A 72,089-nucleotide genomic window follows, 5' to 3' on the forward strand; every position below is an offset into this window, starting at 1 on the left:
ACAGACAAAATCTTTGCAGATTCTGAAACTTCAGAGTGTTTTCTTTCCAAAACTGTCAAGAATATGCATAGTCGAGCATCTTTTCGTGACAAAATATTGCGCTTAAAACGGGAACGTTTTTTATCCAAAAATGAAATAGCGCCCCTAGAGATCTAAGAGGTTAAGTCGTTTGGCAGAACGGATGTACTCAAGGTTCCTATGGTCAGTCCAAACGACAAAAGGAACGGTCGCCCCCTCCAACCACTGTCGCCATTCGCCTAGGGCTAAGCGGATGGCGAGCAGTTCGCGGTTTCCCACATCATAGTTACGTTCCGACGGCGACAGGCGATGAGAAAAATACGCGCAAGGGTGGACCTTGTCGTCAGAGAGGGAGCGCTGAGAAAGAATGGCTCCCACGCCCACCTCTGACGCGTCAACCTCGACAACGAACTGTCTAGAGACGTCAGGTGTAACAAGGATAGGTGCTGATGTAAAACGATTCTTGAGGAGATCAAAAGCTCCCTGGGCGGAAACGGACCACTTAAAGCACGTCTTGACAGAAGTAAGGGCTGTGAGAGGAGCTGCCACCTGACCGAAATTACGGATGAAACGACGATAGAAATTTGCGAAGCCGAGAAAGCGCTGCAGCTCGACTCGTGACTTAGGAACGTGCCAATCAATGACAGCTTGGACCTTAGCGGGATCCATCTTAATGCCTTCAGCGGAAATAACAGAACCGAGAAATGTGACGGAGGAGGCATGAAAAGTGCACTTCTCAGCCTTCACAAAAAGACAATTCTCTAAAAGGCGCTGGAGGACACGTCGAACGTGCTGAACATGAATCTGGAGTGACGGTGAAAAAATCAGGATATCGTCAAGGTAAACGAAAACAAAGATGTTCAGCATGTCTCTCAGGACGTCATTGACTAATGCCTGAAAGACAGCTGGAGCGTTAGCGAGGCCGAAAGGAAGAACCCGGTATTCAAAGTGCCCTAACGGAGTGTTAAACGCCGTTTTCCACTCCTCCCCCTCCCTGATGCGCACGAGATGGTAAGCGTTACGAAGGTCCAACTTAGTGAAAAACCTGGCTCCCTGCAGGATCTCGAAGGCTGAAGACATAAGAGGGAGCGGATAACGATTCTTCACTGTTATGTCATTCAGCCCTCGATAATCTATGCAGGGGCGCAGGGACCCGTCCTTCTTCTTAACAAAAAAAAACCCCGCTCCGGCGGGAGAGGAGGAGGGGACTATGGTACCGGCGTCAAGAGCTACAGACAAATAATCTTTGAGAGCCTTACGTTCGGGAGCCGACAGAGAGTATAGTCTACCCCGGGGGGGAGTGGTTCCCGGAAGGAGATCAATACTACAATCATACGACCGGTGCGGAGGAAGAGAGGTGGCCCTGGACCGACTGAACACCGTGCGCAGATCGTGATATTCCTCCGGCACCCCGTCAAATCACCAGGCTCCTCCTGTGAAGAAGAGACAGAGAAAACAGGAGGGATAGCAGACATTAAACATTTCACATGACAAGAGACGTTCCAGGAGAGGATAGAATTACTAGACCAATTAATAGAAGGATTGTGACAAACTAGCCAGGGATGGCCCAAAACAACAGGTGTAAAAGGTGAACGAAAAATTAAAAAAGAAAGGGTTTCGCTATGATTACCAGAGACAGTGAGGGTTAAAGGTAGCGTCTCACGCTGAATCCTGGGGAGAGAACTACCATCCAAAGCGAACAAGGTCGTGGGCTCCCTTAACTGTCTGAGAGGAATGTCATGTTCCCGAGCCCAGGTCTCGTCCATAAAACAGCCCTCCGCCCCAGAGTCTATCAAGGCACTGCAGGAAGCTGACGAACCGGTCCAGCGTAGATGGACCGACAAGGTAGTGCAGGATCTTGAAGGAAAGACCAGAGTAGTAGCGCTCACCAGTAGCCCTCCGCTTACTGATGAGCTCTGGCTTTTACTGGACATGAAGTGACAAAATGACCAGCGGAACCGCAATAGAGACAGAGGCGGTTGGTGATTCGCCGTTCCCTCTCCTTAGTCGAGATGCGGATACCCCCCAGCTGCATAGGCTCAGCACCCGAGCCGGCGGAGGAAGATGGTAGTGATGCGGAGAGGGGGGCAACGGAGAACGCAAGCTCCTTTCCACGAGCTCGGTGACGAAGATCAACCCGTCGCTCTATGCGAATAGCGAGTTCAATCAAGGAATCCACGCTGGAAGGAACCTCCCGGGAGAGAATCTCATCCTTTACCTCCGCGCGGAGACCCTCCAGAAAACGAGCGAGCAAAGCCGGCTCGTTCCAGTTACTGGAGGCAGCAAGAGTGCGAAACTCAATAGAGTAATCTGTTATGGATCGATTACCTTGACATAGGGAAGACAGGACCCTGGAAGCTTCCTCCCCAAAAACAGAATGATCAAAAACCTGTATCATCTCCTCCTTAAAGTCCTGATACTGGTTAGTACACTCAGCCCTCGCCTCCCAGATTGCCGTGCCCCACTCACGAGCCCGTCCAGTAAGGAGAGATATGACGTAGGCGATACGAGCTGTGCTCCTGGAGTAAGTGTTGGGCTGGAGAGAAAACACAATATCACACTGGGTGAGGAACGAGCGGCATTCAGTGGGCTCCCCAGAGTAACACGGCGGGTTATTGATTCTGGGCTCCAGAGATTCGAAAGCCCTGGAAGTGGCCGGTGGATCGAGGCGGAGATGGTGAATCTGTTCTGTGAGGTCGGAGACTTGGGCGGCCAGGGTCTCAACGGCATGTCGAGCAGCAGACAATTCCTGCTCGTGTCTGCCTAGCATCGCTCCCTGGATCTCGACGGCTGAGTGGAGAGGATCCGAAGTCGCTGGGTCCATTCTTGGTCAGATTCTTCTGTTATGCACGTGAGTGAGGACCCAAAAGCGGTTTAACAAAAACAGAGTCCTTTAATGTCAAAACACAGGGAAGACATAGATCCTCTTCAGATGTATATAATGGCAAAATAGACAACCCACAGAGAGGGCGACAAATGAATCATAAAGTCCTTCTGATATTCACAGAAGAGTCCCCTTCTTAGCAGCAGAGGAGAATAGCTGGGTTAGCGGCGACAGACTGCTGGTCTCTCTGGGTAGGCGCGGGTCGTAGAGGACAGAGGTACCTGATCACACGTAGCATCAGATGAACAGGCAGATTCCGACAGGACGGGACAAGGGTGAAGCAAACGAGACGATAGTTTGGTTCTGGCATGAGAAACTCAAACGAGAATCTGACAAAGACAGAAGCAGGAACAGAGAGAGAAATAGAGACCTAATCAGAGGGAAAAAGGGAACAGGTGGGAAAAGGGTGAACGAGGTAGTTAGAGAAGATGAGGAACAGCTGGGGGAAGGAGAGGAAGAGAAGGTAACCTAATACGACCAGCAGAGGGAGACGGAGTGAAGAGAAAGAACAGGAACAAGACATAATATGACAATACATGACAGTAACGGCTTTCTTCGGTTGAAGTAGAGTTGGACCAAAATGCGGCGTGTAGATTACGATTCATGTTTAATGAAAAAACACACTAAACACAAACACTACCAAAACAATAAACGTAATGAACGTAACGAAAACCGAAACAGCCTATACTTGTGTAAACTAACACAGAACAAGGACATCATGATACTAAGGACAATCACCCACAAAACACCCAAAGAATATGGCTGCCTAAATATGGTTCCCAATCAGAGACAACGATAAACACCTGCCTCTGATTGAGAACCACTTCAGACAGCCATAGACTTCACTAGAACACCCCACTAAGCTACAATCCCAATACCAACACACCACATACAAAAACCCATGCCACACCCTGGCCTGACCAAAATAAATGAAGATAAACACAAAATATTTTGACCAGAGCGTGACAGAACCCCCCCCCCCCCCTAAGGTGCGGACTCCCGGACGCACATCAAAACAATAGGGAGGGTCCGGGTGGGCGTCTGTCCATGGTGGCGGCTCCGGCGCAGGACGTGGACCCCACTCAATCAAAGTCTTAGTCCCTCCTCCTCGCGTCCCTGGATAGTCCACCCTCGCCGCCGACCATGGCCTAGTAGTCCTCACCCAGAACCCCACTGGACTGAGGGGCAGCTCGGGACTGAGGGGCAGCTCGGGACTGAGGGGCAGCTCGGGACTGAGAAGAAGCTCAGCACTGAGAGGAAGCTCAGCACTGAGAGGAAGCTCAGGCAGGTAGTTGAATCCGGCAGATCCTGGCTGGCTGGCGGTTCTGGCAGATCCTGGCTGACTGGCAGATCTGGCAGATCCTGGCTGACTGGCAGATCTGGAAGAGTCTGGTTGACTGGCAGATCTGGAAGAATCTGGTTGACTGGCAGATCTGGAAGAGTCTGGTTGACTGGCAGATCTGGAAGAGTCTGGTTGACTGGCAGATCTGGAAGAGTCTGGTTGACTGGCAGATCTGGAAGAGTCTGGTTGACTGGCAGATCTGGAAGAGTCTGGCTGACTGGCAGATCTGGAAGAGTCTGGCTGACTGGCAGATCTGGAAGAATCTGGCTGACTGGCAGTTCTGGCTGCTCCATGCTGACTGGCAACTCTGGATGCTCCATGCTGACTGGCTGCTCTGGCTGCTCTATGCTGACTGGCTGCTCCATGCTGACTAGCTGCTCCATGCTGACTGGCAGCTCTGGCTGCTCCATGCTGACTGGCTGCTCTGGCTGCTCCATGCTGACTGGCTGCTCCATGCTGACTGGCGACTCTGGCTGCTCCATGCTGACTGGCGGCTCTGGCTGCTCCATGCTGACTGGCGGCCCTGGCTGCTCCATGCAGACTGGCAGCTCTGGCGGCTCCTTGCAGACTGGCAGCTTTGGCGGCATCCTGCAGACTGGCAGCTCTGGCGGCTCCTTGCAGACTGGCAGCTCCTTGCAGACTGGCAGCTCTATGCAGACTGGCAGCTCCATGCAAACTGGCAGCTCCATGCAGACTGGCAGCTCCATGCAGACTGGCAGCTCCATGCAGACTGGCAGTTCTGAACAGGCGGGAGACTCCGGCAGCGCTGTAGAAGCGGAAGGCTCTGGCAGTTCTGAACAGGCGGGAGACTCCGGCAGCGCTGAAGAGGAGGAAAACTCTGGCAGCGCTGGACAGGCGAGGCGCACTGTAGGCCTGATGCGTGGTGCTGGCACTGGTGGTACTGGGCCGAGGACACGCACAGGAAGCCTGGTGCGGGGAGCTGCCACCGGAGGGCTGGTGTGTGGAGGTGGTACTGGGTAGACCGGACCGTGCAGGCGCACTGGAGCTCTTGAGCACCGAGCCTGCCCAACCTTACCTGGTTGAATGCTCTCGGTCGCCCTGCCAGTGTGGCGGGGTGGAATAGCCAGCACTGGGCTATGCAGGCGAACCGGAGACACCGAGCGCAAGGCTGGTGCCATGTAAGCCGGCCCAAGGAGACGCACTGGGGACCAGATGCGTAGAGCCGGCTTCATGGCACTTGGCTCGATGCTCACTCTAGCCCAGCCGATACTCAGACACCGTGCGCACCACAGCATACCACGGTGCCTGTCCGGTCTCTCTAGCCCCCCGGTAAGCACAGGGAGTTTGCGCAGGTCTCCTACCTGGCGTAGCCATACTCCCTGTGAGCCCCCCCCCCAATAAATTTTTGGGGCTGACTCCCGGGCTTCCTTGCCTATCACAGACTCCTCTCTCCGGCTGCCTCTGCTCTCCTAAGTGCCTCCACCTGTTCCCATGGGAGGCGATCTCTTCCAGCCAGTATCTCCTCCCAAGTGTAACAGCCCTTGCCATCCAAAACATCCTCCCATGTCCATTCCTCTTTACGCTGCTGTTGCCCGTTACCACGCCGCTTGGTCCTGTTGTGGTGGGTGATTCTGTAACGGCTTTCTTCGGTTGAAGTAGAGTCGGACCAAAATGCGGTGTGTAGATTACATTCATGTTTAATGAAAAAACACACTAAACACAAACACTACCAAAACAATAAACGTAATGAACGTAACAAAAACCGAAACAGCCTATACTTGTGTAAACTAACACAGAACAAGGACATCATGATACTAAGGACAATCACCCACAAAACACACAAAGAACATGGCTGCCTAAATATGGTTCCCAATCAGAGACAACGATAAACACCTGCCTCTGATTGAGAACCACTTCAGACAGCCATAGACTTCACTAGAACACCCCACTAAACTACAATCCCAACACACCACATACAAAAACCCATGCCACACCCTGGCCTGACCAAAATAAATGAAGATAAACACAAAATACTTTGACCAGGGCGTGACATAGTGGTAATGACTGGAGTGGAATAAGTGGATTTGTATCAAATACATCAAACACATGGTTTCCATGGTTTCCATGTGTTTGATGCCATTCCATTGGCTCAGTTCTTTATTATGAGCTGTCCTCCCCTCAGCAGCCTCCACTGATTGTGTTGTGTTAGAGCCTGAATTTAAAATGCAGCCTGAATTTAATACCCCACAATGTCAAAGTGGAATTGTGTTTTTAGACATTTTTACAAACACATTATAAATGAAAAGCTGAAATGTATTGAGTCAATAAGTATTCAACCCCTTTGTTATGACCCCTTTGTTAAGACTAAATACATTCAGGAGTAAAAATGTTGCTTAACAAGTTACATAATAAGATGCAAGGACTCACTCAGTGTGCAATAATATTGTTAAATATGATTTTTGAATGACCTCCTCATCTCTGCACCCCATACATAAAATTATCTGTAAGGTCCCTCAATGGAGCAGTGCATTTCAAACACAGATTCAACCACAAAGACCAGGGAGGTTTTCCAATACCTCACAAAGAAGGGCACCTATTGGTAGATGGGTTAAAATAGAAAAGCAGACATTGAATATCCCTTTGAGCATGGTGAAGTTATTATTACACTTTGGATGGTGTATCAATACAGCCAGTCACTACAAAGATACAGGCGTCCATCCTAACTCAGTTGCCGGAGAGGAAGGAAACTGCTCAGAGATTTCACCATGAGGCCAATGGTGGCTTTAAAACAGTTACAGAGTTTAATGGCTGTGAGGAGAAAACTGAGGAGGGATCAACAACATTGTAGTTACACTACAATACTAAACTAATTGACGACGTGAAAGGGATGCCTGTACAGAGTAAAAAAAGTTAAACTGCAAAAAATGTGGCAAAGAAATTAACTGCTGCACTGTGTATGTGACCAATAATCTTTGACTTGATGACCTGAAGGAAGAGAGGTGAAGAGAACAGCCAACCAGGGAGGATGAGAGGAAGGAGAGAGAGAGAGAGAAAGAGAGAGAGAGAGAGAGAGAGGATAGAAAGTGAGAGGAGAGAGAGAGAGAGAGAGAGTGAGAGAGAGAGAGACATTTGGAGTCAGTTCCCGTGGGAGGGGGACCAGAGAAAGCCAGGTCATGATCATGGCTCATTCTTTTTAAACATGTCTAAATTATTCACTGGCTGTTGGTGGAGAGGTATTTTAGAGGAGCACTGGGAGGCTTAAACCAAGGCCACCAACAGAGGTAACTCTGCAAACACACACAGAGATACACACAGAGATACACACAGAGACTGCACAGAGATACACACAGATATACACACAGAGATACACACAGAGATACACACAGAGATACACACAGAGATACACACAGAGACTGCACAGAGACACTGCACAGATATACACACAAAGATACACACACACACAAGCACACACACACACACACAATTCATATTACACACACTCTGAAAGCTGTTTTGCAACTTCTTCACCATTGTAGCAATGAATCATATTTAGATTTTATAAACCATATGAAACCAACTGTATAATTCCTGAACACTTCAGTGATTAATGCAGAAACAAATAAAAAACTGAGCAACAGTTATTAGATGTTTGAGGCTCCAAGACAAAAGCTACAACTATAACTGAGCCTGTGTGGGTGCTAATTATGAGAGAAAACGGAGCCATATGTCAGAGACAGACAGAGTGGAGATCAAGTCATTTTATTGACACCCAGACAGCAAGCTTAGCGAAGTTAGTCAGTGGTACTGTAGTTAGTTAGTGGTACTGTAGTTAGTTAGTGGTACTGTAGTTAGTTAGTTAGTTAGTTAGTTAGTTAGTTAGTTAGTTAGTTAGTTAGTTAGTGGTACTGTAGATAGTTAGTGGTACTGTAGTTAGTTAGTTAGTTAGTTAGTTAGTGGTACTGTAGATAGTTAGTGTTACTGTAGTTAGTTAGTGGTACTGTAGTTAGTTGGTGGTACTGTAGATAGTTAGTGTTACTGTAGTTAGTGTTACTGTAGTTAGTTAGTGGTACTGTAGTTAGTTAGTTAGTTAGTTAGTTAGTGGTACTGTAGATAGTTATTGGTACTGTAGTTAGTTAGTTAGTTAGTTAGTTAGTTAGTTAGTTAGTTAGTTAGTTAGTTAGTGGTACTGTAGATAGTTAGTGTTACTGTAGTTAGTTAGTGGTACTGTAGTTAGTTGGTGGTACTGTAGATAGTTAGTGTTACTGTAGTTAGTGTTACTGTAGTTAGTTAGTGGTACTGTAGCTAGTTAGTGGTACTGTAGTTAGTTAGTTAGTGGTACTGTAGATAGTTAGTGTTACTGTAGTTATTGTTACTGTAGTTAGTTAGTGGTACTGTAGTTAGTTAGTGTTACTGTAGTTAGTATTACTGTAGTTGGTTAGTGTTACTGTAGTTAGTTAGTGGTACTGTAGTTAGTGTTACTGTAGTTGGTTAGTGGTACTGTAGTTGGTTAGTGGTACTATAGTAAGTGTTACTGTAGTTGGTTAGTGGTACTGTTGTTGGTTAGTGTTACTGTAGTTAGTTAGTGGTACTGTAGTTAGTTTTACTGTAGTTGGTTAGTGTTACTGTAGTTGGTTAGTGATGCTGTAGTTAGTGTTACTGTAGTTAGTTAATGGTACTGTAGTTAGTAAGTGTTACTGTAGTTAGTTAGTGGTACTGTAGTTAGTGGTACTGTAGTTGGTTAGTGGTACTGTAGTTGGTTAGTGGTACTGTAGTTGGTGAGCGTTACTGTAGTTGGTTAGTGGTACTGTAGTTGGTTAGTGTTACTGTAGTTAGTTAGTGTCACTGTAGTTGGTTAGTGTTACTGTAGTTGGTTAGTGGTACTGTAGTTAGTGGTACTGTAGTTAGTGTTACTGTAGTTAGTGTTACTGTAGTTAGTGGTACTGTAGTTAGTTAGTGTTACTGTAGTTAGTGTTACTGTAGTTAGTGTTACTGTAGTTGGTTAGTGGTACAGTAGGCTGAGTAACTGTAGGCTGTGTTACAGTAGGCTGTGTTACTGTAGGCTGTGTAACTGCAGGCTGAGTAACTGTAGGCTGTGTAACTGCAGGCTGAATAACTGCAGGCTGTGTTACTGTAGGCTACGTTACTGTAGGCTGTGTTACAGTAGGCTGTGATACTTACTGTAGGCTGTGTTACTGTAGGCTGTGTAACTGCAGGCTGAGTAACTGTAGGCTGTGTTACTGCAGGCTGTGTTACTGTAGGCTGTGTTACTGCAGGCTGAGTAACTGTAGGCTGTGTTACTGTAGGCTGTGTTACTGTAGGCTGTGTTACCGTAGGCTGTGTAACTGCAGGCTGAGTAACTGTAGGCTGTGTTACTTACTGTAGGCTGTGTTACTGTAGGCTGTGTAACTGCAGGCTGAGTAACTGTAGGCTGTATTACTGTAGGCTGTGTTACTGAAGGCAGTGTATCTGTAGATAGGTAACTGTAGGCTCAGTTACTAAAGGCTGTGTTACTGCAGGCTGAGTAACTGTAGGCTGTGTTACTGTAGGCTGTGTTACTGTAGGCTGTGTTACTGAAGGCTGTGTTACAGTAGGCTGTGTTACAGTAGGCTGTGCAACTGTAGGCTGTGTTACTGTAGGCTGTGTAACTGTAGGCTGTGTTACTGAAGGCTGTGTTACAGTAGGCTGTGTTACAGTAGGCTGTGCAACTGTAGGCTGTGTTACTGAAGGCTGTGTTACTGTAGCCTGTGTTACTGTAGGCTGTGTTACTGTAGGTTGTGTAACTGTAGGCTGTGTTACTGAAGGCTGTGTTACTGTAGCCTGTGTTACTGTAGCCTGTGTTACTGTAGACTGTGGTACTGTAAGCTGTGTTACTGTAGCCTGTTACTGTAGACTGTGGTACTGTAAGCTGTGTTACTGTAGGCTGTGTAACTGAATGCTGTGTTTCAGTAGGCTGTCTTACTTCAGGCTGTGTTACTGTAGGCTGTATAACTGAAGGCTGTGTCACTGAGGGCTGTGTTACTGAATGCTGTGTATCTGTAGGCTGTGTTACTGTAGGCTGTGTATCTGTAGGCTGTGTTACTGTATGCTGTGTTAATGTAGGCTCTGACAGATGCCTGGAACAAACAACAATCTCATCCTGCCACCAGAGAACCAACTAACGCTGGAGAGAGGAGAGGTGGCCCCTACCTGACAACGCTCTGACCTGGAAAACACATCTTGTGCACACACACACATACAATCATGCACAAACACACACAAACGCACACACACACAAACACTCTACAGGGGTCCCTCAAGGAAAGAAGCTCATTTCGCCATGGCGACAGAGGAAGTGGAACAGGACATTTGGCCCTTAGGGGACAGCTTGTCTGTAAAAGACAATCCCTCAATGCACACATACATACAGTACCAGTCAAAAGTTTGGACACACCTACTCATTCAAGGGTTTTTCTTTATTTGTATTATTTTCTACAGTGAAGAATAATAGTGAAGACATCAAAACTATGAAATAACACATATGGAATCATGTAGTAATTAAAAAAGTGTTCAACAAATCAAAATATATTTTATATTTGAGATTCTTCAAAGTAGCCACCCTTTGTCTTGATGACAGCTTTGCACACTATTGGCATTCTCTCAACCAGCCACACCAGGAATGCTTTTCCAACAGTCTTGAAGGAATTCCCACATATGCTGAGCACTTGTTGGCTGCTTTTCCTTCACTCTGCGGTCCAACTCATCCAAACCATCTCAATTGGGTTGAGTTCAAGTGATTGTGGAAGCCAGGTCATCTAATGCACTCTCCTTCTTGGTCAAATAGCCCTTACACATCATCAAGGTGTGTTGGGTCATTGTCCTGTTGAAAAACAAATGATAGTCCCACTAAGCACAAACCAGATGGGATGGCGTATCACTGCAAGAATACTGTGGTAGCCATGCTGGTTAAGTGTGCCTTGAATTCTAAATTAATCACAGACAGTGTCACCCACCAGCAAAGCATCCCCACACCATCACACCTCCTCCTCCATGTTTCACGGTGGGAACTACACATACAGAGATCATCGTTCATCTACTCTGCGTCTCACAAAGACACAGCACTTGGAACCAAAAATCTCAAATTTGGACTCTTCAGACCAAAGGACAGATTTCCACTGGTCTAATGTCCATTGCTCGGGTTTCTTGGCCCAAGTAAGTCTTTTCTTCTTATTGATGTCCTTTATATGTGTTTTTTCTTTGCACCAATTCGACCATGAAGGCCATGATTCACGCAGTCTTCTGATTCATGTGTCTGTTACTTGAACTCTGTGAAGCATTATTTTGGGCTGCAATTTCTGAGGCTGGTAACTCTAATGAACTTATCCTCTGCAGCAGAGGTAACTCTGGGTCTTCCTTTCTTGTGGTGGTCCTCATGAGAGCCAGTTTCATCATAGCGCTTAATGGTTTTTGCGACTGCACTTGAAGAAACTTTCAACGTTCTTAATTTTCCACATTAACTGACCTCCATGTCTTAAAGTAATGATGGAGTGTCATTTCTCTTTGCTTATTTGAGATGTTCTTGCCATAATATGAACTTGGTATTTTACCAAATAGGGCTATCTTCTGTATAACACCCCTACCTTGTCACAACACAACTGATTGGCTTTAATGCATTAAGAAGGAAAGAAATTCCACAAATTAACTTTTAACAAGGCACATCTGTTAATTGAAATTCATTCCAGGTGACTACCTCATGAAACTGGTTGAGAGAATGCCAAGAGTGTGCGAAGCTGTCATCAAGGCAAAGGGTGACTACTTTGAAGAATATATAAATAAATAATATATTTTGATTTGTTTAACACTTTTTTGGTTCCTACATGATTCCATATGTGTTATTTCATAGTTTTGATGTCCTCACTATTATTCTAAAATGTAGAAAATAGTACAAAATAAATAAAAACCCTCGAATGAGTAGGTGTGTCCAAACTTTTGACTGGTACTGTACATATACACACACACACACACACACAGATAGATGACTTCACACCACCCGAAGGTACTTTCTAGAGGACTTTTCTCTAAGAGACATACTATATATAATGTATGTGCCGTGACCTCGCTGTTAACCTTACTTATCCTATCCTTTCTTGACCACTGATTGGTGGAAAATTCTATCAGGTTATTTTAGATGCAAGGTTATGAAAATGTGCAGATAACCACATTGGGGAAAACTAAGATGATTGGGAAAATAGCACATTCAGACTTCCCACTGAGTCCAGTGCTTGACAACAGCCCTGAGATTGCAGACACACACACACACATATACACACACACACGCACACGCACATATACACACACACACGCACACGCACATATACACACAGACACACACGCACATATACACACAGACACACACGCACATATACACACAGACACACACGCACATATACACGCACATATACACACACACACACACACGCATACACACAGACACACACGCACATATACACACAGACACACACGCACATATACACGCACATATACACACACACACACACGCACATATACACACAGACACACACGCACATATACACACATACACACACAGACACACCCTAGAGGGCCACAGTCGGTAATGGGGCGCGATCTTAACATCATTCTCTCATCATCATTACAGCTGATGGAGATCTACTGTCCCAGATGACTCCTCACACACACACACACAAACAAGCTCAGATACACACACACACACACTCTCTCTATCTCTTTCCACCTCTCTCTCTATATATATATATTTCTCTCTATCTCTCTCCCTCTCTCTCTCCTTCATCAGGGAATCTGGAATAGATGAAGGCCAGTCTTGTGACCAGCTGTCTGTTACCATTATAATTTACCATCATCAGGCCATTCCATAGAGAATGATAGAGGCCTCTAGTGGTCAAAAGTCTGTATTAGCATTGGGCAGTGCCATTGAGAGCTTCCACTAGTTTAATGTAGTCAACAGGGTCGGACTTCCAACTTCATTGGAGTCATGTCCAACCTGGTCATCAGGAGGGATCAACCAATCATGGAGAAGAAAGTTGACTACTTAAAAATGAAGATTGCTTCAATGGTTCTGCCCATGCTGTCACATACTCTACAATGGCACAGATACAAAGATGAGTCTCCGTCTCAGATGAAATGGCAGCCATATTTGTCCCTGTCAGCTCCCTATTGGCTCCTCTGGCAACCAAGCCCCAAATGGCTGATTGGACTGTGGATCATTAGGCGCCATTTCATCTTTGCCCATTGGTTAGTTAATCCAGAACAATCCTCAGGGATGGACAATCCACTTGTTTGAAGTGTCTGTCAGAAACTCTGTCTCTGTACACACAGGATAGTGACATCAGCAACTCTGTGTACACACAGGATAGTGACATCAGCAACTCTGTGTACACACACAGATATTAGTGGCATTTTGCTCAGTTCAATGACCGTTAAACTTAATAAAGTCTCCCTCTGTGATACTTAAAGTCGTTTTCCGACCATGTGACGCCTCGTGAAAAAATACTATAGTATTCACTGTCATGTTATTGCGGACTTTACTGTAGTATTCACTGTATTATTTACTGTAGTATTTACTGTAGTATTTACTGTAGTATACTGTAGTATTTACTGTATTATTTACTGTAGTATACTGTAGTATCTACTGTAGTATACTGTACTATTTACTGTAGTATACTGCTGTATTTACTGTAGTATTTACTGTAGTATTTACTGTAGTATACTGTAGTATTTACTGTAGTATACTGTAGTATACTGTAGTATTTACTGTAGTATACTGTAGTATACTGTAGTATTTACTGTAGTATACTGTAGTATTTACAATTAACTGTAGTATAAATACTTTAGTAAAAGAAAACTATTCTATAATAATTAATGTAGTGTTTTTACAGATTGTAGTGTACTGCAGTATTTACCATAGTGTTTGTGTTTTATCTTCAACATAGAAGTGGATGCTTTCTCCTTCAGGAAACCTTCTGGAGAAGTACTAGAAGAGTACATTTTCCGTAACCTGAAGGTAGGTACATCTGGAGTCCGTATGAGAAAAGAAAAAATGAGGGAAAAAGATTCTGCACTTCAGCTCTCAATAACTTGTAGGGAACACAATATGATTCTATACTTGGCATGTAGGCTTCTTACTTATGGGTGGCACATATTGCGATATGGGGGAGGGGAATGGGCAGGGTATATGCAAATTAAAATACTGGAGTATTTACTATAGTTTTAAAAAAGTGTTGTGTTTTTGCAGACTGTAGTGTTTTTGTGGACATTACTGTGGTATTTACTGTAGTGTTTTTGTGGACATTACTGTGGTATTTACTGTAGTGTTTTTGTGGACATTACTGTGGTATTTACTGTAGTGTTTTTGTGGACATTACTGTGGTATTTACTGTAGTGTTTTTGTGGACATTACTGTGGTATTTACTGTAGTGTTTTTGTGGACATTGCTGTGGTATTTACTGTAGTGTTTGTATTTGCTGATAATACTGTAGTATTTAGTGTAGTATTCAACAACATTCTATAGTAAGCACTATACATGATCGAGGGATACTACAGTGTGTAGTATTGTATTCTACAGTATACTAAAGTTTACAATAGAATTCTATAGTATTCTGTAGTATTTTTTCTCTGGATGGGGCTGATGCTTTTTTATTTGAATTCCTGGATTTCCCCTTTTAAAGGCATCGTTTTCCCAGATTTGGGAAGTCAACAGTCTTTAATTGGGCTTCTTAGCTTGTATCTGGTCTGTACAGTATAACACAGAGTAGCAGTTCAGGAACGTAGCTGGAGGGGAGGACAAAGAGCATTAGTGCATTAAGAGAAGGATTAAGTTAAAGTTGCTGACATCAACATCCGAGTCATCAACGTTGAGAAGGGAGGCTTATCCATACAACTAACTTAACATCTTGCTGCTGCTGAGGTAAACAGCAACATCATGAGTTTGAACTCAAATACACAACCAACTGAGTAAGTTTAAATTGAAAACACACACATGCAGGCAGGTTCACAGGCACTCTCTCTCTCTCTCACACACATGCAGGCAGGTTCACAGGCACTCTCTCTCTCTCACAAACACATGCAGGCAGGTTCACAGGCACTCTCTCTCTCACACACACACACACACACACACACAGACACCGTTTTTGCATTTTAAAGAAAAGCTTTACATTGAAAATGCCATTGGTCATGAACCTATGACAACCAGGAGAGAATAGTGGCCTTAACTTTAGTGTAACGAGTGGGAAGCAAGTTCAGGGAGTGAATGTTTTAATAAATAACACAAACAATGACCACCACACACAAACATCCCACCGATGTAAAAAACAGAGTCAATAACACCTGAGGAAACAACCGAAGGGGAGTGACACATATAGGGGAGATAATCACGGAGGTGATGGAGTCCAGGTGAGTGTTATGAGGCGCAGGTGCGCGAGACGATGGTGACAGGTGTGCGGGATAATCATCAGCCTGATGACTTAGAGGCCGGTGAGGGAGTATACGAGACATGTAGAGAGGCTTTTTATAAATCCTTTCCAGCTGCTACTGTAACATGGCTGTGTACTGTATATCAGTGAAAAAACCTCTGGCAACAAATAGCTGGTAATTGACCCAACATGTTTGATTATGTGTATTCTATAATGTTATTATTCTAAAAGTTGTAACCTGTTGTGTTATGTCTCGTTCTAAACCGGAATACTAATCATGTGAGATCTGAGTCCTCCACACATAGTATATTCAGAGGTTTTCTCCTCTCTCTCCTCGTTTTCTCTCCTCTCTCTCCTCCTCTTTCTTCTCCCCCTCTTTCTCCCCCTCGCCCCTCTGGCTCCCTAGCTGCCTCATATGAGCGTCACGGTGGAGCTCTCACAAGCCCAGGGCTCCAGCCACAACACACCCGAGAGAGAGAGAGAGAGAGAGTGTGTGTGTTATGTTGATGCCTAGGGGTCTGTCTGATTGAGGTCTATGTAATTGTCCGTTGGCCTATCGTTGCCCACCCTGACTGACAAACTCAGAGCATGTGAAAACGGTTTTCCTGACAATAACGTCTCTTTCACACTCCTGAGGTCGGAATGAGAACACAGTCACATGGCAGGTAATTAGTTTGACTCCCAAACCACATACACACACACACACCTTTTTACCACTTCTTCACTTGGTCATATACAGTACACACTGTCTCTCTCGATGTGAAATGTAATCGGTGTGAAATGGCTAGCTAGTTAGCGTTTCGCTAGTAGCGCTCAGTCGGTGACGACACTCGATCTGAGTCCTTGAAGTAGTCGTTTCCTTTGCTCTGCAACGACCGCGGCTATGTGGAGCGATAGGTAACGATACTTTGTGGGTGACGGCTGTCGACTTGTTCAGAGGGTCTGTGGTTGGAGCCCAGGATATGGACTGAAGCTACACAGTACACTCTCTCTCTCAACATACTACCACACAACATTGTATTTGAATGTTGTCTTGCACTTTGTTGATAATACCTTTGTTATTCTCTTTCTGAAATATTGTGTCCCTGTAAACTAACCAAAGATAACCAGGTCCCAGATCTGTTTGTGCAGTCTTACCAGAAGTAGCAATGATGGTAGGAGCTAACAAGAGAGCAGAAACAGATCTGGGACCAGGTTAAAACAATAATTCAACCACCACCAATGTTTTTTTCCACCAACACTTCACATATTGTTTCACCCCCCAGATACCTAATTACGTAGAAATAAAATTACTAGAGCGGACATTCCCATTCAAGTTAATGTTCTGTCATTCTATTTCTATGCCTAATTAGTGTATTTTTCCCTAGTTTGGCTCAGTGGCTGCAACTATACAACGCATCAATGGCTAATGAAGTTACTTTGGTCTCCTGAGTACCATAGAAGATTCTAAAGAGAACCATAGAAGATTCTAAAGAGAACCATAGAAGATTCTAAAGAGAACCATGGAAGATTCTAAAGAGAACCATGGAAGATTCTAAAGAGAACCATGGAAGATTCTAAAGAGAACCATGGAAGATTCTAATGAGAACCATGGAAGATTCTAAAGAGAACCATAGAAGATTCTAAAGAAAACCATAGAAGATTCTAAAGAGAACCATAGAAGATTCTAAAGAGAACCATAGAAGATTCTAAAGAAGCCCATATGCCATGGAGGAGACACACAACGAGGAGTGGTGCTGATGTGAGTCTGGGCCAAACTGCCTCTCTCTGACCAAATGTTCCCAGAGTGGGGTTTTGTCTTGTTTCTTTGACTGTTGAATGATCTCATTTATGATTGAAGAAGAGAAAGCGATAATGAGTGTGTTTGGAGCCTGATGAGAGATGCTGAAAGTGTTAATATAGAAAAGAGTCCAGGGTCCGTATTCAGACAGCGTCTCTGAGTAGGAGTGTTGATCTAGTTTCAGGCCATGAATGAAACAATGATTGCTTTTTAAATCGTTCTAAATAGTCGCTAAATGGTTGCTTTTCTCTCTCTCCTCATCCATTCATGTCTTGTCTACCTTAGTCATAAAACACACCATTCAAAGCCATCATAGCAATCCCCATCATTTGCGCATCCCATTTGTCATTGTTGGTTAACAGCAGGTGGGTGCTGCTAAATGGATGGTGAGGTGAATGTAAAGTGCTGTGAGACCAAGTGGAAAGACGCAATATATATAAAAGTCATAACAGCCAAATGAAACCAATTCAATTAGGTGAACATTTCACAGTCATACAGAGTGAAGACTTTAAGCCCTTATTCTACTGGCAGTGTGCCATCCCTACAGATGTTTTTAAGCACGTAACACGCAGGGCAGGCTACGTAGCGGAGCTTGTAGTGGGTTGACAGCAGGGCTTTGTTGTTGAGTGAGGAGTGTATACCGGGGGCTTGCTTCCTGTCTTGCGTTATTAATTCCTGATGTTCACAGTTGACCTACCGTTCACACTACGAACTAGTCTGGGATGCTGGGTTCGTAAATGAATGTGTGTGTGAGATAGCGAGAGAGAGGGAGCCTATGTATTATTTAAATTATCAATTCACGTTGATGTATTTTGTAGTATGGAAGTCCGGTGTCATGCCATGAGACAGTTAAGGTGAAACACAGGTTGTTAACCATTCATACTGGTAAAGGCCAATAACCATACTGTACATCTAGCTTTGGCCCTGCACTTAGGTAATAGTAAAATAATGGCATAGACCAACAATAGACTGTCTCCCCTCACCGCCTTCACAGAAACCAATTCCCTTATATACCCACGGCCGCTTCAACTAATGTGTAATGTAGATAATTTAGTCTTCGAGAAGAAAGGAGAACAAAGCAGCAAAGAGGCTCATAGAGAAACACAAAGAGAGAAGACAGACAGAACACTTCTCTGACAGCCATATAATGAGTCTATTTGAAGATCTCGCATCATTTCATTGTCTTTATCTTCTGTTCTGCTCTGTTCTGTTCTGTGTGCTTTAGACGAGAGGACTGCCTTGGAAAGAAAAGCTTGGAGCGAGCACAGGTCTCGAGTAAATTACCCATGTTTATTTATTTTGAGACGGCACCCGCCGCCCCCTTAAGCGGGCCACCCTCTGGGTTTCTCATCGGCCCGACTGCCGTGCGTCAAATCTCATTCAGATGAGACGCTCTTGCCTTGAAAGACAAAAATAAAGAGTCTCACGCTTGAAAAAGTGTCTTTATAACGAAGAAAAAGGAGGAGGAGGAGGAGGAGGAGGGAGGGAGGGCGGCGGGTAGAGAGGAGAGAGATAAGCTAAGAAGCGCCTGGAAGGAGACGGAGAGAGAGGGAGAGATGGGGGGAGGGAAGGAAAGCGATAGATAGACTTCAGACTTGAACCAAGACCCAGACACAGTCTGAGAAGCAGACAAAGAGGAAGAGAAAGTTGGGGACCTTCGTTGGATTAGTTGGAAGCTGGGATCAGAGCTGTAGTTAGCTGGAGCATCACAAGGACATGAACAGAGGGGAATAAGATGATAAACTAACGAGGGAGGAAGCGAGGGGAGGGGGGACAGAGGGGGATCAGAGGGAGGGAGGATGAGCTGAACGAGGGACGAGAGGAAGAAGTGGAAAGGGGGATGAGGGTCCCAGGGGTTTAGGAGGGGAGCAGGATTGCTCGGTGAAGTGCACCCCCCACAGAGAACCTCGACAGGGGGGCAGAACATCTATCTACCTACCCCCCACAGAGAGAGGGAGAGAGAGCGAGCACAGAGCAGAAACATAGAGATGGAGACTAATATAACTGTTGAAAAGGGCATATGCAGCAAATAAAGTGGGTATCGGTGTTGTGGGGAAGGGGGATTATTTTGGGATATGTTTGAATAGCAGGGGGTCTATTTTCCATATCCCACGTCCCTCATATCTTCATATCCTCCACTCCTCTGTCTCCAGTCATTTCAGATTCAGTATTGGGACTATTCACTAAATGGGGTGTATTATATGTGGTATGTACAGTATCTGGATCTAGAGTAGATTATGGGAATAAAACTGAACACTGTGAACTGAACACTAAAAGCTCTGACGAGACCCTTCCAATACAAGGTCTTTTCTCAAGGTTTCATGGTTAGATTGGTCTCTTGAAGAGCTTTGTTGTATTAAATAGCTTGTTTCATCCATGCTTGTACTTTTACATATAATATATTTGATAATATAAAATTATAGCAATAAGGCTATTTTAAGACAAAGATTTAATCCAAATCAGACTTACGCTGAACACATACAGTTTATATGTACTGTTCGTGTCCCAGGTACCAACCGCCAACCAACCAGATTTTGATTCATCTTATAGTTCTATTCTAGACGCATTCCTGACGACAAGTTTTAATAGAGTCCACTGAGTGTACAAAACAGTAGGAACACCTTCCTACCATTGACTTGCAGCCCCCTTTTGCCCTCAGAACAGCCTCAATTCGTCAGGACATGGACTCTACAAGGTGTTGAAAGTGTTCCACAGCAATGCTGGACCATGTTAAATCTTTTGTCTGGCCCATTCACACTATGAATGGCACACATACACAATGCATGTCTCAATTGTCTCACAGCTTTAACATTCTTCTTCAACCTGTCTCCTCCCCTTCATCTACACTGGTGACATCAATAAGGGATCAGCTTTCACCTGGATTCACCTGGTCAGTCTATGGAAAGAGAAGATGTTCCTAATGTTTTGTACACTCAGTTGCCTGTATAAACTTGAGCATTTCAAAAAGTACATTGGTGATGTCTCATTGTAATGTGAGGTGGACTCTGTGCTTTTTCTGCGTTCATCTATTCTACAATAATTACTACTGATAATACATTCCTTACATTACAATCCTTACAATAAGTACTACTGATAATACATTCCTTACACTACAATCCTTACAATAAGTACTACTGATAATACATTCCTTACACTACAATCCTTACAATAAGTACTACTGATAATACATTCCTTACACTACAATCCTTACAATAAGTACTACTGGTAATGCATTCCTTACACTACAATCCTTACAATAAGTACTACTGATAATACATTCATTACACTACAATCCTTACAATAAGTACTACTGATAATACATTCCTTACACTACAATCCTTACAATAAGTACTACTGATAATACATTCCTTACACTACAATCCTTACAATAAGTACTACTGATAATACATTCCTTACACTACAATCCTTACAATAAGTACTACTGATAATACATTCCTTACACTACAATCCTTACAATAAGTACTACTGATAATACATTCCTTACACTACAATCCTTACAATAAGTACTACTGATAATACATTCCTTACATTACAATCCTTACAATAAGTACTACTGAAATGCATTCCTTACACTACAATCCTTACAATAAGTACTACTGATAATACATTCCTTACACTACAATCCTTACAATAAGTACTACTGATAATACATTCCTTACACTACAATCCTTACAATAAGTACTACTGATAATACATTCCTTACACTACAATCCTAACAATAAGTACTACTGATAATACATTCCTTACATTACAATCCTTACAATAAGTACTACTGATAATGCATTCCTTACACTACAATCCTTACAATAAGTACTACTGATAATACATGCCTTACACTACAATCCTTACAATAAGTACTACTGATAATACATTCCTTACACTACAATCCTTACAATAAGTCCTACTGATAATACATTCCTTACACTACAATCCTTACAATAAGTACTACTGATAATACATTCATTACACTACAATCCTTACAATAAGTACTACTGATAATACATTCCTTACACTACAATCCTTACAATAAGTACTACTGATAATACATTCCTTACACTACAATCCTTACAATAAGTACTACTGATAATACATTCCTTACACTACAATCCTTACAATAAGTACTACTGATAATACATTCATTACACTACAATCCTTACAATAAGTACTACTGATAATACATTCCTTACACTACAATCCTTACAATAAGTACTACTGATAATACATTCATTACACTACAATCCTTACAATAAGTACTACTGATAATACATTCATTACACTACAATCCTTACAATAAGTACTACTGATAATACATTCCTTACACTACAATCCTTACAATAAGTACTACTGATAATACATTCCTTACACTACAATCCTTACAATAAGTACTACTGATAATACATTCATTACACTACAATCCTTACAATAAGTACTACTGATAATGCATTCCTTACATTACAATCCTTACAATAAGTACTACTGATAATACATTCCTTACATTACAATCCTTACAATAAGTACTACTGATAATACATTCATTACACTACAATCCTTACAATAAGTACTACTGATAATACATTCCTTACACTACAATCCTTACAACAAGTACTACTGATAATACATTCATTACACTACAATCCTTACAATAAGTACTACTGATAATACATTCCTTACACTACAATCCTTACAATAAGTACTACTGATAATACATTAATTACACTACAATCCTTACAATAAGTACTACTGATAATACATTCCTTACATTACAATCCTTACAATAAGTACTACTGATAATACATTCCTTACACTACAATCCTTACAATAAGTACTACTGATAATACATTCCTTACACTACAATCCTTACAATAAGTACTACTGATAATACATTCCTTACACTACAATCCTTACAATAAGTACTACTGATAATACATTCATTACACTACAATCCTTACAATAAGTACTACTGATAATACATTCCTTACACTACAATCCTTACAATAAGTACTACTGATAATACATTAATTACACTACAATCCTTACAATAAGTACTACTGATAATACATTCCTTACATTACAATCCTTACAATAAGTACTACTGATAATACATTCCTTACACTACAATCCTTACAATAAGTACTACTGATAATACATTCATTACACTACAATCCTTACAATAAGTACTACTGATAATACATTCCTTACACTACAATCCTTACAATAAGTACTACTGATAATACATTCCTTACACTACAATCCTTACAATAAGTACTACTGATAATACATTCATTACACTACAATCCTTACAATAAGTACTACTGGTAATACATTCATTACACTACAATCCTTACAATAAGTACTACTGATAATACATTCATTACACTACAATCCTTACAATAAGTACTACTGATAATACATTCATTACACTACAATCCTTACAATAAGTACTACTAATAATACATTCATTACACTACAATCCTTACAATAAGTACTACTAATAATACATTAATTACACTACAATCCTTACAATAAGTACTACTGGTAATACATTCATTACACTACAATCCTTACAATAAGTACTACTGGTAATACATTCATTACACTACAATCCTTACAATAAGTACTACTGGTAATACATTCATTACACTACAATCCTTACAATAAGTACTACTGATAATACATTCATTACACTACAATCCTTACAATAAGTACTACTGATAATACATTCATTACACTACAATCCTTACAATAAGTACTACTAATAATACATTCATTACACTACAATCCTTACAATAAGTACTACTAATAATACATTCATTACACTACAATCCTTACAATAAGTACTACTGGTAATACATTCCTTACACTACAATCCTTACAATAAGTACTACTGGTAATACATTCCTTACACTACAATCCTTACAATAAGTACTACTGGTAATACATTCATTACACTACAATCCTTACAATAAGTACTACTGATAATACATTCATTACACTACAATCCTTACAATATGTACTACTGATAATACATTCATTACACTACAATCCTTACAATAAGTACTACTGATAATACATTCCTTACACTACAATCCTTACAATAAGTACTACTGATAATACATTCATTACACTACAATCCTTACAATAAGTACTACTGGTAATACATTCATTACACTACAATCCTTACAATAAGTACTACTGATAATACATTCATTACACTACAATCCTTACAATAAGTACTACTGATAATACATTCCTTACACTACAATCCTTACAATAAGTACTACTGATAATACATTCATTACACTACAATCCTTACAATAAGTACTACTGATAATACATTCATTACACTACAATCCTTACAATAAGTACTACTGATAATACATTCCTTACACTACAATCCTTACAATAAGTACTACTGATAATACATTCCTTACACTACAATCCTTACAATAAGTACTACTGATAATACATTCATTACACTACAATCCTTACAATAAGTACTACTGATAATACATTCATTACACTACAATCCTTACAATAAGTACTACTGATAATACATTCCTTACATTACAATCCTTACAATAAGTACTACTGATAATACATTCCTTACACTACAATCCTTACAATAAGTACTACTGATAATACATTCCTTACACTACAATCCTTACAATAAGTACTACTGATAATACATTCCTTACACTACAATCCTTACAATAAGTACTACTGATAATACATTCATTACATTACAATCCTTACAATGAGTACTACTGATAATACATTCCTTACACTACAATCCTTACAATAAGTACTACTGATAATACATTCATTACACTACAATCCTTACAATAAGTACTACTGATAATACATTCCTTACACAAATCAAGGAAAATACACAAAGGGCTAAGATGTACTTGCGTCGCCCAGAGGTTTAAACGTTATTAATTAACGAAAGACACGTCCTCATTTTCCAACGCATACCTCACGGTAAGATGTTCCAAGATGTCTTCACAAAGGACATCTCAAGCCCTGGTGATGACTGGGTATGTATGAGAGGGAAATGTGAAATAGAAACAATTTTCTATGTTCCTTCAAGGTGTTAGAATGTTATGTTCTATGTTCCTTCAAGGTGTTAGAACGTTATGTTCTATCTTCCTTCAAGGTGTTAGAATGTTATTTTTTTATAAATCAGAGAGAAGAAAGGGAGAGAGGGTTTGATGGAGCGAGAGGAGGAGGGGCCTGGTGGAAGAGGAGGGGAGGAGGAGGCAGGACTAGGAATTTCCCTAAGGGGTTTATGTGTTTGCTCTCTCTCTCTCACTCGGTCAACCGCAAAGCAAAGTCACATACACTCTCACTCATTCTCTCTTTTTGACACAGAACCAGAGACGCACGTGACACACACACATACACACACACTCACAGACACCACTCCTTAGCATAGCGGGACAAGCAGCTCACAAATAACAGAGATATCTACCACTTGGATTTTATCAGAGGCTTTAAGAAGAGACCAGACACAGAGGACTGGAGAGAAGAGACCAGCCACAGAGGACTGGAGAGAAGAGACCAGACACAGACACAGAGGACTGTAGAGAAGAGACCAGACACAGAGGACTGGAGAGAAGAGACCAGCCACAGAGGACTGGAGAGAAGAGACCAGACACAGACACAGAGGACTGTAGAGAAGAGACCAGACACAGAGGACTGGAGAGAAGAGACCAGACACAGAGGACTGGAGAGAAGAGACCAGACACAGAGGACTGGAGAGAAGAGACCAGACACAGAGGACTGGAGAGAAGAGACCAGACACAGAGGACTGGAGAGAAGAGACCAGACACAGAGGACTGGAGAGAAGAGACCAGACAGAGGACTGGAGAGAAGAGACCAGACACAGAGGACTGGAGAGAAGAGACCAGACACAGGACTGGAGAGAAAGAGACCAGACACAGAGGACTGGAGAGAAAGAGACCAGACACAGAGGACTGGAGAGAAGAGACCAGAACAGACACAGAGGACTGGAGAGAAGAGACCAGACACAGGACTGGAGAGAAAGAGACCAGACACAGAGGACTGGAGAGAAGAGACCAGACACAGAGGACTGGAGAGAAGAGACCAGAACAGACACAGAGGACTGGAGAGAAGAGACCAGAACAGACACAGAGGACTGGAGAGAAGAGACCAGACACAGAGGACTGGAGAGAAGAGACCAGCCACAGAGGACTGGAGAGAAGAGACCAGACCAGACACAGAGGACTGGAGAGAAGAGACCAGACACAGAGGACTGGAGAGAAGAGACCAGACACAGAGGACTGGAGAGAAGAGACCAGACACAGAGGACTGTAGAGAAGAGACCAGACACAGAGGACTGGAGAGAAGAGACCAGACACAGAGGACTGGAGAGAAGAGACCAGACACAGAGGACTGGAGAGAAAAAGAGTAGGAAGACAGAGGACTGGAGAGAAGAGACCAGACACTGGAGAGAAGAGACCAGACAGACACAGAGGACTGGTGAGAAGAGACCAGACACAGAGGACTGGAGAGAAGAGACCAGACACAGAGGAGTGGAGAGAAAAAGAGTAGGAAGACAGAGGAAGCCACAGAAAGAGACAAGAGGAACACCAGACCGGAGTCCCAGTGACTCAGGTAAGACGTCACTCTCTCTCTCCCTACAGTATGTCTCTTATTCATACACTGAATCTCTCACCCACTCTTCCGGTCTCACTTTCTCTCTCTATCGCTTTTTTAACTCTTCCTCTCAGAGGAAGTGGTCTGTGAATGTCGGTTTGTTCTGAGAGTCATACTGTGTGTGTGTGTGTGTGGGTGTGTGTGTGTGTGTGTGTGTGTGTGTGTGTGTGTGTGTGTGTGTGTGTGTGTGTGTGTGTGTGTCTGTGTGTGTGTGTGTGTGTGTGTGTGCGCGTGTGCGAGAGAGAGAGAGAGAGAGAGAGGTTACTGATATGGTCTGTTTGGCAACAGTTAGTGGAAGAGTTGTGGTATGTGGATAAACAGGTAGTCATGGATGTGTTGTGGCATGTAGTAAACACTCTGTTAGTTAATCACAACTCCAGGGTAGTAAACACTCTGTTAGTTAATCATAACTCCAGGGTAGGAACACTCTGTTAGAAACACTCTGTTAGTTAATCATAACTCCAGGGTAGTAAACACTCTGTTAGTTAATCACAACTCCAGGGTAGTAAACACTCTGTTAGTTAATCACAACTCCAGGGTAGTAAACACTCTGTTAGTTAATCATAACTCCAGGGTAGTAAACACTCTGTTAGTTAATCACAACTCCAGGGTAGTAAACACTCTGTTAGTTAATCATAACTCCAGGGTAGTAAACACTCTGTTAGTTAATCATAACTCCAGGGTAGTAAACACTCTGTTAGTTAATCACAACTCCAGGGTAGTAAACACTCTGTTAGTTAATCATAACTCCAGGGTAGTAAACACTCTGTTAGTTAATCATAACTCCAGGGTAGTAAACACTCTGTTAGTTAATCATAACTCCAGGGTAGGAACACTCTGTTAATTTAATCATAACTCCAGGGTAGAAACACTCTGTTAGTTAATCCAGGGTAGAAACACTCTGTTAGTTAATCATAACTCCAGGGTAGAAACACTCTGTTAGTTAATCATAACTCCAGAGTAGAAACACTCTGTTAGAAACACTCTGTTGGTTAATCATAACTCCAGGGTAGTAAACACTCTGTTAGTTAATCATAACTCCAGGGTAGAAACACTCTGTTAGTTAATCATAACTCCAGGGTAGAAACACTCTGTTAGTTAATCATAACTCCAGGGTAGGAACACTCTGTTAGTTAATCATAACTCCAGGGTAGGAACACTCTGTTAGAAACACTCTGTTAGTTAATCATAACTCCAGGGTAGTAAACACTCTGTTAGTTAATCATAACTCCAGGGTAGTAAACACTCTGTTAGTTAATCACAACTCCAGGGTAGTAAACACTCTGTTAGTTAATCATAACTCCAGGGTAGTAAACACTCTGTTAGAAACACTCTGTTAGTTAATCATAACTCCAGGGTAGTAAACACTCTGTTAGTTAATCACAACTCCAGGGTAGTAAACACTCTGTTAGTTAATCACAACTCCAGGGTAGTAAACACTCTGTTAGTTAATCATAACTCCAGGGTAGGAACACTCTGTTAGAAACACTCTGTTAGTTAATCATAACTCCAGGGTAGTAAACACTCTGTTAGTTAATCACAACTCCAGGGTAGTAAACACTCTGTTAGTTAATCACAACTCCAGGGTAGTAAACACTCTGTTAGTTAATCATAACTCCAGGGTAGTAAACACTCTGTTAGTTAATCATAACTCCAGGGTAGAAACACTCTGTTAGTTAATCATAACTCCAGGGTAGAAACACTCTGTTAGTTAATCATAACTCCAGGGTAGGAACACTCTGTTAGTTAATCATAACTCCAGGGTAGGAACACTCTGTTAGAAACACTCTGTTAGTTAATCATAACTCCAGGGTAGTAAACACTCTGTTAGTTAATCATAACTCCAGGGTAGTAAACACTCTGTTAGTTAATCACAACTCCAGGGTAGTAAACACTCTGTTAGTTAATCATAACTCCAGGGTAGTAAACACTCTGTTAGAAACACTCTGTTAGTTAATCATAACTCCAGGGTAGTAAACACTCTGTTAGTTAATCACAACTCCAGGGTAGTAAACACTCTGTTAGTTAATCACAACTCCAGGGTAGTAAACACTCTGTTAGTTAATCATAACTCCAGGGTAGGAACACTCTGTTAGAAACACTCTGTTAGTTAATCATAACTCCAGGGTAGTAAACACTCTGTTAGTTAATCACAACTCCAGGGTAGTAAACACTCTGTTAGTTAATCACAACTCCAGGGTAGTAAACACTCTGTTAGTTAATCATAACTCCAGGGTAGTAAACACTCTGTTAGTTAATCATAACTCCAGGGTAGTAAACACTCTGTTAGTTAATCACAACTCCAGGGTAGTAAACACTCTGTTAGTTAATCATAACTCCAGGGTAGTAAACACTCTGTTAGTTAATCATAACTCCAGGGTAGTAAACACTCTGTTAGTTAATCATAACTCCAGGGTAGAAACACTCTGTTAGTTAATCCAGGGTAGAAACACTCTGTTAGTTAATCATAACTCCAGGGTAGAAACACTCTGTTAGTTAATCATAACTCCAGGGTAGAAACACTCTGTTAGAAACACTCTGTTAGTTAATCATAACTCCAGGGTAGGAACACTCTGTTAATTTAATCATAACTCCAGGGTAGAAACACTCTGTTAGTTAATCCAGGGTAGAAACACTCTGTTAGTTAATCATAACTCCAGGGTAGAAACACTCTGTTAGTTAATCATAACTCCAGGGTAGAAACACTCTGTTAGTTAATCATAACTCCAGGGTAGAAACACTCTGTTAGAAACACTCTGTTAGTTAATCATAACTCCAGGGTAGTAAACACTCTGTTAGTTAATCATAACTCCAGGGTAGAAACACTCTGTTAGTTAATCATAACTCCAGGGTAGAAACACTCTGTTAGTTAATCATAACTCCAGGGTAGGAACACTCTGTTAGTTAATCATAACTCCAGGGTAGGAACACTCTGTTAGAAACACTCTGTTAGTTAATCATAACTCCAGGGTAGTAAACACTCTGTTAGTTAATCATAACTCCAGGGTAGAAACACTCTGTTAGTTAATCATAACTCCAGGGTAGAAACACTCTGTTAGTTAATCATAACTCCAGGGTAGAAACACTCTGTTAGTTAATCATAACTCCAGGGTAGGAACACTCTGTTAGTTAATCATAACTCCAGGGTAGAAACACTCTGTTAGTTAATCATAACTCCAGGGTAGAAACACTCTGTTAGTTAATCTTAACTCCAGTGTAGGAACACTCTGTTAACTCCAGGGTAGAAACACTCTGTTAGTTAATCATAACACCCTCTATATCTCTCCCCTCTCTCTCTCTGCTCTCTATCTCTCCGCTTTATATCTCTCCCCTCTCTATCTCTCCACTCTCTATTTCCCCCTCTCTATCTCTCCACTCTCTATTTCCTCCACTCTCTATTTCCCCCTCTCTATCTCCACTCTCTATTTCCCCCTCTCTATCTCCACTCTCTATTTCCCCCTCTCTATCTCTCCACTCTCTATTTCCCCCTCTCTATCTCCACTCTCTATTTCCCCCTCTCTATCTCCACTCTCTATTTCCCCCTCTCTATCTCTCCACTCTCTATTTCCCCCTCTCTATCTCCACTCTCTATCTCCACAGAGAGGGGAGTGATGGAGAGGGGAGCGATAGACTGGGAAAGATAGAGAGGGGAGGGAATGCTGTCAGTTTTACAGGCTCCTGACCAGTTCTATTTTGTGTAATATTTTGAGCTGATCTTAACTTTTTTGTACATCATGTTACCTATAAAAAGAAAGTCACACACTCCATATATAAACTCCCAGTAATCTTTACATAGGTGGACCCATTGTTAACAGGCGTTATAATGAAGACCATAGACAGCTCCTGAGTTTATAGTTTGGGGAAGTTTACAATTTATCCTACCAAACTGTTTGCCAGTTATGACAATTTATACATGCGCATTTTTATGGAACAGTTTAATTTTAATAACGTTTTAGTTTTGTCAAGTTTTTAGATGGTTCATTATAAAAATCTGAATAAAAAATGATAAAATTCAAATAATGCAAGAACAACGCCCTTTAACACCTGGACACATTGATCCATTGTGCGGCTAAAAACATTTGAGAATGGAACTGACAGACAGCTATAGGCCAATGCAGTAGTATTAGAGTCAGCTAAGTAAAATATACAGGCCTAAAACCAACAAACAAAAACAGTAGAAAATATCCTGATGGAAATACAGGTTCATCTCTCTACTCTGCCTATCTGCCTCCCGTTCTATCTGTCTTGACTTGAGCTATCGCTAGTGAAGTGCAACATTGTATCAACTCAGCAGGTTTGCGTGCTCAGGCGGCTCCCTCCACTTTATCAGGACAGAGAAACCACACACATGATCATTGCTCACATAAAGCAAAACTAAACCGAAACTTGTTTCTCACAAGTGTAGCAGGTTGTCTACTCTGCGTATCAGCACAATTTACCACCTTTTATTATGTATTTATTTATCTTAGTTGTTTTGCACTGATTCCTTTGCACTGGCTCCATGCACACTCCAACACATACACGCAAGCACACTACATGCGCTCATACACACAAAACACACACATGCATATTGATGCCACTCACACACAGACACACTTTCACACTTCACATACACTTCTGCTACTCTGTTCATAACAATAATAATAATATATCCTTCTACTACTCTGTTTATAATAATGTCCTCTTCTTCTTCTACTACTCTGTTTATAATAATGTCCTCTTCTTCTTCTTCTACTCTGTTTATAATAATATCCTCTTCTTCTACTCTGTTTATAATAATGTCCTCTTCTTCTTCTACTACTCTGTTTATAATAATGTCCTCTTCTTCTTCTTCTACTCTGTTTATAATAATGTCCTCTTCTTCTTCTTCTATTCTGTTTATAATAATGTCCTCTTCTTCTTCTTCTACTCTGTTTATAATAATATCCTCTTCTTCTACTCTGTTTATAATAATGTCCTCTTCTTCGTCTTCTATTCTGTTTATAATAATGTTCTCTTCTTCTTCTTCAACTCTGTTTATAATAATATCTTCTTCTTCTACTCTGTTTATAATAATGTCCTCTTCTTCTTCTTCTACTCTGTTTATAATAATGTCCTCTTCTTCTACTCTGTTTATAATAATGTCCTCTTCTTCTACTCTGTTTATAATAATGTCCTCTTCTTCTACTCTGTTTATAATAATATCTTCTTCTTCTTCTTCTACTCTGTTTATAATAATATCCTCTTCTTCTTCATCTACTCTGTTTATAATAATGTCCTCTTCTTCTTCTACTACTCTGTTTATAATAATGTCCTCTTCTTCTTCTACTACTCTGTTTATAATAATGTCCTCTTCTTCTTCTTCTACTCTGTTTATAATAATGTCCTCTTCTTCTTCTTCTACTCTGTTTATAATAATATCCTCTTCTTCTTCTTCTATTCTGTTTATAATAATGTCCTCTTCTTCTACTCTGTTTATAATAATATAAATAATATTCTCTAATGTCTATTCTCTATCTGTTCTCTAATATCTTCTTCTTCTTCTTCTACTCTGTTTATAATGTCCTCTTCTTCTTCTGCTACTCTGTTTATAATAATGTCCTCTTCTTCTTCTACTACTCTGTTTATAATAATGTCCTCTTCTTCTTCTACTACTCTGTTTATAATAATGTCCTCTTCTTCTTCTTCTACTCTGTTTATAATAATATCTTCTTCTTCTTCTCTGTTTATAATAATAATATATTCTTCTTCTACTCTGTTTATAATAATATCCTCTTCTTCTACTCTGTTTATAATAATAATATCCTCTTCTTCTACTCTGTTTATAATAATGTCCTCTTCTTCTTCTTCTACTCTGTTTATAATAATGTCCTCTTCTTCTTCTACTACTCTGTTTATAATAATGTCCTCTTCTTCTTCTACTACTCTGTTTATAATGTCCCCTTCTTCTTCTTCTTCTACTCTGTTTATAATAATGTCCTCTTCTTCTTCTTCTACTCTGTTTATAATAATGTCCTCTTCTTCTTCTACTACTCTGTTTATAATAATGTCCTCTTCTTCTTCTTCTACTCTGTTTATAATGTCCTCTTCTTCTTCTTCTACTCTGTTTATAATAATGTCCTCTTCTTCTTCTACTACTCTGTTTATAATGTCCTCTTCTTCTTCTGCTACTCTGTTTATAATGTCCTCTTCTTCTTCTTCTACTCTGTTTATAATAATGTCCTCTTCTTCTTCTTCTACTCTGTTTATAATAATGTCCTCTTATTCTTCTTCTACTCTGTTTATAATAATAATAATATATCCTTCTACTACTCTGTTTATAATAATGTCCTCTTCTTCTTCTTCTTCTACTCTGTTTATAATAATGTCCTCTTCTTCTACTCTGTTTATAATAATGTCCTCTTCTTCTTCTTCTACTCTGTTTATAATAATGTCCTCTTCTTCTTCTACTACTCTGTTTATAATAATGTCCTCTTCTTCTTCTACTACTCTGTTTATAATGTCCCCTTCTTCTTCTTCTTCTACTCTGTTTATAATAATGTCCTCTTCTTCTTCTTCTACTCTGTTTATAATAATGTCCTCTTCTTCTTCTACTACTCTGTTTATAATAATGTCCTCTTCTTCTTCTTCTACTCTGTTTATAATGTCCTCTTCTTCTTCTTCTACTCTGTTTATAATAATGTCCTCTTCTTCTTCTACTACTCTGTTTATAATGTCCTCTTCTTCTTCTGCTACTCTGTTTATAATGTCCTCTTCTTCTTCTTCTACTCTGTTTATAATAATGTCCTCTTCTTCTTCTTCTACTCTGTTTATAATAATGTCCTCTTATTCTTCTTCTACTCTGTTTATAATAATAAGAATATATCCTTCTACTACTCTGTTTATAATAATGTCCTCTTCTTCTTCTTCTTCTACTCTGTTTATAATAATGTCCTCTTCTTCTACTCTGTTTATAATAATATCTTCTTCTTCTTCTTCTACTCTGTTTATAATAATATCCTCTTCTTCTACTCTGTTTATAATAATGTCCTCTTCTTCTTCTTCTACTCTGTTTATAGTAATGTCCTCTTCTTCTTCTTCTACTCTGTTTATAATAATGTCCTCTTCTTCTTCTTCTACTCTGTTTATAATAATATCTTCTTCTTCTACTCTGTTTATAATAATGTCCTCTTCTTCTTCTTCTACTCTGTTTATAATAATGTCCTCTTCTTCTACTCTGTTTATAATAATATCCTCTTCTTCTTCTACTCTGTTTATAATAATATCCTCTTCTTCTTCTTCTACTCTGTTTATAATAATATCCTCTTCTTCTTCATCTACTCTGTTTGTAATAATATCCTCTTCTTCTTCTACTCTGTTTATAATAATGTCCTCTTCTTCTTCTTCTACTCTGTTTATAATAATGTCCTCTTCTTCTTCTTCTACTCTGTTTATAATAATATCTTCTTCTTCTTCTTCTACTCTGTTTATAATGTCCTCTTCTTCTTCTGCTACTCTGTTTATAATAATGTCCTCTTCTTCTTCTACTACTCTGTTTATAATAATGTCCTCTTCTTCTTCTACTACTCTGTTTATAATAATGTCCTCTTCTTCTTCTTCTACTCTGTTTATAATAATATCTTCTTCTTCTTCTCTGTTTATAATAATAATATCTTCTTCTTCTACTCTGTTTATAATAATATCCTCTTCTTCTACTCTGTTTATAATAATAATATCCTCTTCTTCTACTCTGTTTATAATAATGTCCTCTTCTTCTTCTTCTACTCTGTTTATAATAATGTCCTCTTCTTCTTCTACTACTCTGTTTATAATAATGTCCTCTTCTTCTTCTACTACTCTGTTTATAATAATGTCCTCTTCTTCTTCTTCTACTCTGTTTATAATAATATCTTCTTCTTCTTCTCTGTTTATAATAATAATATCTTCTTCTTCTACTCTGTTTATAATAATATCCTCTTCTTCTACTCTGTTTATAATAATAATATCCTCTTCTTCTACTCTGTTTATAATAATGTCCTCTTCTTCTTCTTGTACTCTGTTTATAATAATGTCCTCTTCTTCTTCTACTACTCTGTTTATAATAATGTCCTCTTCTTCTTCTACTACTCTGTTTATAATGTCCCCTTCTTCTTCTTCTTCTACTCTGTTTATAATAATGTCCTCTTCTTCTTCTTCTACTCTGTTTATAATAATGTCCTCTTCTTCTTCTACTACTCTGTTTATAATAATGTCCTCTTCTTCTTCTTCTACTCTGTTTATAATGTCCTCTTCTTCTTCTTCTACTCTGTTTATAATAATGTCCTCTTCTTCTTCTTCTTCTACTTTGTTTATAATGTCCTCTTCTTCTTCTGCTACTCTGTTTATAATGTCCTCTTCTTCTTCTTCTACTCTGTTTATAATAATGTCCTCTTCTTCTTCTGCTACTCTGTTTATAATAATAATAATATCTTCTTCGTCTTGTCTCAACATTTTAAATTATACTCCAGACACATTTTAGATGCTTTTCAATAATCAGCAACGTGCGCTGCCCAAATAGACCTAGGCCTACGCACTTGTGATTTGAAACAATCCACAGCTAAGTCAAGCTCTCTGGTGAAGTATTTTGAATGATTTTCTTTAGGCAGGAGTAATTATATAATTTTGGCAAAACATCAATTTACTTTAGGGGAAGCCAGCTTAACGGTGCACTATGCACCCGGCAACTTTCCTTTCTAATTCGTGAGTAACTGAAACCAGAGATCTGTAAATAATGATGAGAGGCTCATGTCTCCACCCTAACAATGTGAGTCGTTGTCCCCAAGGCGGGAATGCAGGCAAAAAGCTTAGGTCTATATTATGCCCATAGAAATGCAAATGGACTTATTCAGGACAGATTTTGGCAAGAGTGAGCCATCTCGCTTCTCCTCTTCCTCTCTGCTAAAATTAGCGAGTGAAACAGCGCCCCTCTGTCTTACTATATATATATATATGTAGCCAATGATGATGTCTGGCCAGAAAAGGTATGACATGCCATACTCCTTTTGTCCAGACAGTATCAGATGCATGGTCTACAAATATGGAGACAGAGGGGCGCTGTTTCGCTCGCTTGGATGCTTTATCTGTCTTTCCATTAATTTTTTATACTAGGCAAGTCAGTTAAGAACAAATTCTTATTTCCAATCACAGCCTAGGAACCGTGGGTTAACTGCCTGTTCAGGGGCAGAACAACAGATTTGTCAGCTGGGGGGTTTGAACTTGCAACCTTCCAGTTACTAGTCCAACGCTCTAACCACTAGGCTACCCTGCCGCCCCAGGTGTGCATCTCAGTCAACTAAATGATCCATATTTCAATTTTTTATTTGGACGGACAAGGAGGTAGGGTAGAGCGGGACAGGTCTAGCTTCCTCTGTCCATCAGTTCAGGTCTGCATCCAGTGAGAGCTGGTTGGTCTAGCTTCCTCTGTCCATCAGTTCAGGTCTGCATCCAGTGAGAGCTGGTTGGTCTAGCTTCCTCTGTCCATCAGTTCAGGTCTGCATCCAGTGAGAGCTGGTTGGTCTAGCTTCCTCTGTCCATCAGTTCAGGTCTGCATCCAGTGAGAGCTGGTTGGTCTAGCTACTTCTGTCCATCAGTTCAGGTCTGCATCCAGTGAGAGCTGGTTGGTCTAGCTACTTCTGTCCATCAGTTCAGGTCTGCATCTAGTGAGAGCTGGTTGGTCTAGCTTCCTCTGTCCATCAGTTCAGGTCTGCATCCAGTGGAGAAACGTTCACTGGGGAGAGCAAAAGGCAGAACTTTAGGTCCAGGGCTGTATCAGAAATATTTGTTATATTTTCGCAGCTGATATTATGACTGCAATAGCTGATGGTGGCATGAAAGGGCTACGTTTTGATGATTAAACAAGTTGTACGTTTGAGGGCTTGGCTACACACTGGCCAACCAAGGCTTTCCTTGGCTTAATACTGCATGCATTTGTCTCAAGTTCTGTAGGTTATTGGCAATCATTGTCCTCAACTTCAGTTCCTCTGGGGGCAGAATAGTCCATTGTGGATTGATACTAAAAAGCATCAGCTACAACAACAAGTGATTGAGTGATGGCAAATGTTATTTTTTTACTAAAAAAACAACACCCAGTATTGGCTTAGTAATTGGCTTCGACGAGAAAAGGCCTTTTTGCATCGTACTTATCCTCAAATAAAAAATACTAAGCTCCTGTAAATTGTATTGTATTGTATGTGTGAGGCACGTTCTCAATAAGCACGATATAGCCTAGGCCTGCCGTTAATATGGCGTTATCGGACAGAAACATTTGAATAGACTATGTTTGGAGGAGTACGTCTTTGGTAACCAGACAATAGGTACTCTTTGAAAATGGGAATGGACACTAACCGAATGGGGTGCGCACTGCAGGTAGGACTTTGTGAATAATGCAACATAAAAACATGTCGGCAAAAGCTTTGCGAGCAGACCATTTGGAAACCTTTTATGGATGGGCTCCTTGGCTAATGCATGTCCAGGATATAAAAAAAGACGCCAGACACATTGCTGTTGAGCCAGCTTTCGTTATAGTAGGGAAAAGGTCATCTACTAAGGGCTTGTTTTTTTTATCAAAAGAAACGGAAAACAATCAATTGTTACAGGAAAATAACTTAAATGTCTCTAAATACGAGTGTTACCGGGTTATCTCCTCTCATTCCATGATGGGCATACAGTATAGTCTACATAGAGGGGTTTTACGCACATCCACAATAATAACAGGACCTGGCTGAAATAAGAATAATAATAATAATAGCCTACATAGATGAATAGGAGATGTCTGCTCACTGTTTTACTGCTGCCAAACTTGATATTTTAATACAGCTTTGGTGATTTAAGATTTCAATGTGCTCTCACGAGCCAAACCCTTTGTCGATAGTATTGAGTACTTGGCAATGGCATTGGGCCTGACAAAAAACACATCCTTCGTTAAGAGGAGGGTAGGATATTCTTGTATAAAAATAAAAAAATCTAATTAAATGAAATGGGGAAAAACCTGAGTTTTTTTTAGGTTTCTAAATAAGAGGTTTAAGGGCATGAAAAGCACATCTCTCTTGTTCTATGTGCATAATTACTGGCCCTGCGTCACGGCTGGATACTCGTTCTCAAAATCCATCCCATAATCACCTTACCGCAAATATGGTTACCCCAGTAAAACCAGCTTTAGGTTTGGTCTTAAATATCCATACCAGCCGCATGCTGAAATGTAAGGTCACACAACAGATGTTGCCACCCCTCCCACCTCAGCGCAAGCGACCTCATATAAAACAGATAAATGATTCTGGCGCTAGAGTTTGAAAATAGAAGAGCGCCGGCTTTAACAGGTCTAAATTGCAAACGAACGTGCGTTTGACAATTGCGCTGCCTTAACGCCAGTCGAAAATAGATGCCTCTGTCTCACCTCTCCAAACCTTAATGGCACACAGATAGGTATGTGGCAAGCAGCTGTGGTAACACACACACACACACACACACACACACACACACACACGCACACACACACACACACACACACACACACAGCCGACGCTTCATTTGTAAATCGTGAGCTCCTGGAACAAAAAGTGAGTCGGAGAGGGGGGTAACCTGGGGAGCTCTGAGGTACCAGAGGGGAGGGGGGGGGGACAAAACCCCTTTATAATAAAGCATTGCATGCGTATCATCGCATTGGAGTAGTGGCATAGAGCAGTAGAGTAGAGAAACTTACAGAAGTTGCACACATGGGAACATTTTAGTAGCCTGGGGTCCAGGGAAAATGTGGACTTTTATAAACGCATTTCATGCAATTCTACATCATTTTACATGACTGCAGACTTTGGCAGAATCTTTTTTAATACCGCACAAATGATCTAAATGAAAGGCTACACTGACAAACTGAGAATCTGAGATACATAAAAACGACCATGAATCCATCAATAGCATTGGCCTAGGTATGTGGAGACATATTGTAGGCTACACTATGAGGAAGGAAATTATAGTCCTAAAAATGCAATCCAGTTTTACTGACTCACCCACCGATGTGGGGGTCATAGTTCATGCCGAAAGCATATTTCTTGGTCCTACTTTATAAAACAATATTTGGAAATTGATTAAATATTTAGTTCACCTACAGAAGACAGATTCGAGGTTTCTCTTTTCAGCAGGAGCCATTTTGTTTTCAACCTGTGTTTTCACGGAGATCCCATTGTAATAATGTGACAGATTTGCCACGCGTTTATGACTAGGCTATGCCTTGGTAATGGCAACACACAGCTTGGCAACTATTGATCATCTGTTTCTAAATTACAGGCATTTTCATGGTGTAGTAGTAGGCTATTCTGAATGATTTCATTTCATTCTGGACAGACAGCAGTACTCACACAGCCATGGCCAAGCGTTGGTCTCAAATATAGGTTACAATGTTTTGCAAACCATAAACCCGGGGCAGCCCAACCCGATTCAAATCTTAGAATATCAGGCCCAGAGGCAACTCGAATTAACTTTGATTGCTTTTGATTTTCTTTTTACATTGCAAAAAGTGACAATTACTTTTCAGGATCGGTAGGGATCCGGCCCAATACGTTCCGAAACGAAACAGTCCAAAATGGAGAGGTGCTGGATCTTGTTCCGGCAGAATCTGGCTCAAATTAAGCACTGGATAAAGCTCTGTGCCAGCCTGCCATGTAAACACACACACCAGACACACAGACGTTAGCATGGGGTGTACTGTATGCCAACGCCTGCAGCCAGACGCCATGCATGCCAAGCCTCTATAATTAGATCACACACACTCTCCTCTTTCCTGTTTACTCTCACTCTCACACACACACATACACCATACTCCTCATTATCAATGTGCCACACACACACACACACACACACACACACACACACACACACACACACACACACACACACACACACACACACACACACACACACACACACACACACACACACACACACACACACACACACACACACACACAACACATTACCAATGTGCCATACACAAACACTCAACCAGATCTCAGTCTCAAGTCAGAATTAGACGTTCATCAATGTTTCTCAAACGTCAAATTTCGAAGTTCTTCCAATCCTCAAATTTGGAAGATTACACACACACACACGCACACACACACACCATACTCCTCACACTAGAGAGAGCTTGATACGATTGACCTGGAAGTGCGAACACACAGCTGGGGAGGAAGGCGAAAGGGGTGTCTGGGAGGGAGAGGAAAGGGGTGTCTGGGAGGGAGAGGAAAGGGGTGTCTGGAAGGGAGAGGAAAGGGGTGTCTGGGAGGGAGAGGAAAGGGGTGTCTGGGAGGGAGGGGAAAAGGATGTCTGGGAGAGAGAGGAAAGGGTGTCTGGGAGGGAGAGGGAAATGGTGTCTGGGTGTCTGGGAGGGAGGAGAGGGAGGAGAGGTTTGGAGTGTGTGTGTGTTTGTGTGAGGGGGAGAGGTTTGGAGTGTTTGTGTGTGTTTGTGTGAGGGGGGAGAGGTTTGGAGTGTGTGTGTGTGAGAGTCAGGACGAGAGGGGGCAGAGAATTGTGTGGCTGGTGTGGAGGTTTTCTGTATAGTCTGGTTTGAAACCCAGTCGGGGGCAGATTGATGCTAAAGGTCAGTGTCTGTGCTGGAGAGAGGGCAGCTAGGTCGCTCAAAATCCACTGCGAAGTTAGACAGCCGTCCCAGTAACCAGGACGTCAGAAGATTATGTCAAAGCCGGCCACTAGGGGCAACTTGCGTAAGCCGCAAGCTCAGTCTCCGAGGGCTGCGTGTTCAATCCCACTGCTAGCCACTCGTTTGTTGTTGTTGTTTTAACCCTATCCCAAACCTCAACTCTTAACTTCACCATACGGACTTGATGCCTTAACCTTCAAAATTATACGTTTTTGGAAAAATGTCTGATTCCACAGTGAGTCTGTGAGAGAGATGGAAGAAGAAAGATATAGATACAGTGCCTTGCGAAAGTATTCGGCCCCCTTGAACTTTGCGACCTTTTGCCACATTTCAGGCTTCAAACATAAAGATATAAAACTGTATTTTTTTGTGAAGAATCAACAACAAGTGGGACACAATCATGAAGTGGAACGACATTTATTGGATATTTCAAACTTTTTTAACAAATCAAAAACTGAAAAATTGGGCGTGCAAAATTATTCAGCCCCCTTAAGTTAATACTTTGTAGCGCCACCTTTTGCTGCGATTACAGCTGTAAGTCGCTTGGGGTATGTCTCTATCAGTTTTGCACATCGAGAGACCGACATTTTTCCCATTCCTCCTTGCAAAACAGCTCGAGCTCAGTGAGGTTGGATGGAGAGCATTTGTGAACAGCAGTTTTCAGTTCTTTCCACAGATTCTCGATTGGATTCAGGTCTGGACTTTGACTTGGCCATTCTAACACCTGGATATGTTTATTTTTGAACCATTCCATTGTAGATTTTGCTTTATGTTTTGGATCATTGTCTTGTTGGAAGACAAATCTCCGTCCCAGTCTCAGGTCTTTTGCAGACTCCATCAGGTTTTCTTCCAGAATGGTCCTGTATTTGGCTCCATCCATCTTCCCATCAATTTTAACCATCTTCCCTGTCCCCGCTGAAGAAAAGCAGGCCCAAACCATGATGCTGCCACCACCATGTTTGACAGTGGGGATGGTGTATTCAGGGTGATGAGCTGTGTTGCTTTTACGCCAAACATAATGTTTTGCATTGTTGCCAAAAAGTTCAATTTTGGTTTCATCTGACCAGAGCACCTTCTTCCACATGTTTGGTGTGTCTCCCAGGTGGCTTGTGGCAGACTTTAAACAACACTTTTTATGGATATCTTTAAGAAATGGCTTTCTTCTTGCCACTCTTCCATAAAGGCCAAATTTGTGCAATATACGACTGATTGTTGTCCTATGGACAGAGTCTCCCACCTCAGCTGTAGATCTCTGCAGTTCATCCAGAGTGATCATGGGCCTCTTGGCTGCATCTCTGATCAGTCTTCTCCTTGTATGAGCTGAAAGTTTAGAGGGACGGCCAGGTCTTGGTAGATTTGCAGTGGTCTGATACTCCTTCCATTTCAATATTATCGCTTGAACAGTGCTCATTGGGATGTTTAAAGCTTGGGAAATCTTTTTGTATCCAAATCCGGCTTTAAACTTCTTCACAACAGTATCTCGGACCTGCCTGGTGTGTTCCTTGTTCTTCATGATGCTCTCTGCGCTTTTAACGGACCTCTGAGACTATCACAGTGCAGGTGCATTTATACGGAGACTTGATTACACACAGGTGGATTGTATTTATCATCATTAGTCATTTAGGTCAACATTGGATCATTCAGAGATCCTCACTGAACTTCTGGAGAGAGTTTGCTGAACTGAAAGTAAAGGGGCTGAATAGTTTTGCACGCCCAAGTTTTCAGTTTTGATTTGTTAAAAAAGTTTGAAATATCCAATAAATGTCGTTCCACTTCATGAAAAAAAAATACAGTTTTATATCTTTATGTTTGAAGCGTGAAATGTGGCAAAAGGTCGCAAAGTTGAAGGGGGCCGAATACTTTCGCAAGGCACTGTATATATATATATATATATCTTTCTATATATCTCTCTATATATATCTCTATCTATATACAGTGGGGCAAAAAAGTATTTAGTCAGCCACCAATTGTGCAAGTTCTCCCACTTAAAAAGATGAGAGGACTGTAATTTTCATCATAGGTACACTTCAACTATGACAGACAAAATGAGAAAAATGTTGTGGGGCTGTTGCTGGGCAACACAGACTTTCAACTCCCTCCAAAGATTTTCTATGGGGTTGAGATCTGGAGACTGGCTAGGCCACTCCAGGACCTTGAAATGCTTCTTACGAAGCTACTCCTTTGTTGCCCGGGCGGTGTGTTTGGGATCATTGTCATGCTGAAAGACCCAGCCACGTTTCATCTTCAATGCCCTTGCTGATGAAGGAGGTTTTCACTCCAAATCTCACGATACATGGCCCCATTCATTCTTTCCTTTACACGGATCAGTCGTCCTGGTCCCTTTGCAGAAAAACAGCCCCAAAGCATGATGTTTCCACCCCCATGCTTCACAGTAGGTATGGTGTTCTTTGGATGCAACTCAGCATTCTTTGTCCTCCAAACACAACGAGTTGAGTTTTTAACAAAAAGTTATATTTTGGTTTCATCTGACCATATGACATTCTCCCAATCTTCTTATGGATCATCCAAATGCTCTCTAGCAAACTTCAGACGGGCCTGGACATGTACTGGCTTAAGCAGGGGGACACGTCTGGCACTGCAGGATTTGAGTCCCTGGCGGCGTAGTGTGTAACTGATGGTAGGCTTTGTTACTTTGGTCCCAGCTTTCTGCAGGTCATTCACTAGGTCCCCCCGTGTGGTTCTGGGATTTTTGCTCACCGTTCTTGTGATCATTTTGACCCCACGGGGTGAGATCTTACGTCGAGCCCCAGATCGAGGGAGATTATCAGTGGTCTTGTATGTCTTCCATTTCCTAATAATTGCTCCCACAGTTGATTTCTTCAAACCAAGCTGCTTACCTATTGCAGATTCAGTCTTCCCAGCCTGGTGCAGGTCTACAATTTTGTTTCTGGTGTCCTTTGACAACTCTTTGGTCTTGGCCATAGTGGAGTTTGGAGTGTGACTGTTTGAGGTTGTGGACAGGTGTCTTTTATACTGATAACAAGTTCAAACAGGTGCCATTAATACAGGTCACGAGTGGAGGACAGAGGAGCCTCTTAAAGAAGAAGTTACAGATCTGTGAGAGCCAGACATCTTGCTTGTTTGTAGGTGACCAAATACTTATTTTCCACCATAATTTGCAAATAAATTCATTAAAAACCCTACAATGTGATTTTCTGGATTTTTTTTTCTCATTTTGTCTGTCATAGTTGAAGTGAACCTATGATGAAAATTACAGGCATCTCTCATCTTTTTAAGTGGGAGAACTTGCACAATTGGTGGCTGACTAAATGCCCCACTGTATATATAGATAGAGAGATATAGATATAGAGAAAGATGGAGAGAGAGATAGATATAGAGAGATACTGTCAGGTTCCCTGATAAAAAAAAGGGATTTTTCAGATCTCTAGAACTCTCGCTCTCCCTTTCCCCTCCTTCTCTTTTCATCCTTTGTTCTTCTGAACAAAGAGATCTGATCTTCAAACTGTAGCCCATTCATGTAGCATTTATCTGACGGCATAGAGGAGTACTTGGCAAGAAGCATCTTAAGCTTTAGGAGTAGATGGCACACGGACAGACGCTATGGCACATTCAGCTGCTGCATGGGCTCTAGGAAGCAACACATTCAGCTGCTGCATGGGCTCAAGGAAGCAACACATTCAGCTGCTGCATGGGCTTAAGGAAGCAACACATTCAGCTAATGCATGGGCTCAAGGAAGCAACACATTCAGCTGCTGAATGGGCTCAAGGAAGCAACACATTCAGCTGCTGCATGGGCTCAAGGAAGCAACACATTCAGCTGCTGCATGGGCTTAAGGAAGCAACACATTCAGCTGCTGCATGGGCTCAAGGAAGCAACGCATTCAGCTGCTGCATGGGCTCAAGGAAGCAACGCATTCAGCTGCTGCATGGGCTCAAGGAAGCAACACATTCAGCTGCTGCATGGGCTTAAGGAAGCAACACATTCAGCTGCTGCATGGGCTCAAGGAAGAAACACATTCAGCTGCTGCATGGGCTCAAGGAAGCAACGCATTCAGCTGCTGCATGGGCTCAAGGAAGCAACACATTCAGCTGCTGCATGGGCTTAAGGAAGCAACACATTCAGCTAATGCATGGGCTCAAGGAAGCAACACATTCAGCTGCTGAATGGGCTCAAGGAAGCAACACATTCAGCTGCTGCATGGGCTCAAGGAAGCAACACATTCAGCTGCTGCATGGGCTCAAGGAAGAAACACATTCAGGTGCTGAATGGGCTCAAGGAAGCAACACATTCAGCTGCTGAATGGGCTCAAGGAAGCAACACATTCAGCTGCTGCATGGGCTCAAGGAAGCATATTAGTCTTACTCCAAGGCTCTAACCAATCTATCACCGTTGTCATATAGACCCATTTTCCAGACGTTTTTTCACAAAAAGTGCCTCTTGTCTGTAGCAGGAGTTGTTCCTGACCATGTGACTTGGCTAGGATAAACTTTTCAGGTCAGGTCACACGTTTAGGAGAAACTCCAGATCCTAAATGTGAATATGAGAAATAATCATAAGATTGTCGTTGTCATTTAGAGATGCAATCTACACATATATTGCATATTTTGTAATATGGTTTAAGTATGTTGTGATAGTTGTCTGAAGGGATGAGTCAAATCAATAGTGAAATGGAGAGGGAGAAAGAGAGAGAGAGGGAGAAAGAGAGGGAGAAAGAGAGAGAGAGGGAGAAAGAGAGAGAGAGAAAGAGAGAGAGAGGGAGAAAGAGAGAGAGAGGGAGAAAGAGAGAGAGAGGGAGAAAGAGAGAGAGAGAGAGAGAGAGAGAGGGGGAGAAAGAGAGAGAGACAGAGAACAGAGCAACAGAGAAACAAACGGACTGACAAAGAGAAGAATACAGAGTAACAAATAGAGAGAGAAAAAACAGCGAGAAAGAAACAGAGAAAGAGAGCGAGTTTATCTATAGCAAGGCTGGCATTCCACCAGCTTTCACCATGCCAACCCTCTACAGGGGCCAATCTCTCTACTGTGTTACACACACACACTCCCGCTGAGAACACTCAGCATCCCTCCTCCCCATCCACCCCTCCATCTCTCCATGTGGAGGATAATCCTCCATACCCCCAACCACAAATACCAGCGCTCACCGAATACTGTTAATATAACCAGTACTTTCAGTGAATCTATGTAAACCACAAAGCTCATCTGCATTTCCTGTGGAGGGAGGGAGGGAGGGAGGGAGGGAGGGAGAGAGGGAGGGAGGGAGGGAGGGAGGGAGGGAGAGAGGGAGGGAGGGAGCGAGGGAGGGAGGGAGAGAGAGAGGGAGGGAGGGAGGGAGGGAGAGAGGGAGAGAGGGAGGGAGGGAGAGAGGGAGCGAGGGAGGGAGGGAGAGAGGGAGCGAGGGAGGGAGGGAGAGAGGGAGAGAGGGAGGGAGGGAGGGAGGGAGGGAGGGAGGGAGGGAGGGAGACTTCACACCTTGTATTTGAGAGTAATTGGATGTGCTTACTAATACCATCATACTTCTGAATTGTTTCATTAGCCGTCTCCGTCAGTGTTGTGCTAATGCATGAGGTAATAAGTACTGTATACCTGACTGCTCCTAAACAGGGGTTCCCTTCTTCTATGTTGACCAAAACAATAGAAAAGAAAGAGCTGTGAGATTAGACTGTTTACGTGAAGTTGGTGGCACCTTAATTGGGGAGGATGGGCTTCTGGAAATGGCTGGGGAAAATACAGAAATTAAGAATGAGTGAGGGCATTATCAGGGTTAGGGTCAGAGAGAGAGAGAGAGAAGGGGGCATTATCAGGGTTAGGGTCAGAGAGAGAGAGAGAGAAGGGGGCATTATCAGGGTTAGGGTCAGAGAGAGAGAGAGAGAGAGAGAGAGAAGGGGGCATTATCAGGGTTAGGGTCAGAGAGAGAGAGAGAAGAGGGGCATTATCAGGGTTAGGGTCAGAGAGAGAGAGAGAGAAGAGGGGCATTAGCATGGTTAGGGTCAGAGAGAGAGAGAGAGAAGAGGGGCATTAGCAGGGTTAGGGTCAGAGAGAGATAGAGAGAAGGGGGCATTATCAGGGTTAGGGTCAGAGAGAGAGAGAGAAGAGGGGCATTAGCAGGGTTAGGGTCAGAGAGAGAGAGAGAGAAGAGCGGCATTAGCAGGGTTAGGGTCGGAGAGAGAGAGAGAAGAGGGGCATTAGCAGGGTTAGGGTCAGAGAGAGAGAGAGAGAAGGGGGCATTATCAGGGTTAGGGTCAGAGAGAGAGAGAGAAGGGGGCATTAGCAGGGTTAGGGTCAGAGAGAGAGAGAGAAGGGGGCATTAGCAGGGTTAGGGTCGGAGAAAGAGAGAGAAGAGGGGCATTAGCAGGGTTAGGGTCAGAGAGAGAGAGAGAAGAGGGGCATTAGCAGGGTTAGGGTCAGAGAGAGAGAGAGAAGGGGGCATTAGCAGGGTTAGGGTCAGAGAGAGAGAAGAGGGGCATTAGCAGGGTTAGGGTCACAGAGAGAGAGAGAAGAGGGGCATTAGCAGGGTTAGGGTCAGAGAGAGAGAGAGAGAAGGGGGCATTAGCAGTGTTAGGGTCAGAGAGAAAGAGAGAGAGAGAGAGAGAGAGAGAGAAGAGGGGCATTATCAGGGTTAGGGTCAGAGAGAGAGAGAGAAGGGGGTCAGTAATAGGATTAGGGTCAGAGAGAGAGAGAGAGAGAGGGGTCAGTAGCAGGGTTAGGGTCAGAGAGAGAGAGAGAGGGGTCAGTAGCAGGGTTAGGGTCAGAGAGAGAGAGAAGAGGTGCATTAGCAGGGTTAGGGTCAGAGAGAGAGAGAGACAAGGGGGTCAGTAGCAGGGTTAGGGTCAGAGAGAGAAGGGGGTCAGTAGCAGGGTTAGGGTCAGAAGGAAGAGAGAGGGGTCAGTGGTAGGGTTAGGGTCGGAGAGAGAGAGAGAGGGGTCAGGAGCAGGGTTAGGGTCAGAGAGAGAGAGAGAGGGGTCAGGAGCAGGGTTAGGGTCAGAGAGAGAGAGAGAGAGGGGTCAGTAGCAGGGTTAGGGTCAGAGAGAGAGAGGGGGGGGGGGGGGTCAGTAGCAGGGTTAGGGTCAGAGAGAGAGAGAGAGGGGGGTCAGTAGCAGGGTTAGGGTCAGAGAGAGAGAGAGGGGGGGGGGGGGGTCAGTAGCAGGGTGGAAGTGAAGCAGAATGCTCTGCCTCTAGACAGGAGGGAATACTCCAGTGTATCAGGGAGACTCCAGGGAGGCTAAACACACACAGTCAGACAGACAGAGAGAAACATTACTACACGATACTAACAACACAGTGTGTTTTATATCCTTATGGAACAAAGTCATTGCCACCACTTTCAGAGTAACTAGTAGAAACATCAGCACAAACACTTCAGCCTTGATAGGTGACTTGATGATGAACTTAATGGTGGTGATGAAGTGAGACGCAAAGAGGCACCGGCCGGGGGGAGGACCTCTCAGGAGGTGCGGGCGGGGAGAGGACCTCTCAGGAGGTGCTGGCGGGGATAGGACCTCTCAGGAGGTGCGGGCGGGGAGAGGACCTCTCAGGAGGTGCGGGCGGGGAGATGACCTCTCAAGAGGTGCGGGCGGGGAGAGGACCTCTCAGGAGGTGCGGGCAGGAGAGGACCTCTCAGGAGGTGCGGGCGGGGAGAGGACCTCTCAGGAGGTGCGGGCGGGGAGATGACCTCTCAAGAGTTCCGGGAGGGGAGAGAACCTCTCAGGAGGTCTGTGAGATAGGCCAGGGTGAGCAACAACGTTCCCCTAAGGTGTAATTATTGAGGAACAGAGGAACAGAACACTGAGAAGGTTCCTTTCCAGGAACACACACACACACACACACACTGAACACAAACACACACACACTGAACACACACGCTGAACACAAACACACACACACACGGTGAAAACACACACTGAACACAAACACACACACACTGAACACAAACACACACACACACAAGAAGGTAATTAATAAGACATCAAGCCGGCCCGGACAGAACAACAGCAACAGAAACAAACACAACAACAATGTCAGAGGAAGGATAATGTTATAACACTGCTGTGCAGTGACGATGTTCAGGCCTGGTGAACACAGACTTTAAACAACACCCTAGACACCATGTCAACATGGTGCCTGGACTTTTGCATTCGCTCTCTACAAGTCACCCTTTACGTGACTGGTTATCTGCCTGTCGAGGACAAGTGACAGCCAGCACACACCTCCTCTCTGTTCCAGACCAGGACTGAGAGATACAGGACACCCCCATACCTCCTATTAAAAAGAACCCTGTGTCTTCTCTTCTAAATTGTTTATTTTCTCATGTTAGCCCATGTCAGTGTATTTCAGTGTCTATGACTGCTATGTGGGTGAAACGTGAACTTTTACCTTGACATTGCGGCACATTTTGTCATTCATTGAATGACAGAATAAACATTATGGATCCTGAGAGGAGAAACCCAGTTTGACACAGCAGCTCCAGCCTTCATGCAGTTTTAAAACACACCACAGTGAGGCGTCACTAGTATATGCCAATATTTTAAAAATAACACATCATTTATTTATTTGCAGGCTCTACACTGAAGACTTCTAGATCCTGAACCTGTGTTATCAAGGAGCCTCCGTCCTCCTCCCAGCCCCCAAGCCCCCTGTGTGTGTGTGTGTGTGTGTGTGTGTGTGTGTGTGTGTGTGTGTGTGTGTGTGGCACACCCCTTCCCCCCCCCCCCCCAGTCCACCATGCTGTGGACTGTTCCCCTAGTTCTGCTGGTTCTCCTCTTACTGCAGACCCAGCTATGTGTCTGTCTACGGGGGCTCCGAGCAGCCGGCTCTTCCTCCTCTCGCTCTCGTAATGCCACCCAGCAGCGCCTGCCTGGAGCCGTCATCATCGGCGTGCGTAAAGGTGGCACCAGGGCCCTTCTAGAGATGCTCAACCTCCATCCGGACGTAGAGGTTGCCAAAGCTGAGGTAATGACAAACAGAAGCATCATCGACGTCATGATAACATTGTTTGTAAAGCACTTTCACAATTTAGACTATCAATCAAATGAAAAGAGTTATGCAGCATAACAGAATGAAAGAATAAGATAAAACCTAGAACAGATACTTTACATTTGTGTGTACAATGAAAATACACAATAAACGACTAAAGAAATACAACAACAATTGTATAAGACGTTAAACGACTCTAAATCTGTTTTATTAAGGTGCACTACTTCAACGTGGAAGAGCACTTCCGGCGGGGGCTGGCGTGGTACCGTGCCCAGATGCCCTTCACCCTGCCTGGACAGCTGACGGTGGAGAAGACCCCTGGATACTTTGCCTCTCCCCACGTCCCAGTGCGGGTCTGGGAGATGAATCCTGCTGTCCGACTACTGCTGATAGTCCGCGACCCCGCCGAGCGCCTCGTCTCCGACTATACCCAGGTCCTTCATAACCGTGTGACCCGCCACAAGCCCTACCAGCCTCTAGGTAGGTAGCCAAGTTACCGGGCCGGGCGATGACAATGTGGGGACTGAACTAGCTATATTTGTGGGCCACATCAAACAAATTAACAATAAAGTATCCTATTCTATTATTAATACAGTATTATTATAATATTATTTTCTACTGTATTCTATTGTATTTTATTGTAGAGGAGTTGCTGCTCCGACAGGGCCACATCGACCCGGCCTACAAGGCTCTGCAGAGGAGCCTGTACCACCAGCACCTGGCCCGCTGGCTGGATGTATTCCCCAGGGAGCAGGTCCATGTGGTGGATGGAGAGGCCCTCATCAGACACCCCTTCCCGGAGCTCCGCAGGGCTGAGAGGTAACACAAAACCTAGTGTGTGTGTGTGTGTGTGTGTGTGTGTGTGTGTGTGTGTGTGTGTGTGTGTGTGTGTGTGTGTGTGTGTGTGTGTGTGTGTGTGTGAGAGAGAGAGAGAGAGAGAGAGAGAGAGAGAGAGAGAGAGAGAGAGAGAGAGAAAGAATATGCAGCCAAATGAATAAACTAATTGAGGTGATTAACGTTTTCTAATCTATAGGTTCCTGGACCTTCCCCCACGCATCGCTCCCTCCAACTTCTACTTCAACACCACTAAAGGGTTCTACTGCCTCCTCTCTGCCGGGGGACATGACAAGTGTCTGGATGAGTCCAAGGGGAGGCCCCACGCTCCTCTCAGCTCACAGGCCTTCAGGAAGCTGTGTGGATACTTCAGAGAACCCAACAGGCTGTTCTTTGAGATGGTGGGGCGCTCCTTCAGCTGGTGTTGAACTGATTGGGACAGAGCACAGAGAGAGGAGATAGAGAGGGTACATTGGAGATATTGGCCCATAATAACAATATTTGTTATCATAATGCTGTTGGCTTGCTTGGTTGATTGATGGTCCTGTGTGTGACTCAGTTGGTAGAGCATGATGCTTACAATGCCAAGATTGTGGGTTCAATTCCCACTGGGGTCTGGTATGGAAAGAAAATGCATGCACTCACAACTGTAATACGCTGTGGATAAGAGTATTTGCTATATGACAAAAAATTATTGGTTGGATGTTTTAATTTGTGTTTATTGATGGGTGAGTGGGTGGATTAATCAGTTTCAGGTAGATGAGAGATGTGAGGACTACTGCTGCACACATAGGACTTTAGAGATCTCTGTGTTTTAAATGTACTGTCAATAAGCTTCTGCAAGCCAGGCTGAAACCCTGGGAGTAAGCAGCATCCCAAGCAAAGACTGTATAAGATGACAAGCCCTCAATGAGGGACACACACATGATGTGCATATTCAATATGGCTGCTCCACCCATCACAGATTAGAACCATGACTTGAATACGAGACCATTCTAGTGATTCAATGTTTATGCTACTACCTGCTGGAGAACATGAACTGAAGTGCCCGTTCTGTGATACTGTATACCTGGTTCGTCCTAATACTTCCTGATCCTCACTCGTCCTGGTGCCTGTCACGTGAACCTTTGCTTCCAGGGATGAACACTGTCTGATGCACAAACTGCCATCAAATGTCAGAAAGGAACTACAATAACCTGTGCCATACAATTGTATCATGAACAATCAGGACACATATATAACTCTTGAAATACAATATCTGTAGCTCCTGCTTCGTACTTTTGACGTTCATTAAAATGAGTTCTAGAACAGACACTTAGAAGAAACAGATGAGTTCTACAACAGACACTGTTAAAACCTTAAAAGGATCGTCCCCTTTTTTTCTCCAATTTTCATCGAAAATTACATACCCAAATCTAACTGCCTGTAGCTCAGGACCTGAAGCAAGGATATGCATATTCTTGGTACCATTTGAATGGAAACACTTTGAAGTTTGTGGAAATGTGAAAGGAATGTAGGAGAACATAACACATTAGATCTGGTAAAAGATAATACAAAGAAATGTACCATCATCTTTGAAATGCAAGAGAAAATCCATAATGTACTATTCCAGCCCAGGTGCAATTTAGATTTTGGCCACTAGATGGCAGCAGTGTATGTGCAACGTTTCTGACTGATCCAATGAACCATTGCATTTCTGTTCAAAATGTTGTATCAAGACTGCCCAAATGTGCCTAATTTGTTTATTAATAACTTTTCATGTTCAAAATTGTGCACTTTCCTCAAACGATGCCATGGTATTCTTTCACTGTAATAGCTAATGTAAATTGGACAGTGCAGTTAGATTAACAAGAATTTAAGCTTTCTGCCAATAGCAGATATGTCTATGTCCTGGGAAATGTTCTTGCTTCTTACAACCTCATGCTAATCGCATTAGCCTATGTTAGCTCAACCTATCTCGCAGGGGACCCACAAATCCTGAAGAAGTTTTTAAAAGAAACAGATGAGTTCCAGAATGGACTCTGTTAGAATAAATGTATGAGTGTACAGAAGAATGTTTTGAAATGAGATTGGGGCTACTATGAACTGATGCGAGTCTTTGCACTATGAACTGATGCGAGTCTTTGCACTATGAACTGATGCGAGTCTTTGCACTATGAACTGATGCGAGTCTTTGCACTATGAACTGATGCGAGTCTTTGCACTATGAACTGATGCGAGTCTTTGCATAAAAGGTCAGTCTATACAGTATATGTGGAACTACTGTAGCAATATGAAGCTGTTTCAAACTGTCTGACGTTTCAGACTGCTTACCATTTTCACTGAACTGTTTACCATTGTACAAAGTATGCAAAAGAATGTCCTCATCTAGATAATTATGTTTGCTTCTAGTGTTATTGTGTTACTAGTGTTACTCTCATATTTGACTTTCACATGTTCAATAGAAATGTATTTTTTGGGGGGGCGATGGGGTTGTTGAATTTCGATTTTGAATTTTAAATTTCGATTTCCAGAAGTTTGAGATGTAATGTATTGTATGTATTGAACAATATTTAATAGAGTAGGCTCCCTCAATAAACAATTATCTCCACTTAGCTAGGTGTGTGTGCGTGTGTGCGTGTGTGCTCCATCAGGGAAGTTCTTTAGCTGCTACACAAGCAGTGCAGAACAAAGGTAAAGTAAGACTCTTTATAAAGTGGTCATACTTCAAACACTCAAGCCTCACACGTTAAAATAATCCATCCACCTAACAGGTGTGGCATATCAAGAAACTGATTAAGCAGCATGTTCATTACACAGGTGCACCTTGTGCTGGGGACAATATAAGGCCAGAGCTGTTACCAGAGATCTGAATGTAATTTTTCTCTACTATAAGCCGCCTCCAACGTTGTTTTCGAGAATTTGGCAGTACGTCCAACCAGCCTCACAACCGCAGACCAGGCGTAACCACGCCAACCCAGGACCTCCACATCCGGGTTCCTCATCTGCCGGAACATCTGAGACCAGCGACCCGGACAGCTGATGAAACTAGTAGTTTTGAAGGGAAAAACGTATTCTAATTGGCTGGGCGTGGCTCCCCAGTGGATGGGCCTATGCCCTCCCATGACTGCGCCCATGTCCAGGAATGTGAAATCCATAGATTAGGGCCTAATGAATTGATTTCAATTGCCTGATTTCCCTATATGAACTGTAACTCAGCAAAATCTTTGAAATTGTTGTATGTTGCGTTAATAATTTTGCTCAGTATACATTATCATAATGGCTCATATGATACAACGCACCCTATTCCTGTGATCGTAGTCAAAGCACATTCTCTATGATTATTATTGCTAATGACAGTGTAGTCAATGTTCAAGTCACCTGAACTGTCCTAGTGCACATCAAGGGAGTGCTAGTGCTTCGATAGCTGTCTCTGGGTTAACACTGGATAAACCTGTAGATAAACCTATAGATAAACCTGTAGATAAACCTGTAGATAAACCTGTAGATAAACCTATAGATAAACCTGTAGATAAGCCTGTAGATAAACCTGTAGATAAACCTATAGATAAACCTGTAGATAAACCTGTAGATAAACCTATAGATAAACCTGTAGATAAACCTGTAGATAAACCTGTAGATAAACCTGTAGATAAACCTATAGATCTATAAACCTGTAGATAAACCTGTAGATAAACCTATAGATCTATAAACCTGTAGATAAACCTATAGATAAACCTGTAGATAAACCTGTAGATAAACCTGTAGATAAACCTATAGATCTATAAACCTGTAGATAAACCTATAGATAAACCTGTAGATAAACCTGTAGATAAACCTGTAGATAAACCTATAGATAAACCTGTAGATAAATCTGTAGATAAACCTATAGATAAACCTGTAGATAAACCTGTAGATAAACCTATAGATCTATAAACCTGTAGATAAACCTGTAGATAAACCTGTAGATAAACCTATAGATAAACCTGTAGATAAACCTGTAGATAAACCTGTAGATAAACCTGTAGATAAACCTATAGATAAACCTGTAGATAAACCTATAGATAAACCTGTAGATAAACCTATAGATAAACCTGTAGATAAACCTATAGATAAACCTATAGATAAACCTGTAGATAAACCTGTAGATAAACCTATAGATAAACCTATAGATAAACCTGTAGATAAACCTATAGATAAACCTGTAGATAAACCTATAGATAAACATGTAGATAAACCTGTAGATAAACCTATAGATAAACCTGTAGATAAACCTATAGATAAACCTATAGATAAACCTATAGATAAACCTATAGATAAACATGTAGATAAACCTATAGATCTATAAACCTGTAGATAAACCTATAGATAAACCTGTAGATAACCTGTAGATAAACCTATAGATAAACCTGTAGATAAACCTATAGATAAATCTATAGATAAACATGTAGATAAACCTATAGATCTATAAACCTGTAGATAAACCTATAGATAAACCTATAGATAAACCTTTGGACTGTCATCAGGACGACAGAAGAAGGTTCATCTCTGGGTCAGACTCAAAAGTAAGAAGGGTACTTGTCCCATGTGACAACAAAAGAATTGAGAGGGTGTGTGTGTGTGTGTGTTTGGAGAGAGAGAGAGAGAGAGAGAGAGAGAGAGATGACATCCATATCACATTTCTTAAGTCCCTCAGAGCACTGACACAACACCCCAGCATTAGGTATGTAAATAGCGCCTCCTGCTGTTACATTACAATACTGGCTTTAATTGTCATCTCCCTGAAGGATCCTCACAGAAAAACCCAGAGGTCCCTTTTGGTCTATTAGGTGTACCAGTTTAATTTCCAAATTATAAAATGCATAGCTTCATTTAATGTTTCCACACTTTTCTCAGTACAACAAATACACTCCCCTAAGTATTTATTTGGACAGTGGAGCTAAAGTTTGTATATTTGTCTCCATACACCAGCATTTTGTATTTACGGTCTGAGGTGACAGTACATAATGTCACCTTTTATTTCAGGGTATTTTCATACATATCTGTTTTACCGTTTAGATATTAAAGAACTTTATGTATCTAGTCCCCCCATTTGAATATATATTTTTTCATCATTATTTGGACAAATTTATAGTGTATTAAAGTGGTCAGAAATCCAGTATTTGGTCCCATATTCATAACACACAATGACTACATCAAGCTTGTGACTCGACAAACTTTGATGCATTTGCTGTTTATTTTGGTTGTGTTTCAGATGATGTTTTGCACCAATAGGAACTGAGTGTTAAACGATGTATTGTGCCGTTTTGGAGTCACTTGTAATTGTAGATAAGAATAGAAGATGTTTCTGAACACTACTACATTAATGTGGATGCTACCATGATTACGGATAAACATGAATGACTTGTGAATAATGATGAGTGAGAAAGTTAAAGAGGGAACAAAGAGCATACCCCCATAATGGTGAGAGGTTAGAATGTTTTGGGGCCTTTATATTTGTGCATATGTAACTTGCTCACTCATCATTATTCACAATTAATTCATGGTTATCTGTAATCATGGTAGCATCCACAGTAATGGAGAAGTGTTCAGAAACATCTTCTATTCTTATTTACAATAAAAGTGACTCCAAAATGGCACAACACATTATTTAACATCCATTTCTATTGAGCAAAACATAATCCAAAACACAACCAAAACAAACAGTCACAAGCTTGATGTAGTCCCTCTGTGCTATAAATATCAGACCAAATACTAATACATTTGACTACATGTAATGTAGTGCACTATAAGTGAATTTGTCCAAATACTTACTTCATCTTCAAACGGGGGGCCTAGATAATGCATTCAATTCTAAACACTAAAACAGATATAAGACCCTCAAATAAAAGGCGAGATTCTGTACTTTCGCCTCACACAAAACATTTTTATCTCAAATACAAAACGCTGGAGAACACCAAAAACAAGTTTTAGTTTTACTGACCAAATAAATACGTAGGGGAGTGTCCATCCATAAAGTGTCAGTAGTAAGGTCAAGAGGGCAGGATGTGATGGTGTACTTTAATGATCCCTCCAACAGCAGACAGCCTCAACACTGCTCTCTATATGATCACCTTCTTGTGCTCCAAACAGTGTGCTATTAAAGAGGTAAAAGTCCCTCAGAACACCAACCGTTTCAACACACCACGTTCAGATGGAAATATGTTATGTAGAAACAACATGCCTCTCAGACATGTGGACATATGAAATCAAGTCAGCTCTATTCATGGAATGTTTAACTGTGTTTCTAACAATGTTTGGCTACTGAACGTGGCCCTGACAAACATGAATGTGGGCCTAACAAATATAAACATGGCCCTGAAAAACGTGAACGTGGCCCTGACAAACATCAACATGGCCCTGACAAACGTTAACGTAGCCATGACAACACCAAGGAAATAGAATAGAGACGTGAGACAAACACCAATGTGCCGCTCCGTCCCTGTGTTATGTGGTATATTATCCGAGCTGTAGTTGCCCATCTCTGTGTGCTGTGTGTGTAAGCTCACTTTTTTCTTCCGGTACATCCAGATGTACAAATTGAGTGCTGCCTAAACCCTAACTTGAACATAATTTGAATTCATTACGAAATCAAGTATTGTTTTTGCAGGTCAGCAGTGTCTGTGTAGCCTATTCCCTTGTATTCTCCAAGGGGTAGTTTTCCATTACTGTGCCAGGCTGCAGTGCAGAGACAGAGTAGAGTGCTGACATTTCAGGGAGATCACAGATGGCAGGACATTTGCTCCCCAGCAGGACCCCTCATATGAGGGTAACCTCGGGGGGCTAATACTGGCATATTATCAAAGCATTAGAGCAAGATATGTGTTATATGAAGTGCACATTACAGTTGTTTTCAATCAGCTAGGTTTCAATCCAATTGGCGGCAGATTTTCATGCGCATAATTCAAAAAATCTGCATAAATACAATATGCGCATATTCAAAAATCTGCATAAATACAATATGTGCATATTCCCCACTAGAGATTTGTTTCCAATCAAATGTACTTGTTGCAGATAAAATGCTGTGTGTGATGAGGTTAAATTCCCACATACCCAATACAAAAATACAAGTTAAATGGGTTTCCATCACATTTTCATCTCTACTGATGGTTTTCTCACAAAAAATGTTTTGTTAAATAGAGAGTGTGCCCACTGTGGTAAATAGTTAAATAGAGAGAGTGTGCCCACTGTGGTAAATAGTTAAATAGAGAGTGTGCCCACTGTGGTAAATAGTTAAATAGAGAGTGTGCCCACTGTGGTAAATAGTTAAATAGAGAGTGTGCCCACTGTGGTAAATAGTTAAATAGAGAGTGTGCCCACTGTGGTAAATAGTTAAATAGAGAGTGTGCCCACTGTGGTAAATAGTTAAATAGAGTGTGCCCACTGTGGTATTGGCACGTGTCCTCTAGCTAACAGCTCATAGCTACAGTTCAGGTAGGCCTATAGTCTACATGATGAGATTATTACGGACAAAATAATGAGATAATTTTGATTTGTCAAACTGCAGCCAAGCAAACATGGATGATCATGTCACCAGAATAGAGGCATCCTGCATGCGAACGGTTTGCGTATTTACACTGAACAAAAATAGAACTGCAACGTGCAACAATTTCAAAGATTTTACTGAGAAACAGTTCGTATTAAGAAATCAGTCCATTGAAATCAATAAATTGGGTCGTAAGTTATGGATTTCACATGACTGGGAATACAGATATGCATCTGTGTTTTTTAAGGTAGGGGGCGTGGATCAGAAAACCAGTCAGTATATGTTGTGATCACCATTTGCCTCATGCAGCACGACACATCTCCTTCACATTGCGGCCTGTGATTGTGGCCTGTGGGATGTTGTCCCACTTCTCTTCAATGGCTGTGCGAAGTTGCTGGACATCAGCAGGAACTAGAACACACTGTTGTACACGTCGATCCAGCGCATCCCACACATGCTCAATGAGTGACATGTCTGGTGAGTCTGCAGGCCATGGAAGATCTGGGACATTTTCAGCTTCCAGGAATTGTGTACAGATCCTTGCAACATGGGGCCGTGCATTACTATAAACTAGATAGCTAACAAACTTGACTAGCTAGCTAGCTTGTTCTAGATGAATGAAGCAGGTAGCTAGCTACCTTGTGGTATGGTTATGTGAAATGACAATATTTTCCTGCAATATCAACACAATTTTGATTCATGATTTATGCATTGGCAGTTTGGAGTGGATCACAGACCAACACTACCACCACGTTGGGTCTGGACTGCCAGGGACTTCCGCTGACGACCCAATCAGGCATCCATCGTCCATAAGAAACAGGGGTATTGAGAGTGGGAAACGTTTTTATGTGAAATAAAAAATCGTTTTTAGCAATTGGCCTAAATTTGCATCTTTACAGAAAACGTGTTGTGATTGGAGCTCTGGATTTGCCATGCTGCCTTTTTAAAACAGAAATAGCAGATGTCAGTATCTTGTTATTAGTTGTTATTATTATCTCTTGTTTTTTTTGTGTATTTTCTTAAAACTGCATTGTTGGTTAAGGGCTTGTAAGTAAGCATTTCACTCTAAGGTCTACATATTCTAAATTATGTCGCTGTACATTTCAAAAGTTCTGAACAAATAGTTATATTGACTACGTCCATCTTAGCTCGCTCTTTAGGAGTTTACACACTCCCAGGAAGGTCATACATGATGGAAAATTAGCTTCCTTACAGAAAAGGCTCTAACGCACAAATCTAGATGGAGGGGAGGGGAGGGTGTGTGGCCAGAAACAGCAGGGGTTCTTATTTTATAGTTTTATTAAACCAAACTATGCTACATTTTATCTCTGGACCCTCAGGATGAACAATCAGAGCAAGATTACTTGCATGTAGGTACATGATTTACCTTCAGAGGTGAATGTATGAAACAAAGTGCCGTGAGATAAGTTTTTGTTGTTGTTGTGCACTCTCCTCAAACACACTCTATTTTCATTGTAAAAGCTACTGTAAATTGGACAGTGCAGTTAGATTAACAAGAATTTAAGCTTTCTGCACATAAATGAACTCAGCAAAAAAAGAAGGAAACCGTCTTTCAAAGATCATTCGTAAAAATCAAAAAATCACTTCACAGATCTTCATTGTAAAGGGTTAAAACACCGTTTCTCATGCTTGTTCAATGAACCGTAAACAATTAATGAACATGCACCTGTGGAACGGTCGTTAAGACACTAACAGCTTACAGACGGTAGGAAATTAAGGTCACAGTTATGAAAACTTAGGACACTAAAGAGGCCTTTCTACTGACTCTGAAAAACACCAAAAGAAAGATGCCCAGGGTCCCTGCACATCTGCGTGAACATGCTTTAGGCATGCTGCAAGGAGGCATGAGGACTGCAGATGAAGCCAGAGCAATTAATTGCAATGTCCGTACTGTGAGAGGCCTAAAACAGAGCTACAGGGAGACGGGACGGACAGCTGATCATCCTCGCAGTGGCAGAGCACGTGTAACAACACCTGCACAGGATCGGTACATCCGAACACCACACCTGCGGGGCAGGTACAGGATGGCACCAACAACTGCCCGAGTTACACCAGGAACGCACAATCCCTCCGTCAGTGCTCAGACTGTCCGCAATAGGCTGAGAGAGGCTGGACTGAGGGCTTGTAGGCCTGTTGTAAGGCAGGTCCTCGCCAGACATCACCGTCAGCAACGTCGCCTATGGGCACACCGTCGCTGGACCAGACAGGACTGGCAAAAAGTGCTCTTCACTGACGAGTCGCGGTTTTGTCTCACCAGGGGTGATGGTCGGACTCGAGTTTATCGTCGAAGGAATGAGCGTTACACCGAGGCCTGTACTCTGGAGCAGGATCGATTTGGAGGCGGAGGGTCCGTCATGGTCTAGGGCGGTGTGTCACAGCATCATCGGACTGAGCTTGTTGTCATTGCAGGCAATCTCAACACTTTGCGTTACAGGGAAGACATCCTCCTCCCTCACATGATACCCTTCCTGCAGGCTCATCCTGACATGACCCTCCAGCATGACAATGCCACCAGCCATACTGCTCGTTCTGTGTGTGATTTCCTGCAAGACAGGAATGTCAGTGTTCTGCCATGGCCAGCGAAGAGCCCGGATCTCAATCCCATTGAGCACGTCTGGGACCTGTTGGATCGGAGGGTGAGGGCTAGGGCCATTCCCCCCAGAAATGTCCGGGGACCTGCAGGTGCCTTGGTGGAAGAGTGGGGTAACATCTCACAGCAAGAACTGGCAAATCTGGTGCAGTCCATGAGGAGGAGATGCACTGCAGTAATTAATGCAGCTGGTGGCCACACCAGATACTGACTGTTACTTTTGATTTTGACCCCCCCTTTGTTCAGGGACACATTATTCAATTTCTGTTAGTCACATGTCTGTGGAACTTGTTCAGCTTATGTCTCAGTTGTTGAATCTTGTTATGTTCTTACAAATATTTATACTTGTTAAGTTTACTGAAAATAAACGCAGTTCACAGTGAGAGGATGTTTATTTTTTTGCTGAGTTTATAAGACATGTCTATGTCCTGGAAAGTTGAACATTATTTACAACGTCATTCTAGTCACATTAGCGCACGTCAGCAACAACTGTCCCGGTATAGGGACTCCGATCCTGTAGAGGTTTTAACCAGCAATGCAGTTGAAGTCACACAAGAAAATGACATAACAATAACAAGGCTAATTGCAGGGAGTACCGGTACCAAGTCAATGTGCGGGGGTACAGGTAAGGCGAGGTCATTTGTAAAGTGACTATGCATAGATAATAAACAGTGAGTAGCAGCAGCGTAAAAACAGAGTGGGGGGGGGGGGTCTATGCAAATAGTTCGGGTGGCCATTTGATTAATTATTCAGCAGTCTTATGGCTTGGGGGTAGAAGCTGTTAAGGAGCCTTTTGGTCCTAGACTTGGCGCTCCGGTACCACTTGCCGTGTGGTAGCAAAGAGAACAATCTATTACTTGGGTGACTGGAGTCTGACAATTTTTTGGGACTTCCTCTGACACCGCCTGGTATAGAGGTCCTGAATGGCAGGAAGCTTGGCCCTGGTGATGTACAGGGCTGTACCCACTACCCTCTGTAGCGCCTTACGGTCAGATGCTGAGCAGTTGCCATACATGGCGGTGAAGAGAGTAGAGGATGATGAGTAGTAGACCTAGGCCAATACAGAGTGATATACATTTGTGCTTCAGTAAGATGGGCTTCTTAGCATTCACTGCCATGGCGATCAACCGTATCACAGAAATGGATCATAAATCACATAAAATAGACACTGTGGTGGCAGCTGCAGAGTTCATGGGCGTAAGACGTTTTACTGCAGAAGAGTTACAAGGTGTGTTTAAAGAGTCACGTCCTCCCAGGTCACCGTTGGCCTGGTGTAGGATCAGTTAGGGTCAAAGAAGTAGAATGGTGATTTACATTTTTATGAAACAGTGGTATATAGGTGGAGGGTTAGTTGGTGGTATATAGGTGTAAGGTTAGTTGGTGGTATGTAATAGTGGTATATAGGTGTAAGGTTAGTTGGTGGTATGTAATAGTGGTATATAGGTGTAAGGTTAGTTGGTGGTATGTAATAGTGGTATATAGGTGTAAGGTTAGTTGGTGGTATGTAATAGTGGTATATAGGTGTAAGGTTAGTTGATGGTGCAGTTTATTCATTTTCCCTGTTCCTTTATTTTTATATAAAATAAACGTAACATGTTTGACCAGACACTACCGCACAGTAGGTGGCGAGATGCACAAACAAAATGTGCGAATGCCATGATACGAATGAAAAAAGAAGTGCACGTCAGAGGAGAAACTATACTATGATGTTTCCAAAAACACAGTGGTCTCAAGTATTGTGAAATGGAAACGATATGGTACTGCCTTAAGACAGCTGGCTGTCCGACCAAACTGAGCCACCGGGCAAGAAGGGAGGTGACCAAGAACCCAATGACCACTCTGACAGAACTAGAGGTCCTTGGGCTGAGGTGGAAAAACCTACCAGAAAAACATCAGTCTCCACAGCACTTCACTAATCTGGGCTTTATGGGAGTGTGGCCAGAGAGAAGCCACTCCTGAGAAAAAAAGGATGACGACTGCACGCCTATAGTTTGCGGAAAAGCCACATGCAAGACAGATCATAAAGCAAAAGATTTGATGATCTGATGAGGCAAATTTTTGTTAACTCTTTGGCCTGAATGCAAAGTGCTATGTCTGGAGAAAACAAAGCACCGCTCATCACCCATCAAACACCATACCTACCGTGAAGCACGGTAGCGGCAGCATTATGCCACGGGGATGCTTTTCAGAGGCAGAGAGACTGGAGGGAACAATGAATGGAGCCAAATACTTGATGAGAACCTGCTCCAGTGCAGACGACCTTAGACTGGGGGCGAAGATCGATGTTCTAATAGGACGATGGCCCCAAGCATACAGCCAAATGGCTTTAGAACAAGTATGTGAAAGTCCTTGAGTGGCCCAACCAAAGGCCAGACTTGAAACCCATTTCAAATCTGAGGAAAGACTTGGGATGTTTTGGGAACAGCGGTGAACAGCAATCTATACTGAACAAAAGTATAAACGCAACAAATTTCAAAGATTTTACTGAATTACAATTCAAATAAGGAAATCGATCAATTGAAAAAAAATGCATTAGGCCTTAATCTATGGATTTCCGGACTGGGCAGGGGTGCAGGGACCTGGGATGGCATAGGTCTACCCACTTGGCAGCCAGGCTCAGCCAATCAGAATGAAGGACTTTACAAAAATACTAAAACAATCCCGTAGGTGGATAACCTGGGCTGGTGTGGTCACGTGGTCTGCGGCCGGTTGGACATACCGAAAAATTCTCTAAAACGACAGAGGCAGCTTATAGTAGAAAAAATACAATTAAATTCTCCGTCGACAGCTCTGGTGGACATTACTGCAGTCAGCATGCCAATTGCGCTCTCCTCAACTTGAGACCTGTGGCATTGTGACAAAATAGCACACTTTAAAGTGGCCTTTTGTCCCCAGCACAAGATGCACCTGTGTAATGATCATGCTGTTTAACCAGCTTCTAGATATGCCACACCTGTCATGTGACCGGATTATTTTGGCGAAGGAGAAACGCTCACCTGAGATGTAAACAAATTTGCACACAAATGTGAGAATAAGCTTTGTGAAAAATTGGACATTTCTAGGATTTTTTTATTATAGCTCATGAAACATGGGACCAACACTTCACGTTGTTTATATTTCTGGTTAGTATAATTTAAGAGCTTTAAAAAAAATGTAAAAATAAATCCAGATGTGCAAATGACACATACCTGACTGAAAGTTGTATTAACCTACCAGAGGCGCTTGGCTTCTACAAAGTATTGATCTCAGTAAATGAGATCTATTTCATTTTCAATGTTGCTAAAACTTAAAATAACATGCTTTCATTATGTCACTGAGGTATTTGCACAGAGATGGTTGAGAAATATTTGAACCATTCTGAAATCAGGCTGATTTAAAAAATAAATAAAAAAAGAAATTGTGAAGTCAGCCAAGGGGTTGAATACTTCGAAGGCACTGTGCATGACAAATATTCTCTCTCACAAACCAATATGGTATAGACAGACGGAAAGTAACGATGAAAATTTGTTAATAACCACAAACGACAGCTTTGTTTTTATAAAAAAAATGGGTTTTAACAGTTCCATTTTTCAGTACAAAACATTTGAACCCTGCCAATCAAACAAGTCAACTGTGAAAAATCGGGGGAAAAGTATGATTTCCCCTGTCCAAAAATAACATACATATTTTATCCTTCTCTAATTATGGGAAATATTACACTAACGAAAGAAAAAAAAAACTAACAATCACTCATCGTTAGCAAATAGTAATATAAAAATGATCAATGTGAAGTCCTGTTGGTCAGGTTAGTCCGAACACACGTCGAACAGAGTCCAGTCCGAACACACGCCTACACAGTTCCGATCAACAAGATGGCGTCTGTCTACTCTATGCAGTCTTCTGCTGGCCCTTCTTCCCGATCAGGGACTTGTGGATGTGGGGGATCACACCTGGAAACAGAAGCACACAGTGGTTAGATAGGAATACAAGTGAGAGTACGTTAAAGATAATGGAGATGGGGATGTTGTTCATAAATGTACATCAGTAGTGTTGATTCAAGTACAAATTAATATACAGGCAAATATGGGTGAGTTGTGTCGGGGCCCGTGCATGCAAGTTATTTAATAACAGTGTCGTTTCTGAACCCACCGCCTCCAGCTATGGTGGCCTTGATGAGGGAGTCCAACTCCTCGTCTCCACGGATAGCGAGCTGCAAGTGGCGGGGAGTGATACGCTTCACCTTCAGATCTTTAGAGGCGTTACCCGCCAACTCTAGTACCTGGAAACAAGTCAGCCAATCAGGATACGATACTGTATAGAACTCCACCGAAACAAAAACATGTGTCTGTGATCAGCTGAAAATCGAGAGCTCGGGGCTATAATCTGCATTTGTCAAAATTGTATTATTGACAGAGTTGTTTTGTTCAATGTTCTCTACCTACATAGTACTCCAAAATACACTGCATGACAACTGCTCATCGAACACCTCATTCCAAAATCATGGGCATTAATATGGAGTTGGTCCCCCCCCCCCCCTGTTGCTACAACAGCCACTCATCCACTCTTCCGGAAAGGCTTTCCACTAGATGATGAACATTACTGTGGGGACTTGCTGCCATTCAGTCACAAGAGCATTAGTGAGGTCAGGCACCGATGTTAGGCGATTGGGCCTGGCTGGCAGTCGGTGTTCCAATTCCTCCAAAATGTCTTAGATGGGGTTGAGGTCAGGGCTCTGTGCAGGCCAGTCAAGTTATTCCACACCGATCTCAACAAACCATTTCAGCGCAGACCTCGCTTTGTACACGGGGGCATTGTAATGCTGAAACAGGAAAAGGCCTTCCCCAAACTGTTGCCAAAGTTGGAAGCACAGAATTTTCGAGAATGTAATTAATTGTATGCTGTGGTGTTCAGATTTCCCTTCACTGGAACTAAGAGGCCAAGCCCGAACCAGAAGAAAAAGCCCCAGACCATCCTATGACCGTGCCACATTGAAAGTCACTGAGCTCTTCAGTAAAAGGCCATTCCACCGCCGATGTTTGTCTATGGAGATCGCATGGCTGTGTGCTCGACTTTATACACCGTCAGCCACAAGTGTGGCTGAAATAGAGAAATCCACAAATTTGAAGGGGTGTCCACACCGTAGCAGTCCAAAGTTCAGATACCTACTCATTCAAGGGATTCTGTATTTGTTTACTACGTTTTACATCAGACCTGTGAAATAACATACGGAATCACGTAGTAACCGAAGAAGAAGAAAAGTGTAACTCTAAACATTTTATATTCTTCAAAGTAGCCACCCTTTGCCCCGATGACAGCTTTGCGCACACTTAGCATTCTCTCGACCAGCTTCATGGGGTAGTCACCTGGAATGCATTTCAATTAACAGGTGTGCCTTGTTTAAAGTTAAAGAGGGAAAGAAATTTCACAAATTAATGCATTTGAGCCAATGGATTTTACAAAATAGACCTATTACGGCAAGAAAAACTCAAATAACTAAAGAGAAATGACAGCCCATCATTAAAAGACATGAAGGTCAATGTGGAAAATTAAGAACTTTGAAATTTGACTCAAGTGCAATCGCAAAAACCATCAAGCACCATGACGAAATTGGCTCCCGTGTGGACCGCCACAGGAATAGAAGACCCAGAGTTACCTCCGCTGCAGAGGATAAGTTCATTAGAATTACCAGCCTCAAAAATAGCAGCCCAAATAAATGCTTCAGAGTTCAAGTAATAGACTTAATAATAATCTCAACGTTAACTGTTCAAAGACAGTGTGAATCAGGCCACTCATGGTCAAAATGCTACAAAGAAACCACCACTAAAGGACACCAATGAGAAAAAGAGACTTGCTTAAGCCAAGAAACACGAGCAATGGACATTAGACCAGTGGTAATCTGTCCTTTGGTCTAATGAGTCCGAATGTGATTTTTGGTTCCAACCGCCGTATCTTTGTGAGAAGCAGAGTAGGTTAATGGACACAGATTATGTGGTTTCCACCATGAAGCATGGAGGTGGTGGTGTAAGGGCTATTTGACCAAGGAGAGTGATGTAGTGCTGTATCAGATGACATGGCCTCCACAATCACCCGACCTCAACCCAATTCAGATGTTTGGGATGAGTTGGACCACAGAGGGAAGGAAAAGCAGCCAACAAGTGCTCAGCATGTGGGAACTCCAAGACTGTTGGAAAAGCATTCCTCATGAAGCTGGTTGAGTGAATGCCAAGAGTATGTGTGTGTGTGTGTGTGTGTGTGTGTGTGTGGGGTCGTTTACTAAATGATTCCATGTTTGTTTTCACTATTATTCTACAATGTAGGAAATAGCAAAAAAATGTATAAAACCCTTGAATGAATAGGTGTATATATAAAATCAAAATGTATTTATATAGCCCTTCGTACATCAGCTGATATCTCAAAGTGCTGTACAGAAACCCAGCCTAAAACCCCAAACAGCAAGCAATGCAGGTGTAGAAGCACACACACACACCTTTGTAACGGACGTGAAACGGTGCGCGCTAAATAGCGTTTCAATTGGTGGCGTCACTTGCTCTGAGACCTTGAAGTAGTAGTTCCCCTTGCTCTGCAAGGGCCGCGGCTTTTGTGGAGCGATGGGTAACGATGCTTCATGGGTGACTGTTGTTGATGTGTGCAGAGGGTCCCTGGTTCACGCCCGGGTATGGGCGAGGGGACGGTCTAAAGTTATACTGCTACACCTTTAGAAACTATTCAGACCCCTTGACTTAACACATTGTTACAGCCTTATTCTAAAATGGATTAAAAACAAATAAATACTCAGCAATCTACACACAACACCCCATAATGACAAAGCGAACAGGTTTAGGAATTTCAGCAAATGTATTAAAAATAAACAGAAATACCTTATTTACACAAGTATTCAGACTCTTTGCTATGAAACTCAAAATTAAGCTCAGGTGCGTCCTGCTTCCATTGACCATCCTTGAGATGATTCTGCAACTTGATTGGTTTGATTAATTGGAGAAGTTTTGGAGAAGGTGCACACCTATCTATATAAAAAAAAAGGGCCCACAGTTGACAGTGCACATCAGAGCAAAAACCAAGCCACGAGATCAAAGGAATTGTCCGTAGAGCTCCGAGACAAGATTGTGTCTAAGCACAGACCTGGGGAAGGGTACCAAAAATGTGAAGCATTGAAGGCACCCAAGAACACAGTGGCATCAATTTTTTTTAATGAAAAAAGTTTGGAACTACTGAAGGTCTCTAGAGCAGGCCATATGGCCAAACTGAACAATCGGGGGAGAAGGGCCAAGGAGGTGACCAAGAACCCAATGGTCACTGACAGCTCTAGAGTTCCTCTGCAGATGGGAGAAACTTCCAGGACAACCTCCTCTGCAGCACTCCAATCAGGCCTTTATGGTAGAGTGGCCAGACTGAACTCACCCAGTATTTATTTAACTAGGTAAGTCGGTTAAGAACAATTTTATTAACAATGATGGCCTACCCCGGCCCGACACTGGGCAAACTGGGCGCCACGCTATGGGACTCCCGATCACAGCCAGTTGTGAAACAGCCTGGAATTGAACCAGAGTCTTTGGGGACGCGTCTAACACCGAGATGCAGTGCCTTAAACTGCTGCGCCACTCAGGAGCCCCCATTAAAAGTCACGACAGCCCGCTTGAAGTTTGCCAAAAGGCACCTAAAGACTCTTAGACCATGAGAAACAAGACTGATGAAACCAAGATTGAACTCTTTGGCCTGAATGCCAAGCGTTACATCTGGAGGAAACCTGGCACCATCCCTACAGTGAAGTGTGGTGGTGACAGCATCATGCAGTGGGGATGTTACACAGCAGCAGGGACTGGGAGACTAGTCAGGGTTGAGGGAAAGATGTACGGAGCAAAGTAGAGAGATTCTTGATGAGAACCTGCTCCAGAGCGCTCAGGACCTACGACTAGGGGTAAGGTTCACCTTCCAACAGGACATCGACCCTAAGCATACAGCCAAGTCAACGCAGGTCGCTGAATGTCCTTGAGTGGCCCAGCCAGAGCCCAATCTTGAACCTGATCGAACATCTCTAGAGACCTGAAAATAGCTGTGCAGCGATGCTCCCCATCCAACCTGACAGAGCTGGAGAGGATCTGCAGAGTAAAATGAGAAATTCCCCAACTACTGGTGTGCCAAGCGTGTAGCGTCATACCTAATTAGACTCGATGCTGTAATTGCTGCTTCAACAAAGTACTGAGTAAAGACAATTTTAATATAAGGCTAAAAATGTAACAAAATGTGGGGGAAAAGTCAATGGGTCTGAATACTTTAAAAAGGCACTGTATGTATGTATGCATGTGTATCAAGTCATGTTGCTAAATTCAAAAGTATACAAGATTATTTTTTTTAAACGTTTCATCCCTGATACCATTCAAACCAATGACAGTTTGGAACTTTAGAGCCAACAGTTTTTTTTATTTTATTGTCTTTTTGCAGACAGAACCTCAGTTCCAAACCCTCAAAATGTAAAACGATTCCGAGATCTATTAAAAAAAAAAAAACTCTTACACAGCTCTTTCCAACCCATCACAAATGGACTAATGACATTGTTTAAATGACAGCAACTCAGAGTAAGTAACCCAAGAGGATATAATGGTCTCTGTCTCACCTCAGCGGTGAGATACTCAAGGATGGCAGCACTATATACAGCCGCTGTGGCTCCGACACGTCCGTGGCTGGTAGTGCGGGTCTTTAAGTGCCTGTGGATACGCCCCACTGGAAACTGGCAGGAACAAAACAGATGTGCGGTTAGGCGACAATGGGGGGGGTGAATGGCTTCTAGCAATTGGAGTACACATGAACATTGAAACTTCACTGTAAATGCTGGAAACACACAGAAAGCTTTGCTGCTCTTTCTTTGAAAATAACGAATGGCATGCTAGGTGCACTGCATCAGGATCTCTGTAGAGGTATTCAATCTTACCTGCAGTCCAGCTCTCTGGGAGCGTGACACAGCTTTCGCCTTGGCCTTACCACTGTCTTTTCCTGCCTTACCGCCAGCCTGGGATATCGGGGGCAAAACACCGAATATTACAAAAAGAGAAAGAAAAAAATGGAACTTGAGTAAGACAGAAATCATGTAATTTGCATGCGAGCACTCTTTCCCAAAATGTCTTTAAATAACACCTGCTAAAACTCATGAAATACCTCGCTGGTCACAAACCAACGCTTGCTAGCAGTAACAGTAAAACGCAAGTGCTCCCATATACACAATTTATTTGCCAGTCTCAGGTACTTATTTTATGTTTTACTAATTGAATCTATCAAATAGGAAACTTAATGTTTCTCTCACCTTTTATTTTTAATTGTGGATTAATTTTGAAATGCATCCCCGATAAGAAATGTACTCCATAAAAAAAAAAAGTTTGATTTTATTATTGTACAGAAACGTGTTTGGGTTTGACAATTTTGGGTCATAACTCACCAATGGCTGTCACTCAAAATAAAGACAACACTCCAGGTTGATTAACAGGTCCATATTAAAACAGCCATTTATGAGGATTGTTAGCTAGCATTCCAGCTGAATCACCCTGTTCTTGAGGGCATTCGGTTTCCCGCCAGTTACTAAACAGCAGCTGGAATCAAAACGTTGCTATGAAAAAGGCACTGAAAACATGCTTTAGCACAGTTGCTCAAGTCCACGACGAGGAGAATCCCGGGTAACTAGGGGTTGCGTGGCTAAGACACATTTTACCAACATTCACACTTTGTAATAAAGTAGTCAATTTGATTGATAAACCCAATGAATTTGCCACTTCCTGAAATTGACTAATGCTAAAAGGAAGAATAAGTAGCGAGACAACTTCGACAGATGGCAATATTAACATTTGATTTGGTAGAGAACAGCAGCCGCGGGACAACCCGACAGTACTTGAAAACAAATGGTCAGCTAGCTAACGTTATGGTATCCAACTAGCTAAATTAGCTAACGTTGGTAGCCTCATAGCCGTTCAACCAAATAATACGAACGCAAAAATAGCTAAAGTAAGATATTTCTAATATGAATTAATACCAGCAATTACTAAACAAATAAAACCTAAAAGTTTCACAAGTATGTTAAAAAAAAAAGTAACCTAAATATCTCTAAGTAGGTATCGGTTGGTAATGCAAACTTGCTAGCTTGGCATTTCTTTTTAGGTCATTTGAAGCAGCAGTAGCCGGTAATGCAATTACAACAAATGATATACCAAGCAGTCGTTATTAAAAGGATCACTACAAATAATAACCACATAACGTTACCATTTCAGCGTTTTGTTATTTGGTTGAGGAACTGAGGAGCTCGGAAACAATTTCGGTTGAAGACGGAGAGAAACAATAAAGCCCTTCAGGCTCGTAAAAGCTCCGGGACTCCTCGCGAGCGAACATCGACCAATGGGAATTCGTGTTGTTTCTTTGAATATTTTTCCTGCCCAACCACAGCGCTGCTTGTACACATTTTACCCATCCCCCACCGCAACTTCGGCACGTCCTTTGCGCACGAGACCAAGTAGGCTGGACTGCTGAGCTAGACATTGCCACTCAAAATGTATTTGTATTGATGATCAATATTATTCACGTGATTGACTAATAAAATGCTGAAATAATATATTACGTGCATGCGCACATCTTGATATTGCATATTCAGAAATACTCAAAGCACTTATCTTTGATTATGCATGCATTGTATGCAGTTGCAAACTGACTGGATGTCCTAAAATATTAATTTGACTCACAATTGGTGTACAAAATCAATGGGTAACTAATTAGCTAGTGCACAATGAATTCAAAAAACTCAGCAGTATTTTGCTAGTTTGCCTGAGTATCTATTCGTATCATGTCATTTTAAGACGAGGTTTTGCATTGCAATGCATTAGAAAAGTAAACCGCTTACGATAAATAATCGGGGGAAATCGTTGATTTCATCGAATTAGGAGGGGACCGTTTATTGACTGACAAGAGGAATCTACCAGTAGAAAATCAACAGTTTGTGGTCTGCTGTTGTAATTGGCCTATCAGAACGCAGTATTCAACGGTATGTTACTCTGCGAATTGGTTAAGCGCGCGGGGGGCGGGGAGCTGAACCTAGGAAGGAGAGAATCTGGCTGCTGGTGGCGAAGATGGCCGACGGGGACAGTGGGAGTGAGCGCGGTGGCAGCAGTGGTGGCGTAGGGGGTGGAAGCGGCGGGTTTCAGCACTACCAGCGGGACCAGGAGACCCAGGAGCTGGCCTCAAAGCGACTGGACATCCAGAACAAACGCTTCTACCTGGATGTAAAGCAGAATGCGAAGGGCAGATTCATCAAAATCGCCGAGGTCGGCGCCGGGGGCTCGAAAAGTCGTCTGACCCTTTCCATGTCAGTTGCCGCCGAGTTCCGTGACTACCTGGGGGATTTTATAGAGCACTACGCCCAACTTGGGCCTAGCAGCCCCGAGCAGATCGCTCAGTCATCCGGTGGGGATGACAGTGGGCCTAGGCGGGCCTTGAAGAGTGAGTTCCTGGTTCGAGAAAACCGAAAATACTACCTCGATCTGAAGGAGAACCAGCGGGGGAGGTTCCTCCGCATCAGGCAGACCCTCAACCGAGGCCCCGGGTTCGGAGTAGGAAGTGGCGGAGTCCCTGGTGGAATGCAGTCCGGACAAACCATCGCCCTCCCGGCCCAAGGGTTAATAGAGTTCCGTGACGCCCTAGCCAAACATATAGACGACTACGGAGGAGATGACGAGGAACTGGCCGGTGGCGGAGGAGCAGGGGGCTACAGCGAGCTTCCGGAGGGCACCTCTATCATGGTGGACTCCAAACGGTTCTTCTTCGACGTCGGGTCCAACAAATACGGAGTTTTCATGAGGGTGAGCGAAGTCAAACCCAGCTATAGAAACTCGATCACTATCCCGTTCAAAGCGTGGGGCAAGTTTGGAGGCGCATTCTCCCGTTATGCCGAAGAGATGAAAGAGATACAGGAGAGACCGAAGGATAAAATGTTTGAAAGGAGACCAGGAGGAGGAGTTGCAGGAGGAGAAGAGTCGGAGGGAGACGAGGTGGACGACGATTGATCAAGCCGACTGTGCAATCTGATCAAGCTGTCTGACAACGTGACGCAAAGCTTGAATAGAAGAAGACCTATTTTGTGCATGACGTATGAATCGAACCTAAATGCAAAAAAAAAACAGTTGAGTACAAAAAGTATATTTGACCTGGAAATACTGTCTATATAAGATAAATGCGTTATAAAGGTTAGGTTCATGTTTTTTTTTATTAAGTTTTATTTAATCAGAGGAGCCCAATTTGCGACCAGGGTCTCATTTTCAATGGTGCCCTGAGGACATAAAATAATAGATTTAAACTACAAGATGGAAAGAAAAGATACAATAACAAATACATAACATTAAAACATCACAGTCATCATAAACAAATTGTTAGTAAATCAATCA

The 72,089-nt window shown here is 42.3% G+C and overlaps 3 protein-coding genes across 3 annotated transcripts in view; 2 read left to right on the forward strand and 1 right to left on the reverse strand.

Annotated features, from left to right (window-relative positions):
- The first annotated feature begins 25,830 nt into the window (after positions 1-25,830).
- Positions 25,831-52,158, forward strand: LOC139389813 (heparan sulfate glucosamine 3-O-sulfotransferase 1-like). The gene is made up of 5 exons (XM_071136776.1): positions 25,831-26,087; positions 48,314-48,706; positions 48,946-49,210; positions 49,375-49,549; positions 49,764-52,158. Exons 2-5 carry the CDS (start codon positions 48,479-48,481, stop codon positions 49,990-49,992), a joined length of 897 nt encoding a protein of 298 aa, XP_070992877.1. The 5' UTR covers positions 25,831-26,087; positions 48,314-48,478; the 3' UTR covers positions 49,993-52,158.
- A 10,679-nt stretch (positions 52,159-62,837) lies between these two features.
- The window catches only part of LOC139389815 (histone H2A.V), a 257,719-nt gene continuing 248,467 nt past the window's right edge, over positions 62,838-72,089 (reverse strand). Inside the window, exons 2-6 of the mRNA XM_071136778.1 lie at positions 69,922-69,950; positions 68,606-68,683; positions 68,291-68,404; positions 63,808-63,937; positions 62,838-63,608 (exon numbers count right to left, since the gene is read on the reverse strand). Of these exons, the coding sequence (XP_070992879.1) occupies positions 63,547-63,608; positions 63,808-63,937; positions 68,291-68,404; positions 68,606-68,683; positions 69,922-69,924 (387 nt within the window). The 5' untranslated portion in view covers positions 69,925-69,950 and the 3' untranslated portion in view covers positions 62,838-63,546. The remainder of the gene's footprint in view (positions 63,609-63,807; positions 63,938-68,290; positions 68,405-68,605; positions 68,684-69,921; positions 69,951-72,089) is intronic.
- LOC139389812 (transcriptional regulator protein Pur-beta) overlaps positions 70,748-72,089 on the forward strand; it is a 3,306-nt gene continuing 1,964 nt past the window's right edge. The window contains exon 1 of the mRNA XM_071136775.1: positions 70,748-72,089. This exon is cut by the window's right edge and continues 1,964 nt beyond it. Within this exon, the coding sequence (XP_070992876.1) occupies positions 70,779-71,711 (933 nt within the window). The 5' untranslated portion in view covers positions 70,748-70,778 and the 3' untranslated portion in view covers positions 71,712-72,089.

Source organism: Oncorhynchus clarkii, chromosome 30, assembly GCF_045791955.1.
Source record: "Oncorhynchus clarkii lewisi isolate Uvic-CL-2024 chromosome 30, UVic_Ocla_1.0, whole genome shotgun sequence".
Classification (NCBI taxonomy): Eukaryota; Metazoa; Chordata; class Actinopteri; order Salmoniformes; family Salmonidae; genus Oncorhynchus; species Oncorhynchus clarkii.

Bases quoted from the DNA above. Each gene is read 5' to 3' on its own strand.
- LOC139389813 (XM_071136776.1), top strand. From the start codon at position 48,479: ATGCTGTGGACTGTTCCCCTAGTTCTGCTGGTTCTCCTCTTACTGCAG. The intron at 49,211-49,374 runs GTAGGTAGCCAA...ATTTTATTGTAG, and splicing joins CAAGCCCTACCAGCCTCTAG to AGGAGTTGCTGCTCCGACAG. The intron at 49,550-49,763 runs GTAACACAAAAC...TCTAATCTATAG, and splicing joins GAGCTCCGCAGGGCTGAGAG to GTTCCTGGACCTTCCCCCAC.